Here is a 72,089-nt window from a genome sequence, read left to right as displayed (position 1 = left end):
TGATGTGTTAACGCATCCATCACCAGGGCGAATAGGAATGGATTGAGCGCAGAACCTTGGTGTAACCCCATAAAAACCGGAAAATCGGTAGTGCTATACTCGGTGAAAAATAAAAAGGTCCTAAGTAAAGTACGAGGTAGAAAAATTCAACGGAGATAACGATTTCTCAACATGGCAAAGAAGGATGAGGGATCTACTCATCCAAAAATGATTACACAAAGTACTAGATGTTGATGCCAAAAGGCCCAATACCATGAAAGCTGAGGATTGGGCTGACTTGGATAAAAGGGCTGCTAGTGTAATCAGGTTACACTTATCAAATGATATGGTAAATAACATATTGATGAAGACACCGTATGTGGCATTTGGACAAGGTTGGAAAGCCTGTACATGTCCAAAATGCTAACAAATAAATTGTACTTGAAGAAGTAGCTATACACCCTACACATGGGATAAGGTACGAATTTTTTGTCACATTTAAATGTGTTTAACTGCTCTGATGGTAAGCAACCTCCACTTCCAACCAAGAGGTTGTGAGTTCGAGTCTCCCCAAGAGCAAGGTGGGAAGTTCTTGGAGGGAAGGATGTCGGGGGTCTATTTGGAAACAGCCTCTCTACCCTAGGGTAGGGGTAAGGTCTGCGTACACACTACCCTCCCCAGACTCCACTAAGTGGGATTATACTGGGTTGTTGTTATCGTTGTTGTTGTTGTATTTAAATGTGTTTAACGGACTAATCACACAGCTCGCCAATCTCTGAGTGAAAATCGAGGAAGAAGATAAATCCATCTTGTTATTGAACTCGTTGCCATCTTCATACAATAATTTGGCAACAACCATCATACACGGTAAGACTACTATTGAGTTGAAAGGTGTCACATCAGCTCTTCTATTGAATGAGAAGATGAGAAAGAAGCCTGAAAATCAAGGACATGCTCTCATTACAGAAGGTAGAGGCGGTAGTTATCAAAGGAGTTCAAGCAACTATGGTAGATTCGGAGTTAGAGGGAAGTCTAAGAACCAATCCAAATCAAGAGCTAGAAATTACTATAATTATGATCAACCAGGTCACTTCAAAAGAGATTGCCTAAATCCAAGGAAGGGCAAAGGTGAAAGTAGTGGCCAGAAGAATGACGACAACACAACCGCCATGGTGCAAAATAATGATAATGTTGTCCTCATTATAAATGAGGAAGATGAATGAATGCACTTATCAGGTCCAGAGTCAGAATAGGTGGTTGATACAATAGCATCTTACCATGCCACACAGGTAAGAGAATTTTTTTGCAGCTATGTAACAGGTGATTTTGGAACTGTGATAATGGATAACACGAGTTACTCAAAGATTGCGGGGATGGTGACATTCGTATCAAGAAAAATGTCGGATGTACATTGGTTCTAAAGGACGTGCATTATGTACCTGATTTACGAATGAACTTGATCTCGGGAATTGCTTTAGACCGAGATGGATACGAGAACTATTTTGCAAATCAAAAGTGGAGACTCACCAAGGGATCATTGGTGATTGTAAAGGGAGTTGCTCGTGGCACGTTGTACATGACAAATGCAGAAATATGCCAAGGTGAATTGAACGCGGCACTAGATGAGATTTTTGTAGATTTGTGGCACAAAAGAATGGGTCATATGAGCGAGAAGGGATCACAGATTCTTGCCAAGAAATCACTCATTTCTTATGCCAAAGGTACAACGGTAAAATCTTGTGACTACTGCTTATTTGGTTAGCAACATAGAGTCTCATTTCAGACATCGTCTGAAAGAAAATTGAATATACTTGATTTGATATATTCTGATGTTTGTGGTCCATTAGAAATTGAATCGATGGGCGGTAACAAATATTTTGTTACTTTTATTAATGATGCTTCATGAAAATTATGGGTTTGTATTTTGAAAACCAAAGATCAGGTGTTTCAAGCTCTAGTGGAAAGAGAGACAGTCCAAAAGCTAAAGCATCTCTGAAGTGACAATGGAGGTGAGTACAATTCAAGGAAATTTGAATCGTTCGAGCCATGGGATCAGACATGAAAAGACAGTTCCTAGAACCCCATAGCACAATGATGTAGACAAAAGAATTAACCGCACCATTATGGAGAAGGTGAGAAGCATGCTCAAAATGGCTAAACTACCTAAGTCATTCGAGGGTGAAGCAGTTCAGATAGTCTGTTACCTAATCAATAGGAGTCCATCAGTTTCGTTGGCGTTTGACATCCCAGAGAGAGTTTGGACCAACAAGGAGGTGTTTTACTCGCATCTGAAGGTGTTTGATTGTAGAGCTTTTACACATATACCAAAGGAGCAAAGAACAAAGTTGGATGATAAATTTGTTCCCTCCATATTCATCGGATATGAAGATGAATAGTTTAGGTATAGATTGTGGGATCCTATAAAGAATAAGGTCATCGGAAGCATAGATGTAGTTTTCCAAGAAAGTGAAGTTCGAACGGCTGATGATATGCCAAAGAAGGCCAAGAATGGTATAATCCCTGACCTTGTTATTACTTCTAACAATCCCATAAGTGCAGAAAGTAGGACCGATAAGGTTGCCGAGCAGGGGGAGAAACCTGATGAGGTTATTGAGCAAGAGGAGCAACTTGATGATGGTGTCGAGCAAGTGGAGCACCCCACTCAGGGAGAAGAACAACCTCAACCTTTGAGGAGATCAGAAGGCCAAGGGTAGAGTCATGCAGATACCCTTCACAAAGTATGTGCTCATCAGTGAAGAGGAGGAGCCAGAAAGTCTTAAGGAGGTGTTTTCCCATCCAGAAAAGAACCAGTGGATGAAAGCCATGCAAGAAGAGATGGAATCTCTATAAAACAAATGGCACATACAAGCTGGTTGAACTTCCAAAGGGTAAAAGACCACTCAAATGAAAATGAGCCTTTATACTCAAGAAAGATAGAAATGGTAAGCTGGTCAGATACAAAGCTCGATTAGTGGTAAAAGGCTTCGAATAGAAGAAAGATATTGATTTTGATGAAAAATTTTCACCTGTTGTCAAAATGACTTCTATTCAAACAATCTTGAGCTTAACGGCTAGCCTAGATCTTGAAGTGGAGCAGTTGAACGTGAAAACTGCATTTCTTCATGGAGAATTGGAAGAGGAGATTTATATGGAGCAGCCAAAAGGATTTGAAGTAGCTGGAAAGAACCACATAGTCTGCAAATTGAATAAGAGTCTTTATGGATTAAAGCAAGCACCAGGGCAGTGGTACATGAAGTTTGACTCATTCATGAAAAGTCAAACATACATAAAGACCTATTCTGATCCATGTATATACTTCAAAAGATTTTCTGAGAATAACTTTATTATATTATTATTGTATGTGAATGACATGGTGATTGTAGGACAAGAAAGGAGTTGATTGAAAAATTGAAGAGAGATTTGTCCAGTGTACTGGAACGTTTCAACATGAAAAGTGCTAAGCCAATCAGAACACCTCTTGATGGTCATCTAAAGTTGAGCAAGAAGATGTGTCCTACAATAGTGGAGGAGAAAAGAAACATGCCTAGAGTTCCTTATTCTTCAGCACCCGAAAGCTTGATGTATGCGATGGTATACACCAAACCAGATATTGCTCATGCAATTGGTGTTGTTAGCAGATTCCTTGAAAATCCTGGAAAAGAACATTGGAAGCAGTTAAGTGGATACTCAGGTACCTAAGAGGTACTGTAGGAGATTGCTTGGAGGATCTGATCCAATCTTGAAGGGCTACACAGATGCTAATATAGCAGGTGTGAGCACGTGATTTTTGGCCTATATGAATTACTCCCATAAATTCAAGAAAAATAATTTTCTCCATTGTTTGCAATTTTGTGGATTTTTGTGGCATTTTCTATTATTGTTTGCATATTATCTGTGCATGTTTATTTTGTTTAATTAATGAAAAATACAAAAATATGTTGCATTTGCATTTAGAATTTAATTTCACTTTTTAGGATTAATTAACAAATTAGTTGTTTGTTTTATGAAAATGGAAAAATCACAGAAAAAAATAGTTTATTTTGCACTTTTAATTTTAATTGTGAATTTTGGTAGTTTTTCCTTCAATTTGGTTTTATTTAATTATAGAAAGCATTATTTGTAGTAATTAATTTTATAAGATAATTTGGTTTAGGAATTAATTTAGGATTTATTTTTAGTTTTATTTTAAAAGAAATTAAAAAAAGTAAAAGGAAAAGAAAAAGAAAGCAAAAGAATGAGAAGTCAATTTTGGGCCTTTAATCTTAAATCCCCTTAGCCCAAATCTCTTGGCCCCAAATACTCGCCTAGTACCCACTTACCTGAGGCCCAAACTCGTTCCCCACCTGGTCCCCCTCAACAACCCAAAACGACCCCGTTTTAGTTAGTTTGATTAGGGCCGTCGATGTTCTTTGATCGGATGGTCGAGAACTGCCTCCCCTAGACTATTAAACTGTCCGAACACGGTAAATCTCTCCCTCAAACTCAAAACCCTAGAGACATAACCTACCCGCCCCAAACCCCTCAGCTTATCTGCCGGTGGCGCTACCCCAACCCCACCCAAATTCACACCAAACAACCACCACACTCTCCTCATCTCATATCTACCACCAATTTCCCCAAAACCCTCACCCATTTGCTTCAATTCCAAATCTGAAATTCCAAAAAAAAAAAAACCTAATCCGTTCCTCGTTCTGATCTCTAATGGTTTCAAGGCTCGATCCGAGCCAAAATTTATGCCAGTCGATTGTTCTCAGTAAGCACAATCGATTAGTGTTATTTTTGGCTCATTTCGAAGCTCGCTGGATTCCGGCCAAATCAACACTGACCGACCCAACTTCGTCGTCATCGTTCATCGATTCACTTCGCTGTGTCAAGATATCATGGCGTTCAATTGGTATTGCCCACTCTCTTGTCCCACGACTCTACTAGTTGAGTATTTCTGTTTCTTGTTTTTTTTACTTGCTTCATTTCTGTCTTATTTTCTTTAATAATGAAGTTCATTTAGTTGGTAATTAATGTTAGGTTTAATCGCAAAGTTTGGAATTATTGTTTATTTTCTTTTTCTAAATTTGAACTTCTTTGCTTGATCATTCGTGATGGTTTATGTTCTTGTATTAACTGTGGTCAATCATTGACCCAGTTAAGAGACTCGTTCATTTGGGGTCATGGGTTAACTTGACCTAGGTAAGTAATTAAAAAGTAAATACATGGGTGTCCAGGGTAAATATAGGGATTCAAGGGATAAGAGAATCAAATTCTGTTAGGATAGAAGGTTCCAAAGAATAGGATAAGAGCTGAAAGTTTCAGATATTTTTGAAAAGAGTTAAAAGGGTAAAATATAACTAAGGAAGGAGGGGTAAATAAGGAATTGGATAACTGTACTAGGGCTGCCTTAGGCATGCCTATATAAGCTATCTTTCCATTTTTTTTTATTTTTTTTTTGGTAATCCGCTAGGCAAGCGCCCAGGGCTAATTTTTATATATAACGAAATCAAAATCATACAATACAAAGGGTACAATCTCAGGAGGTCTTGCACAAACAAAGCGTACAATCTCAGGAGGTCTTGCAAAATGGAAATAATAACCTATGTTTGTTACGTAGTACCTAATACCAATAGCGAGTAGTGGACTCAAAATTGGTATCACATATGAACTAATGTACGCATTGATATAGTATTGTAGCCCATGCATCAGATTATCTCTTAAGTCCAATTTCGAAAATATTACTTCCAAGCCTTGTACTCGAATTCTTGTCTCTGCCCCGATTAGTTGGTGGTATTTGCTTGAATATTCCCTATTAATCCTCCGCTGTAAATAAGAGTTCCAAAAAATGCTCGCACTTACTTGTGATAGATCCCTTATGATTGCATATGATTGAAAGCTGAAGAGACTATTTCCTTCGAACATGGCTGCCCAGCATGTGTCATGTTCTCCTCTCGTGTGATTTGTTTTGCAACATGGAAAGATGGTCCATGAATTTAATATATACTGCACGAGACCCCAGATTAATAACCCAATGTGCTTGTCTTCATTATCAACTTCATTGTTTGGTATTTGAACCCATACTTCACATCCTTTTGCTCCTTTTGATACATGAGTTTGTATTTCCAAAAAATCCTGATTGCATAGCTCAATGTCTTTCCTGTCACAAGTTACAAACAGCATCATGCGATCGAATTGCATTGGCCAGTACATTTTGCATTTGTTTAATGTATCTATCGTCCGTAAGGGATCTAGTTTTATTGTCTCAAGGCGCCTATCTACATTGTGAAGCATATCCGTTGGTCTGTGCACCCACGCCTCTATGCCTTTTGCTCCTAACGAGTAATCATCCTCAGCCTTATTCCAGTTTTTTGAGCTCCTCTTTTGTTCTGCTTGTGTCTGTATCACTGATGCTAATAGGCAGCTATATGTTATCCATGTTGTACAACCTGTGATTTCCCTTAGAGAATAACTGTATATGTCTCCCTTGAACTGAATTTCTACATCATTATTTTTCTAGTTGTGTCTTATCCTTTTTGTGCTTGCCATATTTTCTTCTTCAAGGGAATGAGCACCTAGTGCTAATACCTCCCTTTGAAGTCGTAATAAATGGAGAAGCATTTGTAGCACGACTGAGCTGTTGTTGAACCTTCTTTGCAGTATATGTTTTGAGTTGTTACTTTGTGTTGCCATCTGTTGTTGTAATATGGAGTGTGCAGTTAACTTCCGTTGGAGAATCATCAGAAAAAATGGCCCAGGTATAGTTAAATTTCCTGCAAAAGAACAAACCATGTTAGAAATAACCATGAGCTCTTCCCCTAGGATTTGCTCATGATATCCACTGCATAGATCTTTCAGATGCATCCCTTGCATTTGGTCACCATTCTTTTCCTTATTCCTTACACAACCTTTGCTCATCAGTTCTAACATCTTATAACTTTGATTCTCAAATTTGGACATCTAAGTTTGTCTACATTGATTAACCTTCTTCCTTGTGTATCCAGCTGGTGAAACTCGTGGCATTCCAGATTTCCCATGTCGAGTGCATAGTTTGCCAGGTGATCAGCAAGTTTATTGCCCTCCCTATAAATATGAGACACTCTTCCATTACCCCCTGTTAACAATTCCTTTATTTCCTCCACCTCCTCCTCTATGATCCAAGGAGGTTTTCAATTTCCTTCAATGGTATTTTTCAGAAGCATTGAATCAGTTTCAAGCCATATTTGCTGTGTATGATGAATGGTGCAGTATCTCAAAGCCTCCAAAATAGCTCTTGCTTCAGCTTGTGTATTAGTAGTTTCCTTAATCTCCTTCCCAACTGCATATACTAAATCCCCATTATCATTTCTGATGCAGTAACCTATCGAGCTCCTACCTGGGTTTCCCCTTGATGCCCCGTCAGTGTTAATCTTAATCCAACCAGCAAGAGGGAATTCCCAAGTCACCTTATTGAACTTCAGTATTGGCCTATAGTTTTCCATCATATTTAGCACATCTGGCCATCTGTGTGGGACAAAGATAATGCCTAGTTTTCTAACCTTGACCAGAGATTGAATTGTAGTACAAATCTGATGCACTACCCTATTGATCGAGACAGGTTCGTCATTCTTATTGCAATTTCTTCTTTTCTATAACTCCCAAACAATGATACTTGGTAGTGTAAGAAAAATTTGTTTAAGGCGTTGAATTACATTGACTGACCAACATCTAACAATGGCCTGATGCAGGCTCAATCCCTCAAGAGATAAACCTGCATACGAGAAGAAATATGTCCACACCTTCTTTGTTGCGTAAGATGTAAAAACACATGGTCTACTATTTCCTCTTGTGGCTTCACACAACACTAGCATTCGATGCCATTCTGTATCCCATTCTCTTTATTGCATCATCTAAAGGTAGCCTACCCTTCCACAATTTCCACATGAAGAAAGAAATCTTAAAAGGTAGTCCCTTTACCCACATGCTCTTGTAGGTAATGGTAGTTCCTTTTCTTTTCCTTAGATATTCCCAAGCTGTTTTAGTAGAAAATGTCCCTTTTGTTTCCAAGTTCCAAATAGGTTTATCCATGATATTAGAAGAAGTGGGAGGTGCAATGTTGTCCAAAATGTGTTTAGCAAACTCTTCAGGAAGCAAATCGTACAGTTTAAAATAATCCCACCCTCCTCCATTCACAACATCGTAGACATTTTGAGTCGTTTCATCACAAAAGAAATCTGGTGGGGTGACAAAATAAAGAGCACCTAGGCCAGTCTAGTTATCAAACCAAAAAAGGGCAGATCCCATTTTTAGTTTCCATTCAATCAAATGCTCCACAAGATCCCTACATTGTAGCATTTTTCTCCAAATATGTGAGCCATTTTTCCAAGGAACAACTAGGGCATTTAGTTTCTTGCAGTATTGTTGACTTATGAATGAGCTCCAAAGTGATGGTTTAGTCCTAAACCTCCACCATAGTTTACAGAATAGGGCTTTGGCCGTATCATGTAGTGATTGGAATCCTACACCTCCTTCTTCGTTAGGCAAGCAAAGTGTATGCCAAGAAGCCCAATGCCTAGCCCTACCATCTACTGAGTTGCTCCAAAAGAATTTAGCAAAAAGCTTATAGAGTTTGTTTAGAACAAATGTTGGAGGGTTGACAGCTGATAACAAAATGTACGGGTATGCTTTGCAAGACATGAGCAATCAAAACAGCCCTTCCTCCGATGGACAGCAATTTCCCTTTCCAGGATTGTAGTTTGTCCAGAACTTTGCTCATAAGTCCTTCATAGAATTCCATCTTTCTTATAGTGTAGAAGATCGGGCATCCCAGGTAAATGAGTGGGAAATCTTGCCTTTCAATCCCTGTAATCCCTTCCACATTTCTGATCACAACATCACTGGTGAAATGGTGCATGTATATTGCAGACTTGGTTTTGTTTATCAGCTGTCCGGATGCTACTTCATAAGCTGTCAATATATCCATGATCAGTTGTAGTGAAGTATCATCGGATGATACAAAGATGATTGTATCGTCGGCATAAGACAAATGATTAATCTTGGGACTCCACTTAGGTAAGCCAAAACCATTAAACTGAGAGTTCAAGTGTAATGAATTTAATCCTCTTGAAAGTGCTTCTGCTGCAAGTATGAATAAGGTCGGAGATAGTGGATCTCCTTGTTTCACCCTTCTTGTTGATTTGAAGAAACCATGGGGTTGCCCATTTATAAGCACTAAGTAAAAATTATTAGAAATAATTCCAAACACCACATCAATAAATCTCTCCCCGAAACCCATTTTTCTTAGAACCTTCGTTAAGAAGAGCCAAGATAATCTATCATAGGCTTTTGTCATGTCAAGTTTAATGACGACATTTGGTCCTGCCTTGGTTCTGAGCCTTATATCAGTTATAATTTCTTGAGTAAGCAACACATTTTCTACAATGCTTCTTCCTTTTACAAATCCCGCTTGCTCCTCAGAGATAAGATTAGGTAGAAATCCAACTAACCTTTCATGAATGACCCTTGAGAAGACCTTGTTGATGAAGTTACTCAAACTAATTGGTCTCATGTCTGAAAAGCTGATAACATCTTTCTTTTTTGGAATTAACACTATGTTAGAATGAGTTATAAACTTAGGTATTTCTTACCCGTTGAAAAATGCCTTAACCATTTGTACCACATCTTCACTTATGATATCCCAACAAGATTTGAAAAAATTGTCATTGAAACCATCCGGACCCCCCGCACTATCCCCATTCAATCCAAAAACAACTCGTTTTACTTCTTCACATATTGGTTGTCTTATTAAATCAAGGTTCTGCTCTGGAGTTATTAACTGAGGGATGTGATCGATGATATCAAAATTGTTGGGCATAGCCTCCTCATGAAACTGAGCTGTAAGACCCTCACTACCTCTTCAGCAATTGTTTCCTGTTCTTCGAGCCACATACCATTACTATCTTGGATCCTCTTCAGTTGCAAACATTTTCTTCTTCCTCGAACTTGAGCATGGAAAAACTTCGTGTTTCTGACTCTATTTTGAGACCATGCCATGCCTGATTTCTGCTTCCATATTCCTCTTCCAGTGCCATGACCTTAAAAAGGTCAGCCTGCACTCTTTGCAGCCTTTCTCTATTCTATAACGTCGACCATAGGACAAACTGAGCCTCATGAACTTTCACAACCTCTTCTAAGCTCGAAAGCTTTTGAAAAATATCACCATAGGTAGCCTTACTCCATGTTGAGAGAACTTTCTTCAGTTTCTTCAGTTTATGGTTGAACATGGTGAATGGATTAGCGAAACAATCTGCCTGCCAGTTCTGTCTAACAACTTCGTGAAAGGACTCATTTTTTAACCAGAAATTTAAGAATCTGAAGGATTTCTTAATTGGTGCCACTTCTGGACTTAGTTTAATCAGCAAAAGGCTATGTCTGACCCAATTTTTGTCAAATGTCCACCTCTATTCCAGGCCATAAATTCTGGAATTTGAGATTAGCCAAACACCTATCCAATCGCTTAAAGATACAGTTATCTTCAGCCCTTCCGTTCCACCATGTATAAATACTCCCTTTGAAACCAAGATCAAAAAGATTGCTAGTGTTAATACAGTGTCGAAAGTTATCGACCTCGTTGATGTGGACTTCTCTTATTCATCCCATATCACATTAAAATCTCCCCCTACAATCCATGGAAGATTCATGTCACTTCCTAAAGAATACAAAGAATCCCAAAGTTCAGTCCTTTCAATAGCGTCGCATTTAGCATACACCATGGTAAGGTAGAATTCTTGCTGATCTTCAATATCAAACACCTTTAAAGTCAGTTGTTGTACCTTGTCCATGACCACTGTTACTTCAAATCTTTCACTAAAGAATGCCCAAATTTTGTTTGACACATTTGAAATAGCTAGTGGAAGGTCAATTTTCCTCTGATATTTCTCTAGCTTTTTCCTTTGTTGCTTTGGTTCCATCAAGCCTATGAACTGTAATTTGTGCTGCTTATGCATTAGTATTAATCTTTCAAAAGCTCTTTGTGTCTTAACCGACCGGATATTCCAAATCATAGCATTCATTATTAAATAGTGGATTTGGAAATTGTCCTCCTTGTTTGCACTCCAGGTGCTTGTGTATTTGGTTCCTTAGCCTGTTTTCTTCTCCCTCTTCCTGCTGATTTTACTTTCTCCATTATTCTTGGTGAAATATCTCCTTGCATAACAACATGAATAAAATTCTGTTTTGTCGACTCTGCATCCATGTCTTTTCCTTTGCCCCGCTGATCACTTTCATCTTCATTGTGAATTTCTCGAGCTGCCAACTGCTTGTTAGAACTATTTGGAATTAAGTTCTTGCCTGTCTTCTCCTTTTAAGCTTGGCCATCTAACTCTTTTGTTTTTGGTATTGTAACTGGAATAGCCTGGACTTGTGTAGGAGATTTAGGATCACCTACTTTATCAATTTCCAGATGATTGATCAATTGGGCATCCATAGCTACTTGATTTTCTGCACCTGTATCTCCTGGATCAATAGGATCACCTTCTTTATCAATTTCAAATTGCTTGATCAATTGTGCGTCCATCGCTACTTGATTTTCTGCACCTGTATCTCCTGTATCCATAGGGACAGATGTCCCAGCTTCAATTAAATCGTCCCTGGGCAGATCTTCTGTTGATTTTGAAGTATCAGTTTCTTGTTGTATCAACAGCTTCTCATTGTTATCATTGACGGCAAACTGTTTCTCTACTTCCTCATCTATTTGTTCCTCAGATTGATTGCACCATAATTTTCCTCCTATAAAATCAATCATGTCTTGGAAGTCTTCTTGTTTTCAATAGCAGCTGTGTCAATAGATTGTGATGGTATCTCTTGACATGATTGATTGGTAGTAACAATATTGGTAAATGCTCTATTGATCCATTGGTTGGTGGGTTCATTCACCTTCTGCCTTTGGTTGCCATCTTCATTAGGTGCTTCAGTTATTCCTCTTGCTTGTAGTGTAGATATATCTTTGTTTGATTCACCATGTGCTCCCTTTACTGCTACTACATTACCCTTGAAAGATGTAAATGTTTTGTTGACCATATTTGATGATGCACTCCCTATATTTGCAGGTTTAAAGGCTGTTGCAGCTGCATTCAAAGGCCAAAATTTATTGGCACCTTGGCTATTTATTATTCGACCTGAGGTCTCCTCCACAAGTACAAGTTGATTGTCTTTATTACTCTCACTATCATCCACCTCTAACACAGCAAATTTGTTGGTTGTTTGGACTTGTTGTGCAGTAGCAACAGACACAATTTCCCTTCCAGATGGCACTATCTCTTTTCCAGTAATATTTTGTGGTTCCTTATGATTTGCAGTAGTCTTTACTCGATGGTCCCTTACTTCTTTCCATTGTTACTTACCAATGACAGTCGTATTAGCCACATTGCCTACAACTTTTCCATTTGACAGAATCATTACAGGTTGATTGTTGGCCTTTGGTTGCTCATTGTTAACTGCATGTTGTTTGGCTTTGGTTTTGTCCTCAAAAAGTTGAGGATGTAATCTCCAGCATTCCATCATGTCATGGCCTTGTAACTTACATTCTTTACAGTACTTAGGTAGCATTTCAAATTTGATAGGTACCCATTCTGTCCGTGATTCCCCAGTCGCATCATTGTCGATATTTATCCTTACTTTCTTCGGTAGTTCAGATTGTAAATCAACTGAGACCTTAACCTTAGCACAACTAGGTCTCGTCTTATTGATGGTAGCAATATCAAGTTGTAATGGTTTCCCAACAGCTGAAGCTAATGAAAATAAACATTCTTTTACAAAATACGTAGGTAGTAAGCCTGGAAACGATATCCATGCCATAGCTTTTGGAGTCTCCTCTTCAGCTTTAAACCTTGTATCGTAGATTAATGGCCTCAACTGGTATTCGTAGTCATCTCTATCCTTAATATAGTATGCAGCCTTCGATGTGAAATTCAGGTAGTCTTCCCATAATGTCAGACGAATTAAAACGTGTTTGTCCCTAAGGTATCCAATAGTGCATTCTCCTTTGATCCCACACTGTTCAGGAATCATACTACGCAATTGTTGCAAATCTGGCCACCCATAGGATAGCTTTCCAACGATAGCATACGGTAGACCTTCGATCACATTCATTCTTTCCACCTCAACTTCTGTGAATTTGACTATATGCATTCCATTTATCAAAGTTGCTTGACGAAAAATAATTGGTTCAACTGCTAAAGTTTTTTCATCCATTGCATTGTTCAAAGTGGAAGGTTTCAGGATTTTTGAGTAGTCTAAAGGCTGGGTCAATGTCATTGGAGGTTGGGCGTTGGTGGAGGGTGGCTGACCAGCCAGAGATGGCTGGCCGCCGGCCACATTGGCCATGACAGCACTCTCACTATTCCTGTAATTTGTAACAACTACATATGAACAGACAACGTCCAAAATTCTGGGAATCTGCCTGCTACAGTGATTTTCGAAGAGAAAATCAAGATCTGCCTCAAATTGTTACGAGATTATATAAGAAACCAACAGGGATCAGGTCTCCAATGATCAAAGATTTTGACTTGAACAGAAAACTTATGAAGAACAGAAAAAACTGGACAATCTTCGATGCAACAGTAAATCCAAAATTTAATTTTAAGATCTACTTCGTTTTGATATAGAAAATGAGAAAAACACAAAGGAAGGTTGTTCACAGTTGGAAGTGTGTTCTTTTGGGATTAAAATTATGATGAAACCTTACCGGTTGAAGGATTTATGGCCGATGAATAGTGACGGAATCACTATTCATGGTCTTCTTCCTAGAGAGAGAAATACTGATTGTCTTATAGCTATCTTTCCATTCATTGAAGAGGCGGAACAAAAATACTCTGGAAATCCTAAAAGTTGGAATGGCTGAGATTTGAGTAAAAGCTCTGAAATAACATTGAAAACCTTGATTTTTCTTTGTTGAAAAACACTCAAATTCCATTTGGTTTCAGTTTGTCCTAATGCTCTTTGCTAGTTTTAAAGTTTCTGAAAAAATTTCAAGTTTCTTGCACCTGATTAGAAAATGCCTTGAACTTGAGGTTTCAAAAATTGGTTTGAGTTGCTGATTTCATCACTATTCCATTGCTGATTTGCAAGCTTATCATGCTGTGGTTTTCCTCTTTATTTGAGCTCACTACTGATGTTGCTTCTGTTAACTCCCAGCTCATCTTTGTTTGTTTTGCTGTTGTAACCAGGTACATATTTTTGAATCCCATCTATGTGAAGTTCAAATGAGAATTTGAAATGAAGAATAGTAATTTGAAGCATGGCTTTAAAATTGCCAGTTTTTTGTTATTCTTGTATTATTTTGTTTTCCTCCCTACCCTCAATCCTTACTATTCTGATTTAATGTTAAAGCATACTATGTCGGTTGTTGAAGACTTCTCTAAAAGGGTGCATTTGATTCATACCCCAATCTATGATGTAATGTTCTGTTAATTTTATGGCTAAATGATGGCTCAGATCCTTGAGTCTTCACTTTAGTTTTGATTTGAATGTTAAAGAGGCTTGCTGAACAATATATGAGGTTGAGTCATCAGTAGGTCGTGGTTCTTCTTTCTTTTGCTATCATAATGTGTTGATTGTACTCGAATAATGCTACTAGGTATCTGAATTTAGTTTGTTTAAACATCATATTGGGGAAAAGGGGAAATGGTCTATGTTTGTTTTGAGAGGGGCAAAAGCATGCATCAATTTACTTTTGAAGGGGTATGTGAGTATTTTTAACTTAAGCTTGGTACCTGAATTTCAGAATATTCAATTTGCTTATCTAAGTTTGAATGGTTAGAATGCAAAAGTCAAAAATATGGACTTAGTGTTATGCTCCATATAGCCTTGATTGTATTCTTGATTTGGTATGCCCTTCGTGCCTGGGGACTCGAACTCAAGTCCTTTCTCTTCTTCAGGCTTTAGTTCTACGATTTGGGCCAGGCTTTGGACCTGGGGTTAAGAGACTACCTAAAATCGATTTGCAGGCCTTCATGGCATTGGGCCTGCTTGCTTCAGATTTCTTCCGCGTGGTTGAAAGGTCACGAGCAAATTAACAAACGTATATGTCTCCTTCTGTTTATTTTCTTTCACACAAAGTTTCCTGTTTAGCTAACATGAACATTAGAATTAAATTAGCTTCGGGTGTGCCATACTAATAGAAATAGTCTATGGCCCTCTTGGTTTCAAATAAGCAATATTAGACAATTAATTGAGGTGTGTCATACTTAGCTAATATAGTTATGGTCCTCACGAGTTAGCTTAGAAACCTTTCGGTTAAAATAAATCGAGGGGTGCTGTGCCAAACAAAATTATAATTGCACGGCCCTCGTTTAATTAATTTTGTTTATTCTTAGAAATCAAGGCGCGCCATTTAGCGAATTTCTCATGGCCCTTGCAAAGTTGCAAATGCGTAGTTGCTTTAGGCGCTCTATTTTAAAAATTACTTTTCTAAACTCGGGTGCACATTTCATGTGACCCAAATCTAAATCTTAACAATGTTAAATAAAATGTGTCTCGGACTGCGGGTGCATTTCATGTGGCGAGGTCCAAAGATGCGTTTTAGATGACGTTGAAATCTTCCTTAAAATAATTAAAAGCGGTTTTCTTAAAGTTAAAATTACACCATAGGTTAAAACATGTTTCAAAATCAGATAATTAGGCCAATAATAATAGTTGAGCGACCGTGCTAGAACCACGGAACTCGGGAATGCCTAACACCTTCTCTCGGGTTAACAGAATTCCTTACCTAAATTTCTATGTTCGCAGACTGTAATACAGAGTCAATCTTTTCCTCGATTCGGGATCTGAATCGGTGACTTGGGACACCATAATTATCCCAAGTGGCGAATCTAAATTTAATAAATAAATAGTCCCGTTTCGATTGTCACTTTAAGTTGGAAAAAACTCCCTTATACATTCCTTTATGGGGGTGTAGGTAAAAAAGGAGGTGTGACAGCTCTGGCGACTCTGTTGGGGATCGAACCCAGAATCTCTGGCTCAGGATTCAAGAATTCGAGCTTAGATGAATTGTTATAATTGGCTTTATCCATTATCTGATTTTGTTACATGTTTGGGCCTAATGTGCTAATTGTTACTTTTACCGCTTTGATATTATGTAAACTGTATATAAACTGCCACGAAACCCCTCCTCTCTGAGTCTTCTAAATCATGGATAAGTGTGCACTTCGTGTGACTTCTCTTCTGTTTGAGTCATATCCTAAATTTAGAACGAGGTTCGGACAAGTTGCAAAGCTGATGAAGCTTCTGTATTCCTGGTACGCTGCCCCCCTCCCCCCCTCGGCTCGAGTTGTCCGCTCGGGTAAGCCAGGTTTAGAACAATAAACCCAGGTTTTAAATCTAATATAACAAGACCTCATGTCGGATCCCTAGTAGGAACGTTGCTTGCATCACGTGCATTTGACTTTGGAGACTCAACACAGAGGTTGAATCTGTCTAGGACAGGTGTACCAAAGATGAAAAGACCATCCTAATGCATCTTGCTTGCAACTTGTGCATTTATTTGATTTGGATTTGCAAGCTGATTAGCTTTTGAATAATGGGAAAAAGTTGGAAAAAAAGGAATAGCAATGTGAGGGTTAAGTGAGTTAAATCACCTGTTCTGGAAAAGCCAATGTCCAAATGGTACTGAAACTCTGTCTATATTTATTTTTGAGAAAAATGAAAAAAAAAAAGAAAAGGTTTTCAGTTGGTTTTATTTTATTTGTCAGAACACGCCAGTTTGACTCTCACCGGATGTGAGATACGTAGGCAACCCCCATCGGGTCCAACTTTATTTTTTGCAAAAATAGCCCAAAAAACACAAAAATTTTATGTTTATTGCAAATAAGTAAGGTGATACCATTCTTGTCAAAAATAGTTGAATGCCCCTCAGGCCAGAAGGCTGTTTTTACAAAGAACAACCGCCTTTAGTCATGGTTTTGGCCGGTTAGCCGACACACCTTTAAAATCTTTGTTTTCGAAGTGCTGAAAGGTCGTATTGGCAAAGACGGATATTTTTGTGAAAATTTTAAAAAAATGGTCATTTTTCTTGAGTCAAAATGAGTCATAATTTTCTTTTAATTAAAATCACCTTAATAAATGTGCAGGATGAGCATAATTCAAAATGAACCTTTCTCAATCCGTGAAGAGATCCCGTTGGAGCTACATATGTGGTGGCATGATTTGGGGGACAATAGCAGGAAAGTTGTGACAAAAGCGTTGGGTGGTCTTGTCGGTCTCTTGAAGGTTAAGCCGAGAAAGGACATAATTGAGGCCTTGATACCATTTTGGGATCCAACATATAATGTATTCGACTTTCCTGATTTCGAGATAACTCCTACACCGGAAGAGATAGCAGGCTACACCGGTTTCGAGGGGAATCTTAGAAATCAATACCCGGTAGAACAGTAACCCCTCACAAATATTTGGACTTGTTAAGCATCAGTCGGGACATCCGAGACGGAAATTTGGCCAAAGGATTCTGTACCTTCTACGTTTTGTACCGACGTTACGGGAATCCCCGTGGCTTCGAGACGCCAGATACCGGTCTTACACACATGGGAAACCAAGACAAGTGGGAAGCTCGGAGAGGATTAGCTTTTATAATGGCATTGCTAGGTACTTTGATTTGCCCTAGAAAAGACAGGAACATAGAGTTGGGACTCGTGGGGATAGCTGACTTTATAATGAAAAGGCAAATGGGACCATAGTGCCCCGATGATTTTGGCAGAAATTTACCGAGATCTGACCCTTTGTCGAGAAGGGGGAAAGTTCTTTGAAGGGTGCAATATGTTGTTACAACTATGGATGGAGGAACACCTTTGCCACCGTCCCGGATACTTGAATTATGGTATGACTGGCCTCGAGTGCATTGAAAAACATGAAAAGCGGGTAGAGGGTTATGAGTTCCTGGATGGTACAAAAGCATGGCCTGCCCACTTGAGATCCTTGACTGTAAACAAGATCGAATGGACGTTTGGGTGGCTCTCGGTCGTTGAAATAATTTATATGTCGGTTGAGGTGTGTTTTCTACTATTGATGGGTCTTTGGAGTATCCAGCCTTACGCTCCGCACCGAGTTCTACGTCAGTTAGGCCGATACCAGACCATCCCACATGATGAGGATTTGAGTCGGTAGGTCATTGAGTTAGAACCAAAAGTTGTTTTCCCAGAAGAAAAAGTGCGTCGGATTTGGCATTAGTGCAGATTCTTAGGACCTAAGACTCAAGTGCGAGATCTATCCAGAGGCGAATTAGATCCCAGTTATACTTCTTGGTATGGTAAAAGATCTCGAGTCCATCAAGAGCTCGAACGGCCCACAAAGAGACCCCATGTCCAACAATTCATCGATGGAGTACAGGTGCAATGGGACTGGTTGATCAAAGAAAACGAGTACAGGGCTTCCATAAGCAAGTTGAAAACACAAGTTAGGGATCTTCGATTTGAGAATGGTTTGCAAGCCGCCGCAGATGAAAGGGAAAAGAAAAAGCTAACTCAGGAAAATGAAGCCCTCAAAGCTCAAATCCAGAAAATGAGGATAGCTACTAGAAACCCAGAAAGAAGCCGAGCAGATGAAAGGCTTATAGGCAGTCTAAGAAAGAAAGCACTTGAGTGTCAAGAATACCTAGAAAAGTCTGAAGCCAATCTAGCAAAAGTCCGGGCTCAATTGGCAGAAAATGCAAAAGGGAGAGCACAGTTTGTGCAACAAATGAAAAGAAAGTATGAAGGGACAATCACCAGCCTGAAGAGAAAAGTCACTACTCTCGAGAATGAAGTAGCCAAGCAGGCCAAAGATTTTAAAGCTGATAGAGAACATTGTTATGATTTGATGGCTCAGATGGAGGAAGGAATACAACAGTTGCAAAATCCTTCACGACACTTAGGTGTTATAAGCCCGGAATCAGCAGGTCGGGCGTCTACTTCAGGAAAAGGGTAGAATCCGAGAGCGGGTCAGAGCCATTTCCAACTACATTCTTGTGAAATGCCAAGCATCTGAGGATATGACTCGCACCACTTTCTTTGCGGCAGTGATGACGTTAGTCCGACATATAATGAGTGACTTGGAGAGGCTTCAAAGGGATCTTGCATATAGGCCCATGGCGAGACCGAATGATGTCCCGCGGGCCCCAAGAGCATTTGAGGCATTAATGTATTCATGATTTTCATTGGAGTGTGTTAGTCTGTTTGTGAGTTTGTATTTTCTTTTATTGGAGCCTGTTAGTTTGTTTTCCAGTCTGGGTTTTCATCTTTCTACTAGGGTCTGTTAGTCTGTTTTGAGTTCGACGGAGTCTGTTAATTTCCCTTTTTGAGTCCGTTAGTTTTATAATCTGGTAGGATGAGTCGTTGTAATCAAAACTGTTTTATTTTATGGAAAAATTTGGAAATCCCAAAATGTTTTGTTTATTTTTACATTTATCTCCCAGAACTACGCTCGGTCTGATTCATGCGGGGTCATGATACGTAGGCAATCTCCATAGGATTTGACCATAACCAAAATTAAAAAAAAAAAAAGAGAAAAGAATAGAAAAAGAGAGGAAAGACAAAGAAAAAAAACAAGAAAAAAAAAGAGAGAAAAATAAGAAACCATGAGGAGGAAACAATGGCAAAACAAGAGAGAGAAATTAGAGGATAAAAACAAAGAGAAATCAAGCATAGAAAGGCATGAGTGAAAATAAAGGAGAAGAAGTTGCAAATGGAAATAAGGAAAAGCCGGGATGACGCAAGCAACCGATCAAATGCATAATAGAAACGGCTAACTGCTTAGGTGCATTCATTCCCCAAATGTGCGGTTGCCTATCTGTTAAGCTCTAATCACTAACAAGTTTGTTGTTGACAATTCAGCACAGAAAGGTGGTTGGTTTGTGGTTCCTGAAGTAGTAACTCCTCTTCGTAACATAAATTCAAAAGGCAATGGCGGACAACAACAAAATTGGGTTGGTTGATACCGGTGCCCGAAAGCAGTTAGTTGAACGGGACACTAGTTTTGCTGATGAGGTAAGGATGTTAAGACAACACATGACGGACATGTATCATACTTGGATGACTAGGTAGGCACCACCCCCGCCACCTCCTAGCTTCCTAAATGCTACCCTTACCCAAACACCGGTCACAGTGCCAGATGATCCCCCCACACTCTCCAGAACCACCTGCTTATTATGTCTTTCCCAACCACCCTAGTAGCTCCATCACTCATATTCCAATTACCTTTCCCAAAAATTGCCCTCCTGTCTTATCCACCATCACCAACAATGAACACCCACTCAAAGCTCATGATGCCCAATATTACCCCTCAGAGGTTTCCCATAAGGTTCCCAAATCATACAAGTAGGGCCCGCGGGATGAGCCTCATGTTGAAAATGAAAAGTTCATAGAAAGAAAAGGGCGAGATGGGATACCCAGGAGGCTGAAAGTCATAGAACTGTCCTTAAAGAACAAGCAAGAAACGGGAGACCAGGGTAGCATGTCTTACAAAGAATTGTCTATGTCCCCCGATGTTTGTCTGCCTGCGGGGTTTAAAGTGCCAAAGTTTAACTTGTATGATGGGTGTGGAGATCCGATATCCCATTTGAGGGATTATTGCAGTGAAATGAGAAGTGTTGGCGAGAAAGATGATTTGTTGATGGTGTATTTCAGTTAGAGCCTGACTGGGGCAGATTTGGAATGGCATAATCGTCAAGATGTTGGTAAGTGGCCTACATTAGGTGACATGGCTCAAGATTTTGTTCGGTGCTTTCAATATTGATTAGGTGTTACCCCAGACTGCTCCTCCCTATCTAAAATGGAAAAGAAGCCGGAGGAAAGCTTTAGGGAGTTTGGGCTCAGATGGAGGGAGCAAGCTGCTCGAGTCAATACCACGATTGGTGAAGAAGAACTGGTTGAGCTTTTCCTACAAGCCCAGGGGCCCACCTACTTCAGTCATTTGATCCCGGTCTTGGGAAATCCTTTCAATGATGTGTTAAAAATGGGGGAACTAGTAAAAGAGGGAATCAAGTCAGGCAAAATCATGAGTTGTTCGAAAGACATTCAGAACATCCCAGTATACTTGGGTGGAAGAAAGAGAAACAGAAAAGATGATCCGATGGTCCTTCTTGCTCAACACTTCTAGTCCCGACATCGTCCCCCTGGATATCCTTGTGCACCAGATGACCCTCCCCAATGCTACTTCTCTTCATAGAATTCCCAAAGTCATACATCACTTTCCCAGAACCCAGCTCCACAAAATGCTTATCTGCCCCCACGAGCCTACCGAAAACCCCCTGGATCAGGTTTCCGGCCCAATCAAGCATTTAAGAATGAGAGGTTATGGAAGAAGAAAACATTCACTCCATTGGGAGAGTCATATGCCAGTCTATTACAGAGGCTAAGGAAATTGGACATGTTAAAGCCGACCCAGATAAAAATGTCAAACCCTCTTCCAAAGAAGTTTGATTTTTCTCAAAGGTGCACATATTGCTCAAATGCCCCGGGTCATGACATAGAGAAGTGTTGGAATCTGAAGAATGCGATTCAGAAGCTTATTGATGCAGGCAACAGTATCGTGCAAAATCCAGATGCAGCAGACACCAGCCAAACTCCATCGCTTGTGCACAATGAGACGCACATGGTGGGTATGATTTATTTGGAAAGAGAATGTGAGAATTCTTCTGGGAGCCTCGAAGGTCCATGTGCTACTAAGCTTTCAGCGCTATCAGAGTTTGATCATAAGAATGAGCCGGCAAAAGGAACCCAAAAGTAATTTGTTAAAAACAATGTGATGAAGACTTGTGAATGTCCTAGTATTGTTGATGCAGAATTCAGTGGCTAGGATACCGTGCTTGGTAATTGGAAAAACGCTCCATTTCTTGGTCGGCCGGAGAAGAGTTTTGGTGGTTTAGTTAGTTGTCATTTCTGTTGTCTGGGTTATTTCAGGGTTGTAATCCGGATATTATCTTGTGACTCAAACCCTTCTATCCTTTTATTTTGTCTAGTTCCTTTAGTCGTAGTATCTAATTTAGTGTTATCTAGGTTTGTTTTAGGGTTGTACCCCAGTTTATTTTGCTTGTTTTGTTGTTCAAACCCTTTCACCGTCTGTCTAATGCAATTCTCTGTTTTCTGCTATTTCTAGTCATTTTTTTAGTTCTCTTCTCCTTTTACAGTTCTTTTCATGATGGTTCTAGTGACATGACATGCACAGCATAATTCTCAGCCTGATCTTTAAAAGTCAGCTTAGTCAGGAAGCAATGAAACAATTTTGAAGATGATGGGGACATTTGAGGGAAATAAGTAAAGGCATTGTGAGATCATTTCAAGCCCAAATTGTGTGAAATTGGGACAGATAAAACATAAAGAAACCATATTAAAATGCATCATGCCGCATCAGTTTGAAGCTAAAGGCAAGTTTGCCCAAATTGATAGAGGTCGTTCGTGGTAATGGGAGTGAAGGTGTTGTCCAAAGGTGCTTTGTAGTTAATAGATGCAGAAGGCGAATGTGTGGATATGGTTATCAAATCTCGTACAATCAAAAGATGTTACAAATGTTTTCCTTGGTTTGTTTAATTGTGTAGTTTGCACTTGGTATGTTTTGGAGATTGGAATGACGAAGTCATTTTATTCTGCTATCTAAACACTCTATCCTTTGTTACCCCTTTGAGCCTTATTTATTTTCTTTTATACCCCTCTTTCGGAATCAGTAGGAAAGATCAGAAACGCAAGCGTGAAAGATAAGTAAAGGAAAAAGAGAAAAGAAAAAGAAGAAAAAGAGAGAAAAAGAAGAAGAAAAGGAAAAAAAAAAGAAGAAAAAGAAAAAGAAAAAAAACAACAAAACAACAAAAAGAGAAAAAGAAGAAAAAAGAAAAGAGGAGAAAGAGGAAGAAAGAGGAAAAAAAATCACAACAACAAAGTAATTCCTATGACATGAACTACGTTTGACCTGATTCTTTTTAAGGATACGTAGGCAGCCTCACGGTTCGGTCCCATCAAAAAAAATTTAAAAGTCCCCAAGCAAGAAACTGGGGCAGAAGTTGTGGTTCTTGTAAGAAATTTGATTCCGAAAGTTGTAATCTTGAACCCAAATGAGTTGCTTTGAGCCTTTTGATACCCTTTCACTCTAACCCCATCCAAAAGCCCACGTTACGGTCCAAAGAAAGACCTTCCGATCAGTCTTTGAGAGATGCCAAGGCGAGCAAGTAGAGGTGAATCATATTAGGGGCAACACTCCGATCCAAAAAAGGGAAATGAAAAACGAGAGAGTCTTATTGATGAAAACCCTCACGGCTACCGCAAGGCGATGAAAGCTGAGAAAAATCAAAATGAGAGAGTCTTATGGGTGAAAACTTTCACGGGCACCTTGAGGTGACTATAAGTTGAGAGAAAGAACAAAATAAGAGAGGCTTGATGGTGAAACCCTTCAGGCACTACAAGTCGAATAAGGATTGTGAGTCAGATTGGATAATCGAAGCATTGAAGCCCAGTTTCACGGTTTAAGGATACAACAAGAGTTGAACATCACACTTGCTCAACAGAATAGGCCACAGGTGCATGTCATGGTCATTAGAGTTGGTATCCACATCTGATAGGTTTCTACTTTGTAGTTTTCTTGTTAGGAATCATCTCTTTCCTTTGTCCTTTACTCTGTTCCTTGTGTCTTATTTACTTCCTCTTCCTGAGTCTATGTGGTCAAAATAAGTGAGAAATGACTTCAAAATTTGCCACGAGCTTTCCAATTGCACAAAACAGGATCTGGCCAGCACATCAAAGTGGCATAACTTAGGAAAGAACAACGTGCGCACTAAGTTGGTAACAATCAACATACTTTGGGATTCATGTGAAATACAAAGGTTTGGTATATATCAATTCATGAACAATACAACAGATGGATGGTGTAGGGTGAACGTCAAAGGTATTTTCTGTGATAAGATTAACAAAGAAAGTGGTTAACTAGTGACAAGCAAGGTCTTCCAAGTAGAAATCAAAGTTATCATGGCAAGTGAAGGAGCAATAGACCTCAAGGCCAAGGCCAGTGGTATAAGTCAAGAAAGAACATCATACGCACTGAGTAGGTGGCAATTGACGTGCTTTGGGATTCATGTGAGACACAAAGATTTGGTAAAGGTCAATTCATGAGCAATGCAACAGATAGAGGGTATTGGGTCTGAACGGAGAAGAGGTATTTTCTGTGATAAGGATGACAGAGAAAGTGGTTAGCAAGGTCTTCGAGTAGAAGTCAAAGTTATCATGGAAAATGGAGGAGCAATCGCCCTCAAAGTAAAGGCCACAAACCCACCACCGCATTTTAATCTGACAAGATTTTTCTTTGATTGAAACAGGGGCAGAAACTTTTGTTTGTTTCGGAGAAACCCTCCGTACGGAAAAGAAAGCATCAGATAGGTTTGACCGTAAATTTTCAGGACCCTCCTGGAAAATGGGACCTAGTTTAAAATTCAAAACAATCATGAATAGCAAAATCTAGCATAAATGTACCCCCAAAGGAATATAAGTTGGTTTCAAGGTTTTCAGTCTTGAGATAGGATTCAATTAGGAGTTGTCAGGACCCTCTTGAATAATGGGACTTAGCTTTAATACTTCCATTAGATAATAAGATTTAGCATAAGCTCTGTTGTAGGGTAGTGCAATTCAGTTGTAAAAACTGTCACTTTTAAGATAATACTTGATTTTTTATTTTCAGGACCCTTCTGGATAATGGGGTGTAGTTTAAGACCCTCTTAGATAACAAGATTTAGCGGAAGTCACATCTTTAGAAGTATAACTTAGATTTAAAATTGTCGTTTAATTAAGAGTTGTCAGGACCCCTCCTGGATAATGGGACCTAGCTTTCAAAATCTTAGTAATATTTGGTAACATGATTCAGTTTAACACTCACATATATGCCCAGCTACCAAACTGGGGCAGAAAATTTTCTTTGTTTTGTCTATTTTTGTTAAAATCAGGCACCCACTTGGAGAACAGGGAGAAGCAGTTCAAGTTCAGCAGTCAGGCGCCCACTTGGAGAGCACGGGAATACAGTTCAAGTTCAGCAGTCAGGCGCCCACCTGGAGAGCACGGGAATACAATTCAAGTTCAGCAATCAGGCGCCCACCTGGAGAGCATGGGAATACAGTTCAAGTTCAGCAATCAGGCGCCCACCTGGAGAGCACGGGAATACAATTCAAGTTCAGTAGTCAGGCGCCCACCTGGAGAGCATGGGAATACAATTCAAGTTCAGCAATCAGGCGCTTACCTGGAGAGCACGGGAATACAATTCAAGTTTAGCAATCAGGAGCCCACCTGGAGAGCACGGAATACAGTCCAAGTTCAGCGGTGAGGCGCCCACCTGGAGAGCATGGGAATACAGTTCAAGTTCAGCAGTCAGGCATCCACCTGGAGAAAGGGAAAGCATCTCAAAGTACAATTCGAGTTCAGCAATCAGGCGTCCCCCTGGAGAAAGGAAAAACATCTCAGATTACAATTCAAGTCGGCAACAAAGGGACTTCACTGAGAGAATACAAGTCAACAAGGCAACAAGAACCACAAGAGCAAGTTTGAAGATATAGATAGGATTTTTGTAATGCATAGATCATAGTCTAGTCTAGCTTCTTTTTATTTTGACATGGTGTAATAAGGGGTTTATTAAGCAGTAGCAGTAGCAACAACAGTGAAATCACAGCTTCATGGTAGTCCCAGCTACCAAAAATTTCCGAACTACACTGACCTGATTCCTTTATAGCCAAGAATATGTAGGCAACCTCGAAAGTAGGGTGCGGTCAAATCTTTCAAAAATGCTTCCCACGGAGTATTCAAACGGGCAAAAATCGCTCGTATCTGCTCACTTTATCTTTGCACGAAAACTCTTCGTGTTTTCGAGCAAAGAGGGGCAGCTGTGAGCACGTGATTTTTCCCTATATGAATTACTCCCATAAATTTAAGAAAAATAATTTTCTCCATTGTTTGCAATTTTGTGGATTTTTGTGGCAATTTCTGTTATTGTTTGCATATTGTCTGTGCATGTTTATTTTGTTTAATTAATAAAAAAATACAAAAAATATATTGCATTTGCATTTAGGATTTAATTTCATATTTTAAGATTAATTAACAAATTAGTTGTTTGTTTTATGAAAATGGAAAAAACACAGAAAAAATAGTTTATTTTGTACTTTTAATTTTAATTGTGAATTTTGGTAGTTTTTCTTCAATTTGGCTTTAATTAATTATAGAAAGCATTATTTGTAGTAATTAATTTTATAAGATAATTTGATTTAGGAATTAATTTAGGATTTATTTTTAGTTTTATTTTAAAAGAAATTAAAAAAAAAAGTAAAAGGAAAAGAAAAAGAAAGCAAAAGAATGAGAAGTCAATTTTGGGCCTTTAATCTTAAATCCCATCAACCCAAATCCTTTGGCCCCAAATACCCGCCCAGTACCCACTTACCTGAGGCCCAAACCCGTTCCCCACCTGGTCCCCCTCAACAACCCAAAACGACCCTGTTTTAGTTAGTTTGATCAGGGTCGTCGATGTTCTTTGATCGGATGGTCGAAAACTGCCTCCCCTAGACTATTAAACTGTCCGAACCCAGTAAATTCCCCCCTCATCGTCTCTCATCTCCCTCAAACTCAAAACCCTAGAGACATAACCTACCCGCCCCCAAACCTCTCAGCTTCTCTGCCGGCGGCGCTACCCTAACCCACCCAAATTCACACCAAACAACCACCACACTCTCCTTATCACATATCTACCACCAATTTCCCCAAAACCCTCACCCATTTGCTTCAATACCAAATCTGAAATTCTAAAAAAAACCCTAATCCGTTCCTCCTTCTGATTTCTAATGGTTTCAAGGCTCGATCCGAGCAAATATTTATGCCAGTCGATTGTTCTCAGTAAGAAAAATCGATTAGTGTCATTTTTGGCTCATTTTGAAGCTCACCGGATTCCGGCCAAATCAACACTGACCGGCTCAGCTTCGTCATCATCGTTCATCGATTCGCTACGCTGTGTCAAGATATCCTGGCGTTCAATTGGTATTGCCCACTCTCTTGTCCCATGACTCTGCTAGTTGAGTATTTCTTTTTCTTGTTTTTTTTACTTGCATCATTTCTGTCTTATTTTCTTTAATAATGAAGGTCATTTAGTCGGTAATTAAAGTTAGGTTTAATCGTAAAGTTTGGAATTATTGTTTATTTTCTTTTTCTAAATTTGAACTTCTTTGCTTGATCATTCGTGATGGTTTATGTTCTTGTATTAACTGTGGTCAATCATTGACCCAGTTAAGAGACTCGTTCATTTGGGGTCATGGGTTAACTTGACCTAGGTAAGTAATTGAAAAGTAAATACATGGGTGTCCGGGGTCAATATAGGGATTTAAAGGATAAGGGAATCAAATTCTGTTAGGATAGAAGGTTCCAAAGAATATGATAAGAGCTGAAAGTTTCAGATATTTTTGAAAAGGGTTAAAAGTGTAAAAAATAACTAAGGAAGGAGGGGTAAATAAGGAATTGGCTAGTTGTACTAGAGCTGCCTTAGAAATGCCTACATAAAGTATCTTTCCATTCATTGAAGGGGCGAAAGAAAATACTCTGAAAATCCTAAAAGTTGGAACGGCTGAGATTTGAGTAAAAGCTCTGAAATAACATTGCAAACCTTGATTTTTCTTTGTTGAAAACCACTCAAATTCCATTTGGTTTCAGTTTGTCCTGATGCTCTTTGCCAGTTTTAAAGTTTCTGAAAAAATTTCAAGTTTCTTGCACCTGATTAGAAAATGCCTTGAACTTGGGGTTTCAAAAATTGGTTTGAGTTGTTGATTTCATCACTATTCCATTGTTGATTTGCAAGCTTATCCTGCTGTGGTTTTCCTCTTTATTTGAGCTCACTACTGCTGCTGCTTCTGTTAGCTCCCAGCTCATGTTTGTTTGTTTTGCTGTTGTAACCAGGTACATATTTTTGAATCCCATCTATGTGAAGTTCAAATGAGAAGATGAAATGAAGAATAGTAATTTGAAGCATGGCTTTAAGATTTCCTGTTTTTTGTTATTCTTGTATTATTTTGTTTTCCTCCCTACCCTCAATCCTTACTATTCTGATTTACTGTTAAAGCATACTATGTCGGTTGTTGAAGACTTCTCTAAAAGGGTGCATTTGATTCATACCCCTATCTATGATGTAATGTTCTGTTAATTTTATGGCTAAATGATGGCACAGATCCTTGAGTCTTCACTTTAGTTTTGATTTGAATGTCAAAGAGGCTTGCTGAACAATATATGAGGTTGAGTCATCAGTAGGTCGTGGTTCTTCTTTCTTTTGCTATCATAATGTGTTGATTGTACTCGAATAATGCTACTAGGTATCTGAATTTAGTTTGTTTAAACATCATGTTGGGGAAAAGGGGAAATGGTCTATCTTTGTTTTGAGAGGGGCAAAAGCATGCATCAATTTACTTTTGAAGGGGTATGAGAGTATTTTTAACTTAAGCTTGGTACTTGAATTTTAGAATATTCAATTAGCTTATCTAAGTTTGAATGGTTAGAATGCAAAAGTCAAAAATATGGACTTAGTGTTATGCTTCATATAGCCTTGTTGGGATTGTATTCTTGATTTGGTATGCCCTTCGTGCCTGGGGACTCGAACTCGAGTCCTTTCTCTTCTTCAGGCTTTAGTTCTACGATTTGGGGCAGTCTTTGGGCCTGGGGTCAAGAGACTACCTAAAATCTATTTGCAGGCCTTCATGGCATTGGGCCTGCTTGCTTCAGATTTCTTCTACGTGGTTGAAAGGTCACGAGCCAATTAACAAACGTATATGTCTCCTTTTGTTTATTTTCTTTCACACAAAGTTTCTTGTTTAGCTAACATGAACATTAGAATTAAATTAGCTTCGAGTGTGACATACTAATAGAAATAGTCTATGGCCCTCTTGGTTTCAAATAAGGAATTTTAGACAATTAATTGAGGTGTGTCATACTTAGCTAATATAGTTATGGCCCTCACGAGTTAGCTTAAAAACCTTTCGGTTAGAATAAATCGAGGGGTGTTGTGCCAAACAAAATGATAATTGCACGGCCCTCGTTTAATTAATTTTGTTTATTCTTAGAAATCAAGGCGCGCCATTTAGCGAATTTCTCATGGCCCTTGCAAAGTTGCAAATGCGTAGTTGCTTTAGGCGCGCTATTTTAAAAATTATTTTCCTAAACTCGGGTGCACATTTCATGTGACCCAAATCTAAATCTTAACAACGTTAAATAAAATGTGTCTCGGACTGCGGGTGCATTTCATGTGGCGAGGTCCAAAGACGCGTTTTAGATGACGTTGAAATCTTCCTTAAAATAATTAAAAGCTGTTTTTTTAAAGTTAAAATTATACCATAGGTTAAAACATGTTTCAAAATCAGATAATTAGGCCAATAATAATAGTTGAGCGACCGTGCTAGAACCACAGAACTCGGGAATGTCTAACACCTTCTCCCGGGTTAACAGAATTCCTTACCCGGATTTCTGTGTTCGCAGACTGTAATACAGAGTCAATATTTTTCTCGATTCGGGATCTGAACCGGTGACTTGGGACACCATAATTATCCCAAGTGGCGAATCTAAATTTAATAGATAAATAATCCCGTTTCGATTGTCACTTTAAGTTGGAAAAAACTCCCTTATACATCCCTTTACGGGGGTGTAGGTAAAAAAGGAGGTGTGATAGCAGGTGATCTTGATAATAGTAAATCTACTACAAGATACATGTTCACATTTTCAGAGGGAGCTATATCATGGTAGTCGAAGTTGCAGAAGTGTGTTGCACTCTCTACAACTAAAGCAGAGTATATTGTCGCTACTGAAGCTGGCAAGGAGACGGTTTGGCTGAAATGGTTCCTTCGAGAGCTTAGACTACATCAAAACGAGTATGTCGTCTATTGTGACAGTCGAAGTGCAACAGATCTGAGCAAAAAAAATGTATCATGTAAGGACGAATCATATCGACATGAGATATCACTGGATTCGAGAAAGAATAGATGATGGATCTATACATGTCAAGAAGATCCATACAAGTGAGAATCCTTCGGATATGCTGACCAAGGTGGTACCAAAAGACAAGTTCGAGCTATGCAAAGAACTTGTCGGTATGCACTTAAACTAAAGGTCTGGTGCTACCTTCTTCAGGTGAATGGGTCTGGAGGGGGAGTTTGTGGGGTCCATCCCTATAATGAATAAGTCCAAGTTGCCAAATTGGACTTGGTTGCCAAATTGTTGGGCGTCAGGAAGGAAAAATTTGCATTCAATACTTCGTTCTGATTGGTTGAAGAGGTAGGTCATTTCTCCTATAGAAGGAGAGATTCGGCTCTCATTTCTATACAACAACAAAGAGAGAAATAAAGAGTGAGGCATCACAGATACGGTATAAGAAAATAGTCTGTGAGAAAAATAGAGAGTGAGCGATATTGTAGTGAGGTGAGAATATCAAAATAGGGTTATTTCTTTTGAGTGTTGTAGTGGTCTTTGGAGTATTTTACTTGGATCTACAAAGTGTAAAATTTTTTGCTATAGTGATATCAGTTGCTCCTCTCAGGGTCGTGGTTTTACCCTTATTCAAAAAGGTTTTTCACGTAAAAATTATGGTGTCATTATGACTCGTTTATTCTTGTTAATTACCATATCCCGGTGCTACATTATTATTCCGCTTTTATTACTGTGAATATTATTTATGTGGGGGTTTATTCCCAACAATATATAGACATTAGGATAAACGCATCCTTCCAATTCATCCCAAAACACTCGAATCCATACAACCCTATAATCTCAAGTCAACAGGTCAAACCCCAATCCGAATTGATGACCATGGCCTGACAAGAAGTGCTCAATCTCAAAAAACGTAGGAGGCAGAGGTCGAAACTCTTTGGTACGATGACATGATTTCACAAACCCAGGCGGACACTGTCTCCATAAAACACTTTCTGCACTAAGAATAGGCCATCAACATATGTGAAATCAATGACCCTTTGAAGCTGATGGAGAGTTTTTTTTCAGGGGTCACATCTGGAACTATTTTTTAAGGGAGTAAGGAAAAATCAACAGATTTTACAATGACGTGTCCTTCATGCGCTGCTTTCAAGTTACAAATGAGGAGATTTGCACAATTGTTCTTGTGATGATAATGCTTTTCTATAAAACTTGGTATTTTGATTAGAGAAAACCAATGTTTGCATACACACATTTAAAATGCAAGAGTGATTCCACAAGCAAACTCAATAGAATATCCACTACTAGATCTTCTGTTAAAGGACAACGAACATCCATTCTGGTGGGTTGTTTGCTACACAACTTTTTAACCTGGAAACGTAAGCAGAACTCTGGTTTAGAAGAAACAAAATGATGCAACTTACAAACATACTGAAAAAGAACATATCAAGAAAACAGGCTTTAATAGAATAAAAAGTGTAATAAAAAAAAACAAGCAACAGATGTGTTCAAACTTAATTACGAAAACTGAAAAGACAACAACAATCAGAAAAAATTGACAAAAAGGAATTCCTAAAAGATTACAATTCTGCAGTATTTTCTTGCTAAACATAAAAGGGGAGAGACTAAATCAACAAAAATAAAACCTCAAAACGAGAAAAAGAATTGAAAGTGCAAGTTTGCAGCTGCAACACCCCAGATGATCACAAAGTCAATATCAAGAAGAAATTTGGTTACTGATAACCAAAATTTACTTCACTTTCTGAATAATTGAAGAATAAGGAAAATAATAGAAACAATTGACAAGGAAATAAAACTCAAAACAGATTGATAATCTCTACCCAAATTGCGGTTAGAACCTTTTGAATAAAGTAAAAGAATAATTACATATATTGATCAAAAATCAGATACCATTACAAATGAGGACTGGGCCCGTATATAAGAGTACATAATTATAATTTCCTTACTTAATTTGGGCTTGTTAATGGTATTAATGTATTACCCGTTATCATATATAATTATGACGTAAGCATTTATGACTGAAGATTTTCCATAACCATGATTGATGTCGATTTCCCTTCCTTATTTATAACAGATTTGTGCATCTTCCATCTTTATGGTCTTTATCCATTCCGCTCCTATTTCTTCTTTTCCAGCTGTCAGGGTTGGTTCTTTTCCTAGATAAACTGCGGGGGTGTTTCTCCTCTGCCTTCTTGAATTCTTTAATTTGTTTAATTGGAAATTCCACCAGTCACCTTGATGGTAGTCCATGTGTCATGCCTTTTTTCCACCAATACAGACAGTCCCCTCACTTTTAGAATATTTTCAACTAAATATTCGGGAAGTGGTAAGTATTTATGGCGCGAATTCCTTGCTGCCATTTCTCGAGTAACATAATGCCTTTGTTAGAACCGATATGATGTACGCCATGTCCATTTAATGCTCAAGACACATGTCTCACTATAATTAGTTCTGCAATTTTCAATGCCTTTTTAGGGTTTTCTTGCGGCTGCATCAGTCACGAAGTGACGGTTCCATGATGACAGTTCATAATGATCAACCCTAATGACGGTTGCTTTCCTCTATAAATGCCTCATCATACTTAATTTTGAAAATCTCTTCCTTCTTCCTTGCATTCATCTCCATAACTTTTACTTGTATTTCTTCATCTTTTTTCTTGTATTTCTTTCATTAAAAATGTCTTTTTCAATACCAAACCCACATAAAGTGGTGATTGTTGATGAACTTGCTCCTTCTACTGCCCCATCAGGAGTAGGAGAGGTGGCAGACTCTGTAGTTTAGGTTCATTATCTACTCGTAGTTCTACTCCTCAAAGTAGTACTTTTAGCCCATCTTCTTCTAGGGCTAAAGCTCCCTTAACCCCTAAATTTTCTTCTAAGGGGAGAGATCAGAACAAACCCATGCGTGAGCCCACAGTTTCTGAGATTGTCCCTCAAGAGTTTTCTTTCGTATCAAACCGTGAAGCTATGAAAAAATAGGTTTCTTCTATAGCATCTCTTAACCCCGCTGAACATTACCCAAACTTGATTACTCCAGGACTTCTTTCTTTGCTTCGACATGAATGCCACTGGAAACCGTATTTTCTAGTATTGATTCCTGGTGCTAATCAAAGCATCACTTCTTACTATGCTGGTTTTTCTTTTGTTTACACATATCTTTTCACCTTAGGTTTTAAACCTCCCATAGACCTTGTGATTATTGAGTTCTGGCACTACTTCAATGTTTGCCTAGGTCAAATCGATCCTAATATATGGAGGCTAGATGTTTTTCTTCGCTACTTGTCAGATTTGGTTTTCGCCCCTTTTACCTTCCATCACTTACTCCACCTTTATTCTCTAAAACTGTTTTATGAAGGTGTCTTTTCCCTCGTGGCTAGAAGTAAAAGGATTTTAGTTAGCCCCAAGGATGACCGTGGCCATGGCTAGTATGCTCGATTTGTTGCTGCCCTCACTCGTGGATTAGTGGGTGATGAAAATATGCCTTTTCCTGAGAAATTGAACTTTACACGTAAGTGTTTTCCACTTTTCCTTAAATTTTTTGATGTCTTGATTTTCTTTACATGAATGTATGTTCATTTTTTTAGCAACCATGGAAGTTTTCGAAGAAATTCTTGACTTACATGCTTGGGTAGAAAAAATTTCGACTGCTGCTCCCATGGATAAAAGATCCTGAAAAATATCTTTCACATAAATTTGGATGTAAAGTGAAGACTCACGGTAACTTTTTATTCCATGGTTTCCTTTCTCTTTGTTTGTCCCTTCCTTTTAATGCATATAATTTTTTGTTATTATTAGGATTTGTCATTCATGGCATCAACCCTGCTTTTGTTCCCTCTATGAGGCTTTCTGTAAGCTCTTCACAAGAACAAATTTTAATTTCTTCCTCCAAGAGGAAAACTGCTGAAGACCGTGGGTCTGAAGTTGAAGAGGATGTCGAAGAAGGTTCTTTGGTAAAGAAACCGCGTATTAGAAGGCTCGTGGTTTCGGATGATGAAACTCATGTCTCTCAAGATGGATTTTAAGTTGAATTCCTTTTAGTCTCATTGATGAGCCAGAGAATGTCCATTTGGATATCTCTGATGAATATGCTGGTAACTTTGACAGCCCTCCCTCAAGCCCTGTTGAAAGGTTATTTACCCATAGTTTTGAGGGTGAAGAAGAATTTGGACCTGTTTCTGAATAGCCATCAATTGCCTCTCTTATAATGTTATTAGTTACACCTACTGTTTACCCCCCTCTCCCTCCTCCCTCCCCCTTCCCCCATCCCTCGTTTCTCCGCCTACAATTACCCTAGTGGTTTCCCCCGCTACTGCCCCTCTTGAAGAAGCTGAACCTTCTAGCGGTAGGCGGGGTATGAAAAAGTTCTATTTGAAGTCCCCGATGGTGGGAATATGTTGAAAATTTGGACAAGCCGTTGTGTGGCTAAAACCATTTCTTAGACTCGTGGAAAGAAAAAAGCTCGAGGGTCATAGTTCTTTAACCTTGATGAATGACATCATCCACTCTTTCCTTAAGGAATATCTTCCATTATTTATTTTTCTTTCCTTCTCTTCTTGTTCATAACTCTCCTTTTTTTGTCTTTTTGTAGATCAATTTGATAGGTAAGGAGTTAATTAGAGGGATTGCTTGGACAGATCAGCAGTTGATCGAGTTGCGCACCGAGGCAGATAATTGGAAAGAGCAATTTGAAGGCCTTTAACTGGAGAAAGACGTTCTTGCTGAGGAGGAAGGAACTTTAAAACAACAATTGAGGATGATCTTCGCTGAACTAGAATTTTTAAAAGCTTCTTCCAATCAAGTTGAGAAAGACAAGGACATATTGGAATCCTCTTTTGCCGTACAACACTCCAAGACAACTGAAGAGATAAGGATTTTGAAAGAGCTCCTTAATCAAAAAGAGGTGTACGTGGGTGATCTGGTTCAGATGCTTACCCATGCTCAAGAAGACCTCCGCGCCTCTACAAGAAAGATTCAATTCCTTGAGAGTTCTCTTTCTCCTTTAAAGGCTGCTTATGAAGCCTCAGAAGTAGAAAAAGAAGAGTTGAAGGCTGAGATCGGGCAGTGGGAGAAGGATTATGAGGCCTTTGAAGACAAGTTAACTCTTGATGTTAGTTGGATTTTCTTGAACACTCGATTCGAGACTCTAACTGAAGCTAACCAGGAGGATTTTGACCTCAATACTGAAATTACAAAAGCTAAAGAGACGATTTAATAGACTCAGCAGCATCAAATCTTCTCTACACCCGAGGATGAAAGTTCCAAGGGTGATGCTGATGGACTTACTCCTGGTGAAGCTAATGTTCAACCTTCATCTTCTCAAGTTAATTGTCCTCTCCTGTGGACGATGCTCCCTAGTTCTTTCCCTCTTGACTTTTGTTAAAATTGTTTGTTTTTTAGTTTTTGTTGGAATTCTCTTCTTTTGTTTTGGATAATTTTTGGAAGATTTTCCGCTCCTTTTTTTGGGTGATGATATAAATATCTTTTTGCTGCATATTATGCTTTCTGTTCTTTGAGTTTTTGAGCTTATACTTACATTTAAAATGTTTTAGTAGACTGTGACTTCAATATGCACGAGTTTTTATAAAAGAGGGCCATTTTATATTAACAACACGGATGAAGATGGCGTCTTATCTTCATATTGGTGCAAAAATATGAAACATGAAGTAATTTGAGGAAGTTTTATTTTTTTAACTTTTAAATAAGTAAGTTTGTACATCACTTTCATAACTGATTTCTTTATAGCAGGTTTACAAATTCGGGTATATCTTCCCCTGACTAGATTTATGGCCTTAACCTAGAAGCTCGTGAGAATATTTTGCACTTTCTATTGCCCATCCTTTCTGCGAGCTTGAACACCTTTGAATTTTTTTCTTCAAGGGTTTCTTCAAGGTTTTAATTTTGACTGAACTATGCTCTTGGTATGCATATTCTTTCCTTGTGTATCCTTCTATATGCATAGTGCCCCTAGTGTTAGAGCATTGAAGCATGAGATCTCGAACACTGGATCAACTCATTACTTTTGATCCTTTTCCTGAAAAAGGAAATACATACGGGACTCGGAGATAATATTTTAGATGATGACTACATGGCCCTTTTGCCATCAGAAATGTTGTAAACTAGATCGAGAATAATTTAGTATATCATTATTTGGTACGGGCCAGCTTTTTGCCTATCATCTAAAATGGTTAGTAAAATTCAAATGAACAAAATAAAATCGAACCTGCATGACACCTGACCGTGGGTAGTAACCTCTTTTTAGAAGAAATAGTTCTTCAAATGGAATGCATTCCAATGTTATGGTAACACCTTGCCATCCATGGTTTCTAACTCGTATACTCCTTTTCCAGCTATGCCTCTAACCCTATATGGGCCTTCCCAATTTGGACTAAACTCTCATGTGTTTTCTGCTTTTGTTGACCGGAACACCTTTTTGAGGACGAAGTCCCCAATTTTGAAGTACCTCATGTTGGACTTCATGTTATAGTATCGTTCAATCATCTGCTTTTGAGCAGCCATCCGAATTAATGTTGCTTCCATCCTTTCTTCTGCAAATCCAAATTTACTCGTAACTCTTCTTCATTTGTTGCTTTAGTAGTATGTGTGTAACTCATATTTGGTTCTCATATCTCCACCGGAATTAAAGCTTCTGTTTTGTACACAAGTGAAAATGGGGTTTCTCTCGTACTAGTTTTTGTCATTGTTCGGTAAGTCCAGAGCACACCAGGTAGCTCTTTTGGCCATTTGCGTTTTGATTCTTCCAATTGCTTTTTTAAGTTGTTGATGATAACCCTATTTGTCGACTCAGCTTAACCGTTAGCCACTGGATGGTAAGGTGCAGAAGTGATTTATTTAATCTGCCAGCTTCGGAAAAAGTCAGTGACTTTTGCACGTATGAACTATGGGCCATTGTCATAGATGATCTCCTTTGGGACTCCAAATCGACATATAATATTTCTCCAAATGAAATCCATAACTTCTTTTTCCCGCACTTGTTTAAAGGTACTTGCTTCTACTCATTTTGAGAAATAATTCGTTAGAATTAAAAATAAATTATACCTTTCCTTTAGCTTGAGGCAAAGGTCCTACGATGTATATCCCCCACTTCATGAAGGGTCATGGTGATATGACCGAATGCAACAGTTCTGCTGGTCGATGCATATTATTAGCGTATCGTTGGCATTTATCGCACCTTGCTACGAAGTTTTCTGCTTCCTCTTCTATTTTTGGCCAATAATATCCTATCCTTATTAATGTCTTCACCGATGATCTTCCCACGGCATGATTGCCATAACGCCCCTCGTGTACTTCTCTCATTACATATTCTATTTGTGATGGTCCAATGTATCGTGCTAAAGATCAACCAAACATTTTTCTATATAAATTCCTGCGAATTAAGCAATATTGAGAAACTTTCAACCGTAACAATCGGGATTTCTTCTTATCTTCAGGAAAAATACCATACTACAAAAAGTTCACAAACTCATTTCTCCAATCCCAAGTTAAATTATTGAAATTTTTATCAATATTGGTTTGGTCGAGGGCCGAATGAAACAGATGTACTTCAACAATGTTTTTCGCATTTGTTGCATCAGCACCAGACGTGAGATTTGCTAATACGTCTGCTTCTGCATTTTCCTCCCTGGGTATTTGCACGGCTTTCCATGTCTAAAATTATCTAAGCAATTCTAGTACCTTTTCGAAGGACTGCTGCATTCGTGTATCTCTTGCCACGTAAGTACCCTACATTTAATTGACTACTAGCTGCGAGTCACTTTTCATCACATTTTATTAAAAACCAAACTCTTGTACGAGTTCCAATCCTGCAATCACAACTTCATACTCTGCCTTATTGTTAGTAATTGGGTAACATTTTATCGTTTGTCTTATGATTTCTACCGAGGGTGGAATTAAAACAATCCCCAAACTTGCTCCTTTAACATTTGAAGAACCGTCAGTAAATAAGGTCCAAGTCCCCGGATTAGCTCTGGTAAATATTCTTAGCTCTTTTTCTATTTCAGGAACTAAGCTCGAGCTAAAATCTACTAATCCGGAGATTTTATAGCAGTTCTAGGTTAATATGTAATATCGTATTCACTGAGTTCTATAGCCCATTTAGTTAACCTACCTGATAATTCTTGTTTATGCAATATATTCCTTAGTAGGAAAGCAGTTATAACAGATAAAGATGACAGTGAAAGTAAGGTCGAAACTTTCTTGACGCCATAATTAAAGTTAAAGCAAGCTTTTATAGGTGAGGATACTGTATCTCAACATCTAATAAAGACTTACTAACATAATAAATCTGAGATTGTTTTCCTTTATCTTCACGTACCAATACCGTGCATACCGCAATTTCTCACACAGTGAGGTAGATGAGCAACCTCTCTGTGTCTTTTGGTTTTGCTAACAGAGATGGATTTGATAGATACACCTTTAAGTACTTAAGAGCTTGTTGACACTCATCGGTCCATTCAAACTGATTTTGCTTTTTCAATACTGAGAAGAACTTAAAGCATTTTTTCGATGATTTTGATATAAACCTTCCTGGAGCTGCTACTCTACCTGTTGATCTTTGCATTTCTTTCTTGCTCGTGACTATATCTAGTATTTCTTCAATAGCTTTGATCTTTGCGGGATTTAATTCAATACCCCTGTTAGAAACAATAAAACCTAAAAATTTACCTAATACCACACCAAAAGAGCATTTTTCCGAATTTAACTTCATGTTGTATTTGTGGAGAATTTCAAAGGTCTCAGACAAATGTTGAAAATGATCTCCCGCTTGTGTTTACTTGACTAACATATCATCTATGTAGACTTTCATAGTTTTTCCCATGTGTTCTTGAAACATTTTGATCACCAATCTCTGACATGTGGCCCCAGCATTTTTCGAACGAAATGGCATGGTTTTGTAGCAATAAGTCCCCCTGTCTGTGATAAATGAGGTTTTCTCCTCATCTAGTGGGTCCATTTGTATCTGATTATCTCCAAATAACCATCTAAAAACTTAAAAGCTCATGACTCTGCGGTAGAATCAATTAATTGATCTATGTGTGACAAAGGAAATGAATCTTTATGACAAGCATTATTTAAATCAGTATAATCAACACAGACTCCCCATTTCCCATTCTTTTTTGGAACCACAACAATATTAGTTAACCAGTCAGGGTACTTTACCTCTCGTATTGAACCAATTTTCAGAAGTTTCTGTACCTTATCCTGGATTACTTGATTTTTGAAGGCCCATTGCTTCCTTTTCTTTTGCTTGACAGGTGGGTGTAATAGGTCCTCATTTAGCGTATGAGTCATCACCTCTGGTGGTATACCTGTCATATCTGAATGCGACCAAGCAAAGCAATCTGCATTAGCATGTAAATATTTAATTAACTTACCTTTTATTTCTGGGCTCAAATTTGCTCTGATGTAAACTTTTTTATCTGGCCACTGGATAAATAATATTACATCCTCGAGCTCATCTGTGGTTGTTTCAATGTTCTCATTTTCCTCTGGCTCTTGAATTACAGCAGGTCTTGAATCGACATCAGTATTCCCTTGTGTGTTTTCAGTTGAGGCATGAATAGAGATGTCCTCAACCGAATTATTTAATTGCTATTTCACATCTGTATCGTTGGTTGTTGTGTTTTCAATCACCATTGAATTAATACTTTGCGAAGCCTGTTGATCTCCACGGATTTGTCGGGTCCCCCACTGTGAAGGAAATTTAATAACTTGATGCAACATGGACAGGACAACATCCATATCATGAATCCATGGCCTTCCCAAGATTATATTGTAGTTCATGTTCGCATCTATTACCTGGATTTTGTATCTTTGATGACTCCTTCTGCAAACGTGGGCAGTACAGCTTCTCCTTTTGTGACAATGCTTGAATTATCAAATCTAGACAAAGATCGTGCCTTTGGTAGGACCTTGTCATTAGCTTGCATTTCATTTACCACCTTCAGTAAAATGATATTTATTGAGCTACCTATATCAATCGAAACTCGTTTTACATTAGTATCATATACTAGTAAAGATATTACCAGCGCATCATTATGGAGAATCATCAAGTCATCCGTATCTTTGTCATCAAAAGTTACACTGTTACCATCCAAGACTTGGCAAACTCATTTTCCGTGAGTGACAGTAACTTTTGATGTCTTTTTCGTGGTTGTGTATGTTACCCCATTGACTTCATCTCCTCCAGTTAGGATGTTAACTTTACTCTTTGGTGATGGAGGCTTTTTGGGCCTCTGTTTTCATGTATAATTGTCTCCCTTTCTCACTGAACAGATCGGTAAGATAACCTTGCTTTAGCAAATGTTCAACCTCCCCTTACAAAAGCCTTCAATTTGTTGTTCTATGGCCATGGTCATTGTGATACTCGTACAAAAAATCTAGGTTCCTTTTGTTCGAATTTGACTCATCCCCTTCGGCCATTGCACCTTATCTCCTACACCCCCTATAGAACAGCCACCAATTTAGAGGTGCTAACGTTAAAGCTATAATCTTCTATTCTTGCTTGAGTACCGGAATCATTGCTTCCGGCATCTCGCTCCTTTTTTAATCTGGATAAAGAACTCGCCTCTTTTTGCCTTGATCTTGAATCAAATCGTGCATTTTCTTGTTTAGGTCAAGATTCTCTCCGCACGGGTCCTATGTAAGGCTCATACTTATTTTTACCAAATCTTATCTCTAATTCTGTGCGTCTTGAACCTAGTCTTTCATCTACCCTTGGTTGTGCAACCGTATCGTCTTCTGTCCGCAGCTTCGTGATGTATCGATTGTACACATAGTTCCAAGCTATTACAGGAAACTTCCACAAACTTTCTTTTAACCTCCTCGTGGCTTCTGAACTTTTCTCATTCAAGTTGCTAGTGAATGCCATAGCCTCCCAGCTATCAGGTACTCGTAGTAGCATCATTCTCTCTCGTTGGAATCTATCTACAAATTCTCTAAGTAATTTTATACTATGTTAACGCCATTTTTTGAGAGTTTTGCCAAAGTTTTTAACCAAAACTGATTCAATATCCTACTTGGTTAAATCGTTACCTTTCACACCGATGGTAAACACGGTTACATGATCCCGTGGGCAGACGTCTCGTCATATTTGGGAATATCAGACATTTTAAAAATTTTAGTAATCGATAATGGTGCCGCACTTAGCTTCTAGGGTTGTTGTGAATACTTGTCAATATCCACACCTTTGATCACGGGAGTCACGCCAAGTATTTGCTCTATACGCTCATTTTTCTCATTCAGTTGTTGCTGCAAAGTTCGTACTAAACTTTGTAAACTAAAATTATTTGGTGTACCTGACCCTTCATCACGAGATTTATTGGGTATTTCTTCACTTCCAGAGTTATCGAGTCCCGAACACGAATTTTCCAAAGTTGTTGTATTAACCGGTGGTGGAGTTTGTGCTACATTGGGTAATCCTCTAACAAAAACTTACAGTGCTTCATTCAGATGTTCAACAATCAACTGCTTCAAAGCATCCTGCTCAACTGTTTGGTCACCCCCATATTGTCCATCAGTGAGCGAAGCAGACCTTCCAGGTGAACTTTCACGTGAATGCTGAAAAGTTCTTGTGGGTGTGTAATGTGTTAGAGTTTCGCCTTGTTGATTCAGCTAGTTGTTCTCGTTAGCAATTGACATATTTGGTTGTTAAAAATGAAGTTTGGAAAGTGAACAGATTATAAGATTTTCGATAATGGAACCAATTTGTTTAATCCAAAAATAGATGTCTCGGTCAAAGTCAATATCATGAAGAAATTGGGTTACTGATAATCAAAATTTACTTCAATTTCTTAATAATTCGAAAAGTAAGATAAATAATGAAAATAATTGACAGGAAAGAAAACTCAAAACAGATTGATAATCTCTCCCAAATTGCGGTCCGAATCTTTTGAATAAAGTAAAGAATAATTGCATATATTGATAAAAAAATTAGTTACCATTACAAATGAGGACTAGGCTCTTACTTAATTCGTACTTGTTAATGACATTAACTACCTTGATTACTCGTTACCATATATAATTATAATGTAAGCATTTATGACTGAAGTTTTCCCGTAATCACGATTGATGTCGATTTCCCTCCCTTATTTATACCAGATTCGTGCATCTTCCATCCTTATGGTCTTTATCCATTCCGATCTTATTTCTTCTTTTTTAGTTGTTAGGGTCGGTTCTTTTCCTAGAGAAACTCCGTGGGTGTTTCTCCTGTGCCTTCTTGAATTCTTTAATTTGTTTAATTGGATGTGTCACCTGTCACCTTGATGGTAGTCCACGTGTCATGTCTTTTTCCCACCCATACATCATCCTCTTTTCAGAACTATATAGGGCCTCACATATGGAAGCCACTTTTGTAGTCGCTACAGACAATCACCAAAAGATATGGCAGGTGGAGACAAAGGAATATTAAAAATTTAAGGAAAATATTTGGCATGGATTAGTTTGTTTACTCTCCATGTATACTTGTATTTTGAAGTTTCTAAAGTGTTTATTTTGCTTGTTCTGTCACATATTTAATGAAAAAATAAAAGTATTTTAGACGTACAATAATAGTATGCTTGTCATGTTATTCGTAAAAGGGCCGGCGCAGAAGTTAGCACAGAAAACTTGGATGTTTGTTAGTATAATACGAAAAATTATTCTCTCGAGTACCTATTCTTCCAATATATTTGTAACAAATTGATACTTTATTAAGTTTCTACCAGTTTCAGTTACTCAAGAAGAGCTCTGATCGATTGAGGGGGGGGGGGGGGTTCGATTTGACGTTCATTGGCACATTACTGTATCAAAATTTTCAAGTTTTAGGTATGAACTCTTTTTGGGAATAGACTCTATGTTATGCATGCTATTAAACATGAGAGAGTTGTGCAATCGAAAGCATCGTTATTGAGGGAAAAACATAAAAACAGTCGTAACGTGATGGACACCCAACGACATAACCCCCAAGAGCAAATCCATTGTAATCCCTGCCGAACAAAATGACAAAGAAAAACACAAGGGGGTGCAAGAGTCGCGTACCATCAAACACATACAAGTGGGGCTCCGCGTGTTGGAAACAAAAGGCAGACTCTATAAAAGAGATACGAAATAAAGCTTTTTTTACTGCTCAATTCACTTCCTTAAAAACAAGAACATCTACTGCCTTTTATAGGCTTACAAATTAACTACTAAGCCTAAAAAATAGCAACTAACAGATAATGGAGAACATGAGGAAAAGTGAAAAACATGGTCCACTACTAAGTGATAATACTGTAAAACTAACAAGAAAGACCAAGTAAAAACACAAGTTCACTACGGCTAGAAAAGAGAGTCATGACCAAATCATGTGCAACTGAACTGTTTTGAAGAATTAGTCAACACTCCCCCTTTCTTCAAAATCACATACGCTCATTTGTAGTCTGAAAAAGTCATGCTTGTTGCGAGGCAACGATTTCATAAGAACATTAGCAATTTGATCATTTGTGCCACAAAATTCCAGTGAGATTACTCCACCAATGACTAGATTGCGAATGAAGTGATAGCGAGTGTCGATGTGCTTCGTTCTACTGTGAAAAGCAGGATTCTTTGCCATAACAATTGTTGCCTTGTTGGCACACGATATTTCAGTTCGACTAATATGCTCCTGTTGAAGATCCTTTAACAATTTTCTTAACCAGATAGCTTGACAACTTGCCGTAGTTGCAGCCAAGTATTCTGCTTCCGAAGATGACAAAGCCACTGTATTTTTTTTTCTTTGAACTCCATGAGATTGCTCCAGAACAAGACTAAAAACATTCCCAGATGCGCTCTTGCGATCATCCAAGCTACCTCGCTTCTTCACATAGAGTGTATGTTCATTCTCACTTTTTTTGAACTGGTTCTCTTGAAAAAATGAGTCAAATTTTCTATACCATGCCCGAGGAGCTTGCTTCAGACCATACAATGCCTTTTCCAATATATATACTTTGTTCTTGCCTTCACTAGAAATGAAGCCTTCAGGTTGGGAAACATATACTTCTTCTTGTAAGTCGTCATTTAGGAAGGAAGACTTAATATCAAATTGGTACACAGGCCAACCAAGTTGAGCAGCCAAAGCTAGAATAGTTCTAACCGTTTCAAAGCGAGTTGCTGGTGAGAACGTCTCTTTAAAGTCGATGCCTTGTTGTTGGATTTTGCAACAAGTCGAGCTTATGCCTTTTGACGCATCCATCAGCATTGCATTTTGTTTTGAAAATCCATTTTAGCCCGATAACATTCTTCCCTTCTGGTAAATCAACTAGCTCCTTGGTCTGATTTTTCTCAATGGACTGAATCTTTTCAATCATTGCATTCTGCCACTCTGGTTGCTCTGCAGCTTCTTCATAACACATTGGATCAGCAGCTCTGACAAGGCAAAACTACAAGCTGAATAAACATCTTTCAGCGATCTGAACTTTGCTGGCGTTTCGCTGGATGATGCTGAAGTTGGAGAATGAGAGCTTGCTGGAGTAGAATTTTTGGTACTTCCATGAGAAGAGAAATCAGTATTGCTGCTACCAGGAGAGGAAGGGTCCAAACTTCCTGATTCAACTATCTCCATATGCTCCACATCTGTGTGAAATGGAATATCGACTGATGAATCTTCCTTTTTGTCATTCAACTCCCAAGTTGCTTCTTCATTAAACACCACACTCTTGTTGATAATCACTTTGCCATTAGTAGGATTGTATCGTCTATATGCTTTGGATTGAGGAATATAACCAATGAAAATGCATTTTTCTGATTTTTCATCAAGTTTAGAGAGTAAATTAATCAAAGCATAAGCTATACAACCAAAGACTTTTAAGTGGCTTACTCGTGGTTTTTGTCCCGTCCATGTTTCATATGGAGTCTGATCCAAAACTGCTTTTGTTGGAGAGATGTTCAAGAGGTACACAACTGCTGTCACTGCCTCTCCCCAAAATTTAACAGGAAGTCCTCTTGCATTAAGTAAGCTTCTGGCCATCTCAACCACCGTACGATTTTTTCGCTCGACGACTCCATTTTATTGTGGTGTGTACGGTGCTGTAAGCTCCCTACGAATTCCATTCTATTCACAAAATAAATTAAAATCATTAGATAAAAATTCACCACCACAATTTGTGCGAAGAATCTTTATGTTGCAGCCTGATTGCTTCTCCACGAGTGCCTTGAAATTTCTGAAATTCTCAAAAGCTTCTGATTTAAATTTCAAAAGGTAAACCCAACTCATATGGCTATAATCATCGTAAATAGCAGAAAATACTGACTCCCACCAAGCGACTCAGTCTTTATTGGTCCACACAAGTCAGCATGTACAAGCTCAAGATAGCATGTAGCCCTCCATGATTGTCCTACAGGAAAGGATTTTCTACTTTATTTCCCAAATATGCAACCTTCACACAAGTCAAGCTCACCAATTTCTGATAACCCAGCAACCATATTCTTCTTAGTCAACAATTTTAACCCATTAATATTTGAATGACCATAGCGAAGATGCCAAAGCTGAGTTTCATTAACACCTTTAGCAACTAAAGCATTTTTCACAACATTTGAAACATTAAGGGGAAACATGTTCTGTGTCACATGAACAACTGCAATAGTCTGACCAAATTTTTTTAGCACGAACAATACATTCTCCATTATCAAACAGAATAGAGTAACTACTAGCCATCAATTGTCCAACACTCGGTAAATTATGAGCCAAATTAGGAACAAATTGCACATTACAGAGAAGTTTTACATTACCATGTATTGTCTTTATTGCTATGGTACCTTTGCCTTCAGCTCGAACTTACTTGCCCTCACCAAGTCGAACTTCACTCTTCTGTGACACATCGAGGTCTCTAAGCAAAGACCTTGTGCCAGACATATGGTTCGAGCATCCACTATCAATGAACCAAACACCATCAGAAGAGTTAGTAATTGGAGAATGAGCCATGAACAACTTACTTTCTTCCTCTACTTTCTCTGAGAAATTGGCATGCTTCTGCTCATTTTTTTTGCTTAGTCCAGCAATAAGCTTCAGTATGACTGTACTTCTTGCAATATCAGCATTGCATGTCACTCTTTTGCTAACCTGTCTCATTAAATTGACCTTTGCCTCTGCCGCGGCCTCAACCTCGACCATGATATCCACCTCTTCCTCTACCTCAGCTAGAAAAATTTGCAATTTTTTTTCTGGAGAAAGATGACTCTTATTTCACCTGGAATGCTTTTTATTCAATTTTCTCATGAGACCTGTTTGACCTATCTTCATGTGCTAACAAAAAACTCATTAATTCATCAAATGAATAATTAGATAAATCCTTGGATTCTTCAATTGCAGCAACCACATGCTCAGATTTATTGGTTAAAGACTTCAACGCCTTTGCTACAATAATTTTATCACTAACAATCTCCCCATAAGATTTCATGAGATTAACAATGGAAGAGACTCTAGACATATAATCTTGCACCGATTCATTATTTTTCATGCTCAAAGTTTCAAAATCACGACGCAAAGTTTGCAATTTTACTTCAATTACCTTCTTATCTCCCATATACTCCTACTGTAAAATTTCCCAAGCTTCATGGGAAGTCTCTGCTGCTGAAATTCGGGAGAAGATATCATCATTAAGGGCTTGTTGAATCAGAAATAATGCCTTCGAATCCTTCTTGCAATTTTCCCGTAGCCGTTGTGCATGGCCTTCATCCGTGTCTGGAATCCATTCTCCACCAAGTCCTATAATTCCGGAGACTTGAAGAGAATCTTCATCTTAACACTCCAAAAAGTGATAATTCACCCCTTTGAAAATTGGAAGATATTGGGAGTTACTGTGAGAGTTGGAATTTGCTGCCATTTTTATCTCTGGTTTGTGTTTAGTAACTTTCTCTCTAACTTAGCTATTTGGTGCACGGGAGAATGAAATCTGAAAATAGAAAAGAAGAAGATTTATGTAGTAACCCACTTCTTTTTCTAATAGCTCTGCAAAAGGTAGAATCTATAAAAGAAATATACGAAATAGCTTTTTTTATTGTTCAAATTCACTTCCTTAAAATATAAGAACACCTGCTGTCTTTTATAGGCTTACAATTTAATTACTAAGCCTAAAAAATAGCAACTAATAGATAATAGAGAACTGTTAAAAATGAAGCTGAAAATAGTAAAATTATTTTACTGTTTCAGCTTAAGAGTTATTTACTACATTAATTTATTTTGAATTTGAAATAATTTTGAACTAGTCTTAGGAATTTGTTATTTTTAGCAAATTTTGCGCTGAATTTTAGGTCTTTTATGTTAGCATCTATCTTATAAATTATAATCCAGATGCGCGAAATAATATAAAATTTTAAGCTTTAGTTCCTTTTACATCTATTCCAGTATACTCTTTTTATTTTCATGACATCTTCCCTGTTATTTCTCTTAGTTTCTTTTATCAAGAACCAACAATTGGTATCAAGAGACATCTTCTTAAGGGACCTGAGTAAAAAAAATTCTTGAGTGAGATGGAGACTGAAACGAGTTTTCTCAATTGACTCCTCCAATCTTTGATGGTGAAAATTACCAACTTTGGGCAATGAGAATGAAGACTTACTTGGAGGCTTTACATCTTAGGGAGGTCGTCGAAGAGGATTATGATGTTCTTCCGCTGCCTAGCAATCCCACAATGGCCCAGAGAGTCACAAGGAAAAGAAAACCAAGAAAAACCAAGAAATCAAAGGCGAAGGCAACTTTGTTTGCTGGTGTGTCTGCAACAATTTTCACGAGAGTTATGGCTCTCAAATCAGCAAAAGAAATCTGGGATTATCTGAAGGGAGAATATACAAGAGATGAAAGAATTCGAAGCATGAAGGTGTTGAATTTAATAAGAGAATTCGAGTTGCAAAAAATGAAGGAATCTGAGACTGTCAAAGAATACTCAGATCGGTTGTTTGGCATTGTTACAAAGATAAGATTGCTTGGTACTAAATTTAAAGATTCAAGAATTGTTGAAAAATTCTTATTACGGTGACTGAAAAATATGAAGTAACCATAACTACCTTAGAAAACACAAAGGATCTATTCAAGATTACCTTGGCAAGATTGTTAAATACATTGCATGCACAAGAGATAAGGAGGCTTATAATGCAAGATGGCATGGTTGAAGGAGCATTGACAGCCAACCATAAAACTTAAACCAAGGGTAATGATGATAGGCTATAATTACGTATTTTAGTCTCTTATTACACTCAAATTTACTGCACTTTAATTGAGTTTGAGCTTTAATCGCTAGTGTCTTGCACTAATTGTGTGTTTTATGCCTTGTAGAAGTGATTTCGAGCTATATAGATATTATGGAATAAATTCAAATGATTTAGAGCTTTAAAGTCTGAGTAAAAGCCCAAGTAATTAAGCCGGGATCGTATTCGGAGATCAATGGATGATAGAGCAACAAAACGAAGAATCGAGTAGGCATATTGCGCACTGTCTAATAAAATGCACATAACATTTTTCTCAGAATTCCATTTGGGCTACACAATATAGGGTTGGAAAGATAATTCAAAGGGCTACAACATTCATGTTTTACATTTTTCCAAATTCCAAAAGTAACATGGTGAAGAATGCGATCGCAATCGCGACCGCTGACCTGAGGCGGGTAGAGGCAGTATACCTGCCATATACCGCATTCGTACCGCAGTCGGACCACGGCCGCGGCATCCAGACCTGAAAAAATTGTCCTTTTTCGCGTATGAGAAGATATAATTGTTTGGGTCCGGCCCTACTTGGTATATATACATGGAAAAACGTTATTTTTAAGGGGTTGGACATAATTTAGACCTAGGGAGGCTGAGGTTGGACAGATTTGAGACACAGATTTGACCTAAGGAGGCAGAGACACAATAGGAGCAAGGCGGGGAATTTTTCTACGAGTTTTTCCTTCCTCTTCCTATTTTTCATTGTTGGTTATGACTTTTAGTATTGTAGTTTTACATATTATTATGAATAGCTAATTTGTTATCTAGGGTTTTGATGGAACCTTTTGTAGAATAAATTCTTGTTATGTTTTTATATAATTGAGCCGTAGTATTTTCTCTAGTTGTTCAACTATATTATTCTTGTGGTTGATTGAAGGATCCTCAATTAGCTGTGCCTATTTAGTATGTATTACTCGGGAGAGAGTGCATATTTAGGTAGTTGTTGAACAACATCACTCCCGACGTATGTGAGGAATCAATAACCAAGAGTTTAAAGGTAGGATTAGGGATAACGAAACCCTGGGTGCGATCTAAGTAAGCTGTAATTATAGCCAGCTAGCGCAACTCGGGAGAGTATGTCTAGTTAATTGTCGTAATTACTCGGGAGAGAATTACAATACGCAAAGCGCTCATGATCGGCGGAGAATACTTGGGTGAAATTATAGAAGACATAGAGGGAAGAATTCCGACAATTGAGGAAATCATAACTCTAGACCTCCTTAATCTTGTCTCTAACCCTTAGTATCTGTAGTTGTTAATTTACTATTTTAATTTGTTAGTTAATTAGTTAAACACAAGAATCTTAATATCTATAAGTTAGGAACTGTTCAAGCTTGTCTTCTTGGTGATAGTGAACAGCTGTAGCTAGGCCTTAGTTTTCTGTGGGATTCGACTTCAGACTTGTAAACTGGATTATATTTGCAACGATCACTTGGTCCTTTTTATAAGGCATAGTTGGACGTGATCAAATTTTGGTGCCGTTGCCGGGGAACTAACAGTCTAGTTGTAGTTGTATATATTGCTAGGGTTCAAGTTTGAACTTTTATTTTGTTTTTTCTTTTTCTTTTTTATTTTTCTTATAACTGTTGATTTGAGAAACAAGACATCTTGGAATTATGGGAATTTAGGTGTAGATAATTCTACTATTGATCTCCATACATATTGTGAAGGAAACCACCCGTGGAAAAATTTTCAAAACGTTCCTGAGAGCGAGTTATGTGCGCCAACTCAATCTTATTTATGAAATGTGTGTGATGTGTGTGGTGGTAAAAATGGCCATTTTTATTGTTGCGCTTATATTTCTTATCTTCCCCCAATCCCTTACTATGATAGTTCTACCATTTCTTGTGAAGTTAATAAGAATAAATAACTTGGGGATGTAGACCTAAAGGAGATCAATGATATGTTAAAGTACCTTCTGAAACAAAATAATGAAAAACAATTGGAGATAGAAAGGCAAAAGACAACTATTCGCAAGTTGGAGGCTCAATTGAGTCAAGTGATTGGAGCTTTTAATGCTCAACAAGCCAATATTGAGGATAGTAGCCAAGAAGAGCATGAATTTGAGGTGTTAACTGGGGAGGTCAGAGTAGAACATCAACAACCTATCCAACTAAAATTTGAGGATGTCAATGTTGAAGAAGTGAGACTAGAGTCAGCCAAAGACATTGAGGATACAAATTTTGTTGACTCTAGTATCATTGATGTTGAGGATGCTGAAAGTCCTGAAGTTCATGTGTGTGAGCGCATTGGTCCTCACTCCAAATATTTTTCTACATTGTGCTTGGATGACAATATGGAAATAGAGTCATCCGAGCCGATTGAGAAGTCAAGGAATGAGGAACAAGGAGCCTACATTCTAGAATTTTTCTTGCCAGAAAGACAGGACTACATACCTCATCTAAAAGCCAAAAAGTGTAGTACAATGATTGCTTGGGCCAATTAGATTTGTTCCTCCACCCCCGGAGCATAGCCGAAAACTTGATGCCAAATTGGGGGTTCAATTCATAAGCTCGAGGTGGAGGCAAAAAGTAATTCGCGTCGTGCCGCGACGTTAAATCAAGCGCTTATTGGGAGGCAACCCAACTTTATTGCTTTCTTTTATTTATTTATTTATTTTTAACTGTATTACTTTTGGAGATAGAAAGGCAAAAGATAACTATTCGCAAGTTGGAGGCTCAATTGAGTCAAGTGGTTGGAGCTTTTAATGCTCAACAAGCCAATATTGAGGATAGTAGCCAAGAAGAGCATGAATTTGAGGTGTTAATTGGGGAGGTCAGAGTAGAACATCAACAACCTATCCAACTAAAATTTGAGGATGTCAATGTTGAAGAAGTGAGACTAGAGTCAGCCAAAGACATTGAGGATACAAATTTTGTTGACTCTAGTATCATTGATGTTGAGGATGCTGAAAGTCCTGAAGTTCATGTGTGTGAGCGCATTGGTCCTCACTCCAAATATTTTTCTACATTGTGCTTGGATGACAATATGGAAATAGAGTCATCCGAGCCGATTGAGAAGTCAAGGAATGAGGAACAAGGAGCCTACATTCTAGAATTTTTCTTGCCAGAAAGACAGGACTACATACCTCATCTAAAAGCCAAAAAGTGTAGTACAATGATTCCTTGGGCCAATTAGATTTGTTCCACCACCCCCGGAGCATAGCCGAAAACTTGATGCCAAATTGGGGGTTCAATTCATAAGCTCGAGGTGGAGGCAAAAAGTAATTCGCGTCGTGCCGCGACGTTAAATCAAGCGCTTATTGGGAGGCAACCCAACTTTATTGCTTTCTTTTATTTATTTATTTATTTTTAACTGTATTACTTTTGGAAATAGAAAGGCAAAAGACAACTATTCGCAAGTTGGAGGCTCAATTGAGTCAAGTGGTTGGAGCTTTTAATGCTCAACAAGCCAATATTGAGGATAGTAGCCAAGAAGAGCATGAATTTGAGGTGTTAACTGGGGAGGTCAGAGTAGAACATCAACAACCTATCCAACTAAAATTTGAGGATGTCAATGTTGAAGAAGTGAGACTAGAGTCAGCCAAAGACATTGAGGATACAAATTTTGTTGACTCTAGTATCATTGATGTTGAGGATGCTGAAAGTCCTGAAGTTCATGTGTGTGAGCGCATTGGTCCTCACTCCAAATATTTTTTTACATTGTGCTTGGATGACAATATGGAAATAGAGTCATCCGAGCCGATTGAGAAGTCAAGGAATGAGGAACAAGGAGCCTACATTCTAGAATTTTTCTTGCCAGAAAGACAGGACTACATACCTCATCTAAAAGCCAAAAAGTGTAGTACAATGATTGCTTGGGCCAATTAGATTTGTTCCTCCACCCCCGGAGCATAGCCGAAAACTTGATGCCAAATTGGGGGTTCAATTCATAAGCTCGAGGTGGAGGCAAAAAGTAATTCGCGTCGTGCCGCGACGTTAAATCAAGCGCTTATTGGGAGGCAACCCAACTTTATTGCTTTCTTTTATTTATTTATTTATTTTTAACTGTATTACTTTTGGAGATAGAAAGGCAAAAGACAATTATTCGCAAGTTGGAGGCTCAATTAAGTCAAGTGGTTGGAGCTTTTAATGCTCAACAAGCCAATATTGAGGATAGTAGCCAAGAAGAGCATGAATTTGAGGTGTTAATTGGGGAGGTCAGAGTAGAACATCAACAACCTATCCAACTAAAATTTGAGGATGTCAATGTTGAAGAAGTGAGACTAGAGTCAGCCAAAGACATTGAGGATACAAATTTTGTTGACTCTAGTATCATTGATGTTGAGGATGCTGAAAGTCCTGAAGTTCATGTGTATGAGCGCATTGGTCCTCACTCCAAATATTTTTCTACATTGTGCTTGGATAACAATATGGAAATAGAGTCATCCGAGCCGATTGAGAAGTCAAGGAATGAGGAACAAGGAGCCTACATTCTAGAATTTTTCTTGCCAGAAAGACAGGACTACATACCTCATCTAAAAGCCAAAAAGTGTAGTACAATGATTGCTTGGGCCAATTAGATTTGTTCCTCCATCCCCGGAGCATATCCGAAAACTTGATGCCAAATTGGGGGTTCAATTCATAAGCTCGAGGTGGATGCAAAAAGTAATTCGCGTCGTGCCGCGATGTTAAATCAAGCGCTTATTGGGAGGCAACCCAGCTTTATTGCTTTCTTTTATTTATTTATTTATTTTTAACTGTATTACTTTTGGAGTGTCAATTTTTTATGTTCTAGGAGCATGGAAAGCAAAGGTATTGGAAGAATGCAACAATAAACCAAATGGTTGGAACTAAGTGTGAGGTACCCACACGGAGGACCAAGCTTGGGAGAAGTCTGAGTACCTCATGAGCTATTAGTGCTTCGGCTTTTGGCCTACTAGGGAGTCTCTTTTACCCTTTTATTAATTATGGTGTGCATTGGGGACAATGCATAATTTTAAGTGTGGGGTGAGGAGATTGTCTAGGTGATTTTCTATGTTATTTCAGTTGTGCTAGTTTAATTGAATAATTTTTTTTAAAATAGAAAATATTGGACTTTTCCCGACGATGGATCTATTAGACAATTTTCTTGAGGGATTTAAATCTAAAGAAAAAAATAAAATAAAAAGATTTTCTTTTGTTAGGTAGTGTAGTAATTCTCCCTTGGTTTTCCTTTGTGCCGCAGTTCTTTTCCATGGGTTTTGTTTGAACCGGGTGTAGTTAGTTTTATTTTTGGAGTAGGAGTCGTTGTGTTTTGAATTGAATCAATATCTCTCGACTTTGTTATGCCTTGAGAATAGTGAGTACTTGGGTTGTGACGCTTAGGCTCAATTTTTAACTCTTGTATAAGTACCTTAAATTTGCTTAACTGCTTTGACTAGAGTGTCTTGATGAGTGCAATCCTGAGTGAGTTATGTGTCATGCGTGTGTAAGGATTTGTTATATTCTGTGCATTGCATTTGATGCCTAGAACTTGCCCTGTGTGTTTGCAAAGCGAAATAGTAGTTTTGTTTAACCTTGGAAGTGATATAGGAGTTTCTTTGTTGAGCCAGATATGTATATTTTACCCACCTAATTGTTATGTATCGTAGTTAACCCATTTGAGCCTGTAATCTTGTTTCTTTGGCAATCACATTACAAGCCTTACCCATTAGTTTGAATTAATCATCTATTTGAACCTTGTAACCTCTCATGAGCACTTAAATTGTTTACGAACTTTGTAAAAGTTAAAGTGTGGGGTGGTTGGTTTGGCTTTTGAGTGGAACTAATTAAATAAGGAGAAAGGTGCACTATTTTGAAAAAGTAAGAGCCACTTGAATTGAAAAAAAAATAGTTGGATTGTTGTAAAAAAAAAAAATCCTTGATAAGTGGTGGCTCTTGATGTAAGTGTGCTTAAAGAAGAATGGGGTAATATACGTTGATGTGAAGGTGGAGTTTTGATTTGACATAAGTATTAGGTTTGAATGTTAAAGTATATGTATTAAAGTGCTTAGGGAGGTGTAGTCACTCTTATATCTAAATGTATCCTACCTGTCCCATAGCCTACATTACAACCAAATAAAGTCCTAATTGATCCTAGATTGAATGAGCTCGATTAGTGGAGTAGTACACTACGGGCAAGCTTATGGTGCATCTTTTGTGGCATATGAATGTTATTTCTGAGAGTGAGTGAATTCTTTCTATCTTGAGTTCCTAAGTGTTCTTAAATTTTATTGTGTGGAACTACTCTATTTTGTTGTATAAGAGCACTTGATTCATGAAGGAAATGTAATGTCAGTGACCTCTATGTTAGAGTAAGTGGGTGAATTGTAAATAATGCATGGTACTTGTGAGTCAAATCTTGAGGTGAATATGTTATGCTTTTGTGCTTAGTCTATTTTAAATACTCTTGGTGTGATGAGTTAGGAGAATTGTTTAAAAAGGTCGTGTCTATAAAAAAGTGTAGTTTGATTGCTCGAGGACGAGCAATGGTTTAAGTTTGGGGTGTTGATCATAGGCTATAATTACGTATTTTAGTCTCTTATTACACTCAAATTTACTGCATTTTAATTGAGTTTGAGCTTTAATCGCTAGTATCTTGCACTAATTTTGTGTTTTATACCTTGTAGGAGTGATTCCGAGCTATATGGATGTTATGGAATGAATTCAAGTGATTTGGAGCTTTGAAGTTTGAGTAAAAGCCCAAGTAATTAAGCCGGGATCGTATTCGGGGATCAATAGATGATTGAGCAACAAAACGAAGAATCGAGTAGGCATATTGCGCACTGTCTAGTAAAATACACATAACGTTTTGCTCAGAACTCTATTTGGGTTCCACAATATATGAGCCGTAGTATTTTCTCTATTTGTTCAACTATATTATTCTTGTGATTGGTTGAAGGGACCTCAATTAGTTGTGCCTATTTAGTATGTATTACTCAGGAGAGAGTGCATATTTAGGTAGTTGTTGAACAACATCACTCCCGACGTATGTGAGGAATCAATAACCAAGGGTTTAAAGGTAGGATTAGGGATAACGAAACCTTGGATGCGATCTAAGTGAGCTGTAATTATAGCCAGCTAGCATAACTCGGGAGAGTATGTCTAGTAAATTGTCGTAATTACTCGGGAGAGAACAACACGCGCTCATGATCGATAGAGAATACTTAGGCGAAATTATAGAAGACATAGCGGAAGGGATTCCGACAATTGGGAAAATCATAACTCTAGACCTCCTTAATCTTGTCTCTAACCCTTAGTATCTGTAGTTGTTAATTTACTATTTTAATTTGTTAGTTAATTAGTTAAACACAAGAATCTTAATATCTATAAGTTAGTAACTGTTCAAACTTGTCTTCTTGGTGATAGTGAACAGTTGTAGCTAGACCTTAGTTCTCTGTGGGATTCGACTCCGAACTTGTAAACCGGATTATATTTGTAATGACCGCTTAGTCCTTTTTATAAGACATAGTTAGGCGTGATCAGGTAATAATGCAAAGAAAAATTTCCCACCTTGTCAGCACTGTGGCAAAAAAGGTCATCCACTATTCAAATGTTGGAAGAGGCTAGATGCAAAGTGCAAAATTTGCAACCAACTTGGTCATGAAGCTTTAATTTGCAAAGGCAAATCTCAAAAGCATAAAGCAGATGCCCAAGTCGCCAATGAAGAGGAAGAAGATCACTTGTTTGTGGCAACTCTTCTTTCAACCAAGAAATTTGATTTTTGGATGACTGATAGTGGTTGTACAAACCACATGACATATGACAGAAATCTTTTCAAAGAATTCAAGTCTATGGAAAATAAGAAAGTCAGAATTGGGAATGGTGATTATATTCTTGTTAAGGGAAAAAGAACTGTTGCAATCCCAACAAAGTCAGGTACTAAAAAAATTTCAAATGTTCTTTATGTTCCTCATATTTATCAAAATTTATTGAGTGTTGGACATGGAAAAAATATTTAAAGTATTCTTTGAAGATAAACATTGTTTCATTTATGATGCAACTGGAATTGAGATTTTAAGGGTTAAAATGTGAGGTAAAAACTTCTTATTTAATCCAACAAAAGATGAAAAATGGAGCCAAAAGAATCTACAAAGTGCAGATAATTCTCCAAATGAGCACATATGTGAAAATGAGGCAAAGAAGAAGTTGTCAATATTTCAGACAAATAAAATTTGGAAGAAACTTGACAAGCCTCAAGGCAAAATGAAATCTGGAAGAAAGTTGACCAGCCTCAAGGCAAGATGCAAATGAAGCCGAAAAAAGAGCCAACTTATTTCATTGAAAATCATAAGATGCAGCAAAATAGAAAAGTGAACTCAATTTAGTGCAAGTCCAAAGATCAGTTGGCAGATTTACGTACAAAGTCGCTTCCGATTAAAGGTTTACAAGGCATAAATTCAGAATTTGCAGCTTCAAAAACAAGGAGGAATGTTAGAAATATGTTTTAGAAGCTGAAAATAGTAAAATTATTTTACTTTTTCAGCTTAAGAGTTGTTTATTGCAGTAATTTATTTTGAATTTGAAATAATTTTGAACTAGTCTCTAGGAGTTTGTTATTTTCAGCAGATTTTGTGCTGATTTTTAGGTCTTTTAAGTTAGCATTTATCTTATAAATTGTAGTCTAAATGCAGTGAAATAATATAAAATTTTAAGCTTCTGCTCCTTTTACATCTATTCCAGTATATTTTTTTTTATTTTCCTGTCATCTTCCCGTATTATTTCCCTTAGTTTCTTTTATCAAGAACCACCAAGAACATGAGGAAAAGTGAGAAACATGGTCCACTACTAAGTGATCATGCTGTAAAACTAACAAGAAAGACCAAGTAAAAACATAAGTCCACTACTGCTAGAAAAAAGAGTCACGACCAAATGATGATCAACTCAACTGTTTTGAAGAATTAGCCGACACCGCGCGGCCCATAGCATCATGCAACGGAATACACAATCGATAACGCGAGCAAGAAATTATTTATATAAAGGTCCTCAGGCATCAACATAGTTATATAGGTCGCGGACAGGGACATGAAACCTTGTGTATAACCCATTAGGAATAATCAAGAGCCTTTATGAGTACAAAAAGAATACATCAATGTACTCCCGACTATGCAAAAGAATAAGAATTCTAAAATAGGGCACCACGGGAGTGAGGGGACATGTGTGGATGAAATACCCCAACCTCGAGCACGTTTTAAATATCATTGAACAAGTGATGGGTTGAATTCCAAAAATGAGAGTTCAAGTAACATAGGAGCGACATTAGCCAAGGACCAATCAAAACTAACATCAACTGGACTAACCCCATACTATAAATGCATATATCATCACATAATACACCCTTGTCAATTTAACCTTCAAGCCATTACAGCACCAAGACCAACCCATGGGTATAGTTTTTCTGTCAATTCTTCATCTACAAAATGTTGCTACTCTTCACTTAGCACCACACTTGCAGGGCTTTACAGACATATTACTAATATGGGAAATACAGCTCGGGCAAAACTAGATTAGTTCTATTTCCTATGGACATTCTGTTCCAAACTAAGATAAAATGCAGTGTTAGATTTTATATAACAACCAACAGGCCCGGATCTTCTTCGTAATCTATATTGAAGAAGTGGTCGATTTTCTTGACTGCATTGTCCTGGCCGAGGTTATCGTTTCCTCTCGTTATTGGAACTAGGCTCTCCTTGTAATTGAAAACCCAACATTGACCCCAGGTTCGGTCCAGCTGAAATCCAAGCTCTGTAACTTCTCTTGTTGTAGGATCATATAGCACCAGCTGTGAAGTTTCAGTGATTTTGAAAATCATCTTATCATCCTCCCAGATGCCGCGAGGCCAATGAGCATCTATAAGAGGTTGAACAGTAAGAACTTTGGTCCAACTACCCTCTTGTTTCATTACCCACACTTCATATATGGATGTCATAGCCTTACCAGGCTGGTCACAAACTAAGAGAGCAAGCGAGTCACCACGCAACATAAGTGCTCCCCACCGTGCTTTTGGAATATCTAGTGCGTGCATCTCCCCAAACTGTTCACTGGCCATGTCAAATGAGCGTATCCTGCAGATTTTGTCTAGGCCTCCTGAGAGCCAATAATATACCCCGTTGAGATAAGTGGCACCAATGGTTTCATTTAAGTGACAACAGGAAGGGAATTCAGATCTCAGGTTCTTCCATGAGTTGTTGCGTAACGAATAGACACTGACAAAGACTCGAGTGAAAGCACCTTGTCCAAAGTTATCCCAAAATCTTCGAATACATACAACCTTATAATCTCGAGTCGACGGGTCATATCCCAGTGCAAATTGTTCATCATAATCCTCTGACTGAAGCTCAAAAGACACAGGAGGCAGAGGCCAGAACTCTCTGGTGGAAGGATTCCACAAAGCCAAGCAAACATCGTCGTCATAAAACGGTTTTTGCACCAAGAATAAGCCATCAACCGGGCCAGTAATGGACATGAAATCAGTCCTCTGAAACTGATAGAGAGTTTTTTGTTCAGGGGTCACACCTGGAACTATTTTACCAGGGAGCAAGCAAAAAGCAACGGATTTTGATAAATTTGATATTGTTAAGTTACAAATGAGGAGACGGGCACGATTGTTCTTGTAATGAAAATGTTTTTCTATGAAACTTGGACTTTTGATGAGAGCATACCAATGCTTGGACACACATTTGAAACGCAAGAGTGACTCCACAGGCAACCTCAATAGAATTTCCACTAATAGATCTTCTGGTAAAGGACGGCTACCATCCATACTGGTGGTCGTTTGCTCCCCAATTTATCTTCTAGAAATATAAGCAAATATATGGTATATAAGAAACAAAATGACACAACATACAAACATGTTGAGAGAGAATCACGAAAACAGGCAATAATAAAACATAAAGTGCAATTATAAAAAAAAGCAAGAAGCACTATTATCATGTGATCAAATTATAATCAAACTTAGGAAAACTGAAAAGACAAAAACAAGTAGAAAAATGGACACAAAAGAATTCAAAAATGGCTACAATTTGGTAGTATTTCCCTGCTTGGAGAAGAAGAAAGACTAGATCAAGAAAAATGAAACCTCGTAACGGAAAAAAAAGAAAAGAAATAGAAGTGCAAGTTGCAGCTGCAACACCCCACATGAAAAATTAGAAGAAAAACCAAGGGTTTCTCATCTCTCTAATGTAATTCTTGATTTGTCATCTCTCTAATGTAATTCTTGACTATGTTACATGCAAGTCAACTTGAGCTTTTATATCTGTCCCAATATATACAGCAACCAGCAGTGGCGGATCCAGAATTTTGAGCAAGGGGTAAAAGTGAATAGTAAAAAGTTTCTTCAAAGAGGTTCATCGAAAAAAAATTAATCCAAATGTAACGTCAAACGGGTTCATCAAAAAAAGTTGAATGTAAACTAAAGTATTGTTAAAAATCAAACTAAATATGTTAGATCAAAACTAATACAGTGAATGTTATTTTGAAGTAATCTTTTTTTTTCCCAAAAGAAAAAAATTAAAACACTTGTGTAAAAGGCATTTAAAAGAAGAAAAGGCAAAAATAATCATACTATAAGAAACAAAAAATGAACTGAAGATGATCGCAAAAATAACTTATAAGTAAAAAAAAATCCTAATTAAAAGTATAAAAACAATATACTTGCTCTAGAGAATGTTTGTATTACTGAGAAACATAAATACACACACACCCATAATAAGTATTTCAATTACATAATAAGTATTTTTATTACATAAGTAATTATTTTAATAGTGAAAAGTGTTAGGAAGAAGAATTTCAAGTAGTAAAGTCTAGTGTTATCGAAGGCGAAAAACGCAAAAAAGCTCTAAGGTCCATTGAAGCTTTAAGCGCAATGTGCAAATAAAGTGTGGGTTTTAATGAAAAAAGCGCAACTGGAGAAAAAGTAATAATATGTATATGTAGTCCAAGACTAATAATTATAAGCATGAATAACAAATATATGGGCAAAGAAATTTAAAAAAAATTACGAAAAAGTAAAATATCAATTGTTTAATGTCGCCTTTTCAGGATTACACTCATTGGTAGGGAAAAGTATGCCTTAAAGCCTTGATGCGATACTAAAGCGCCCATAAAGCGAGGCGAAGCGCTCAACATGTTTTGAGCTTCGCTTTAGGGCTTAAGCGCGCCTTTGACAACACTGGTAAAGCTTATGGCCATTTTCTATATTGGGAACATCAATTTTTAGTACTAAAACACCTTTAGTTTATTGGTCTTCATACAGGGATAAGAATATTAATCCCGGTACGAATATTGGGGTAATAGGTATTCCATGTTTGGTTGTGAGTATTAGCTAATACCAGTGTAAAACTGTAAATTTTATACCAAAATGGTGGTATTAGCTACACTCAATGTAGGAGGTGGGACAAAAACTCCCATGGGATATCCCATAACTGAACCGAATGACCAAAGCGGTAGAAAGAAAAAGTATTGCAAAGTGGGGGAATCAAACGTGCGACCACAATGAGCTTTTGAACCCCTTGACCAGTGAGCTAAGTTGTTGGGTTGTGTTAGAGGAATTCAAGATATAATACTTCTTCTGAGACAAAAGTTTAACCTTATATACACATTATCATTTAATGAACCCCTTCCGGCCCTGGCTGCATCCCTAGCCACCAGGGACAATCAGGGGCGGAGGTAGGGTATAATTTAAGGGTTCGGCCGAACCCATTAGCTTTTGCATAGACCCTGTATTTATATTTGAAAATGTATTAAGTTTATATTAATATATAATTGCGAACTCAGTAACTAAAACATGTTATGGGTTTGGTGTCAAATTCATAACCCACAAACTTTAAATCCTAGCTCCGCCTTGGGGACCATCACTAAAAGATATGGCCAAAGTAGATTTCAACCTCTACATCTCAACTTAGCACAAACATCAATTTTGCAGGTAATAACATAATTTAAGAACCATGAAAAGTAAACAAAAAGCTTGGAAATGGAACAAGTGTTTCTTAACACAACTTGCAAATGATTCTAACAATTGAAACTTGAAAGATGCAAAGGAATGACCCTTTGAGGGGGGGGGGGGGAATCTAATCAAAAAGCAAAGCATTACCATTAATACAGAACCATAAAGATGATAACAAAAAACCATAACAGAAACAAAGAGGCGAAACCCTATATAGACAAATTAAAAGAACAAAAAGAAGTAGTTAGAAAAATTAGAAATCTAACCTTATGAGCTGATGAATAAGAGTTGGTGACTCTAAGAAGGAAAAGATACAGAAAAAATGCAGAAATTAGATATGAGAAAGAACAGAGGACAGAAGTGAAGAAGAAGCAAAAGCTTGTCACTTTATTTAATGCTTTTTGTCAGTTTTATTATAAAAAAATGTGCAATACTATTATTTAATGCTTTGACCCTCTCTCTCTTATCCACAAAAATAATCTCTTTTCTTATATTAATTCAATGATACACCAAACAAGATATATAAAAAGCTGTAAGAAATAAAGGGTTGTGAATAATTTGTATGGGTCAATATCTGGTCAAGGTGACCTCGCACTGAAAGAGGCCAATCAAGAATTAATTAGGCCAAGGTCATGTTTAAAAAACAACACTGGCGAGCCGAGCAGTTAAGGACTTAAGGTTGAGGTCGAGCATTTAGATCGATCAAAACGACTAGTTTAGTAATAAGATATTTTAAGTAGGTAAGGGATATGTCTCATATAAGTAGGAAGAAAGAGAGAAAGAAAGAGCTATGTAATATTTTATATGATAAGCTCTCCTTAGAAAGGTTCACTCTCAAAGTAACTAAAAACATTATCTTTATAATAGATTCGATTTGTTGTTTGTCCAGAACTTTCTCACATCAGATCCGAGAAAATTTCATATATTCCTACGTTTGATTGTCTTACATCATTGTTAGAGAGAATCATCTAACTCATTAAATATTTGGGAGAATCATTCTCTTTATTTATATTTATTGTCATTCACTATATTTATTGCTCGTCCTTATCCCCTCATCCATTCATAACAATATCATTAAACACTCCATTGATATTTAATAGCTTTGTATGGGATTTTTATATTATTATTATCATCAATCTTGGACGTAGAATTTATTATATTTAACTAAAATTTACTTATTATCATTTATTTAATTAGTTTAACAAAAAGTTTTAACACCATTTGATCAAACATAATTAAAGAAAATATTTGGCATTGTTTAGTTTACATCTTCCCAAGTATACTTTTATGTTAATTTAATGAAAAGTAGTTTAAAGGCAGGGATAACATCTGCTTACGTTCTATCCTTCCCAGATCCCTTTTATAGGACTATACTGAATTTGTTGTTGTTACAATGAAAAAACAGAAGCATTTCTAATGTGTACCATAGCGTATGATTGTCATATTTGTAAAAGTGAGGTAGAGTTTGGCACAAAAAGTAGCATATCTTTCCTTACAGTTAGAACTTAGATCCGCTTCCTACGAATTTCTTGGGGATATAATAATAATTGTGCTACTTCACCAACGAAATCAGATTTCAAGATTCATTAGCGTTTCTTGAGCGAAGTGATGAAATTTCAACACCAAAATGCAAAGGAAATTTTCTACGGATATCCTCATTGAAACTATAACTTATTTGCATCTAAAGATTTGAGCTTTTTACGAATCAATAATTCTTTATTTTACGTCTCAAACTGCCCTTATCGTAGCCCAAGATTTATTACTTTTTTGGATATAAATTTTGTAACTATTGACACGTGTAAGGCACGTTTTTAGAGACTAATGCAATATAATGTACTTACAGTGAAATATTTTATAATGGTACCGTTTAAATTACTCCTATCAGATTAATAACCCGTTTGATCAAGCTGCAAAAATCAGCTTATTTTGAGAAGTGTATTTTTTTAAAAGTGCTTTTCTCAAAAGTACTTTTGGTAAGAAAATAGTTTGTGTTTGGCTAATTAGTTTGAAAAGCACTTCTGAGCAGCAATTAGTGTTTGGCCAAACTTTAAAAAACTGCTTCTAAGTGTATTTTTCTCAAAAGTGCTTTTCAAAAAAATGCTTTTGGAGAGAAGCTACTTTTTTCTGCTTCTACTTCTTCTCAAAAACATTTTTTTTTCTTCCAAAAGTTTGGCCAAACACCTCAATTTTTGGCCAAAAGTACTTTTGGCAAAAAAAAAAAGCACTTTTGGCCAAAAAGAAACTTGGCCAAATGGGCTATAAATATAGTAGGTGTTTGACCCAAAAAATATTGGAACTTTTTTGAATAAATCAATTAAAGAAAATGAAGAGGTAAATCTCAGCTAAGTATACTAAACTATAGAATAAAAGATATAAAGGATGAACATGATGGACAATATCTTGATCTTGTGAAAATGAGTGATTGAACGTTCAAAATGCTAACCTTCAATATTGAAAGATATTATAATCAGTGTTCTTCACGAAGAAGCCCCCCTTACAAGGTTTTTTCTTCATTATATATAAGGGACAACCCTCTTCTAAGCCATAAAAGACATATCTTAGGGAATATTCGAAAGTATATTCCTAATGCCCCCTATTAGGCATACACTTCTGCAAAAGTCATACGCCCTTTGTCTGTTGTCGGTCGTCGTCCTCCATAGGACGTCGTGCTATGAAGACCTCATCTTTTGCCGTATTTGTCAGTAGATGTGGTCGTCCAAATTTGGACACATACAGTTAGTCCCTCCGCTTGTCGAGGTTACAAATTGGTGTGTCCTTGATAAGCGGACACCGCCCACTCTTGTGGAGAGATTTGGTTTCACCAAGCGCCATGGATTGGCCAACAATGGGGGGTTTGCGTGCTCAAGAAGACCTTGGGTGGTGTATCTTATCGGGAAATGACGTCATTTCCACGTGCGTCATCATTATGCGTATTTTCGAGACAGGGGCTGAGGGCTTGTCGCTTCGAATTATGTGCCATTTTGCAGCCTTCCGCTTCGATTCTAGTGCCACCCAATCCTATAAATAGGTGGAGGGTTTGTTTTTTCGAAAACTCTTGGCCATTTCGTCTCTGGTTATTCTTTTTCATCTCTCCCTTGTTTGCTCCAACGATTTCTCTGCTCCCTCTTCTTCCATTCTTCATTCTTAGCTTTTTCTATTATTTCAACATATTTTTGGTTTTCCGCCGTAGAGATGCCTAGAACCCATCAATCTCGTGAGGGAGTTTCTGAAGCCACCACGTTGTCCATGGCGCTCCCCTCTGGCGGTGAGGACATGACGGTGGAGGAGGGGGACAACTTTCCCATCGTGGAGGAATTACTACCGAGACACCATATGCCTCGAAGCGACTTCCTTAAGGATCCTCCTCCTACTCCTACCCCTGTACTTTCTGAAACCGAGCAAGTCCATATCGATGCTCTCCGTATAAAATATAACATTCCCGCTCATGTTGATATGGTTCCAGCGGGAAGGGACTTCGTGGAAATCCATAAGCCTAGGTACTGTGCTTTTTATGAGTACCCCTTTGTGATCGGTCATTCCTTCCCCCTTCTCCCATTAGCGGAAGAATTCTGTCAATTCTATCAGGTTTGCCCAGCGCAACTTTCCCAGTACACGCTCAAAATACTCCTGATGTTGACAAAATATGCGGAGTTGGCGGGGTGCGAGGTTACCATTCACCACCTTCTACACTTGTTTTCACCCAGCATTCATAGGGGTACTATGGTACATTTGAGGCACCATGGGAAAAAGGGCTGGTGGTTGGAACCAACGACCAAGCGAGTCGCAAATTTTGGCATAAGTACTTCTTCGTCAGAACCGAACACATCGTGTCTGACCCCGCTAGGTTTCCAGAGCGGTGGAACGAGAATCGTAAGTGTCGCTACTTGTTTTACTCTTTCTTTTCTTCTTTATCTACCTTAGTGTTTATTTGCTTCTCGTTTGCAACTATGGGGCGTCCACCCCACCCCATTGCAGGTATAAGGGATTGGGTAGCTCGTCTGCTACCCCATGCAGTGGAGACTCAAGACTGGCCCGCTTTCGTGAAATGCTTTGGGCCAAAAGTTTCATCTGGTAAGTGTCTTCCTCTATATCACTCTTCGAGTATATACCATTGTCTATTGATACGACTCTTTATGGTGACAGGTCGCAGAGCTTCTAGGCGGAGGGCCCTAGTCCTTATATTTTGACAGATCATCACTGCTGTAGGAAAGCAATTTACTTTGAGTGAGTCCGTCCGAGAGGGTCATACTCAACCGATACAGATGGGAGATCCTTCTCGCGATATGGTCATGAGGGAAGGGACCTTTTCCTTACCGATCCATCACCTGGTGGATGAGTCCTCTAATGAAGACGAATCGTTATTGAGTAAAAGGAGGAGGGTGGAGCTTGGGAAGGGCATGGCCATTGATACTGGTAAGGGTAGGACGAATGCATCGCAGACGGCACCGGTGCCCACGTTTATGGCCGATGCCATCTTGGCGGGGAGGTCTCCCCAAATAGAAGGGGTTTACCAAGGTGGTGGTTCTGTGCGCTCTGCTGGGAGTAGTGCATCGTCTAACGTCAAAGGGGGCCTACGAGTCGAGGGCAAAGACTCGGGCTCGGATGTCGACACGGGGGATGTTCGTGAGTTTTTGGAGCATCACACTCACGTAGAGGTCAGGGTGGAGGGTTCTGATCGACATATAGTTGTCCCTGGGGACTACAACTTGTTGTCGGACTGCGATCAGGTGGCGTCTGCTTTAGCTCCTTTGTGTGATGCCCCTGAGAACAAGGCGCTTAGAGCGATGAGCGATATGGAGTTGTCTTGGAGGGTCTCTGGCATGGCCTTGCGGGTAGATATCTTCCTTTTCATTTCGTCGTCGGGTTTGTATTATTGTTTTTTGGCCTATCCTTTTGTTTTAACATTACCTTTTGTGCCAGACCTTTATCATGGAGATCGAGCGCGAGCGCCGGGAAAGGAAGAGGACGACCATTTATGGAAAGATGTCTTCTAAATATCAATAATATCGCACCAAGCATCATACGATGGACGACATCTACACTCAGGATCCTGACTTCCAGCTGTTCCGTGAAGGGATCAAGCAGAGGGAGGATCAATTGGCGCGTAAGGTCGAGGAGTTAAGGGAACAAGATGAGGACCTTATGAAGGCCATCTCCCTCAACAGTGAGCTCAAGGCATCCCTTAAAATGAAGGAAGACAAGCTTGAGATAAGTAGGGGTAATGGCCGAGAATGTCGACCTCCAAGCGAGGGTGGCCAATTTAACTGTCGAATTGGATACGAAGACGGCAAAGCTTAATGAGCTTAAAGGTGAGCTAGGCATGAGTGCCGATAAATTGGCGACTGTTGTCTCTGAGGCGGCAGTTTTGGAAAATGACCTCTGTGTTTATAGGTAGGAGCAGACCAAGGAGAAGGAGTTGTCCGCATTTAAGATAGAGGGGCTTGAGGGGTGTGTTCAAGGGTTGGAGGCGGAATTGTCCGCATTGAGCAAGCAGATAGATTCTTTGAAAGCGGAGGACGTACAACGACAATCGCAGCCTTCTACATCTTATGCTCCAGCTGATCCCGTCGTGCCTCGACGTCTATGTGAGTTGTGGGTTCATACCGAGGCTCAGCTTGATGTGTACATGGCTCTTCATGTAGATGGGAGGGCGTCTAAAGCGGAGCTTTGGGATGTACATGCCAAGGCTCTTGCAGCTCATGAGGCATGCGGGTATGATCCGCTTACGCCTGATGGAGACGATATCAATTCTGATGATGCGACAAACTCGTCTCTGACTCTTTTTACGAAGACGTGTATGCCACCGGGAATGATGTATAGTATTTGTTTTGTACTTACTTTTCGCTTTGCGATTTTTGTAAGGGCGTCTTTGAGCCCTTTGTAAAGACAAATATTTGTAACATATTTGTTATGGATGGAGGTCGTTTTGGTCGTACATCTCTGAGTCATTTTCTTCCTTTGATTGCTTTTTTTTTTGACGAATTCTGTTGTAGTTACGTCGCTTCGATGTTTTGTTGAAATGCTAAACTTACGGTATTGAGTTCAGTTGAACTCTTTTCGTTGGCAACGGCCTTAGCCGGTAGGGGTATTGCTTTTGAGTTGGCGCCTAAGTAAGATCCCGTCGCAGTTCGAGTGAAGTCGAACTCGTTTTACATCGATGGCCTTAGCCATTGGGATGTTACTTTCGAGCTAGCGCCGAAGTAAGATCTCGTCGTAGTTCGAGTGAAGTCGAACTCGTTTTACGTCGATGGCCTTAGCCATTGGGATGTTACTTTCGAGCTGGCGCCGAAGTAAGATCCCGTCGTAGTTCGAGTGAAGTCAAACTCGTTTTACGTCGATGGCCTTAGCCATTGGGATGTTACTTTCGAGCTGGCGCTGAAGTAAGATCTCGTCGTAGTTCAAGTGAAGCCAAAATCATTTTGTGTCGATGGATTTAGCCATTCAGATGTTACTTTTGAGTTGGCACCAAAGTAAGATCCCGTCATAGTTCGAGTGAAGTCGAACTCATTTTACGTCGATGGCCTTATCCATTGGGATGTTACTTTCGAGTTGGTGTCGAAGTAAGATCTCGTCGTAGTTCGAGTGAAGTCGAACTCGTTTTACGTCAAAGGCCTTAGACATTGGGATGTTACTTTCGAGCTGGCACCGAAGTAAGATCCCGTCGTAGTTCGAGTGAAGTCAAACTCATTTTGCGTCGATGGCCTTAGCCATTAGGATGTTACTTTCGAGTTGGCGCCGAAGTAAGATCCCGTCATAGTTCGAGTAAAGTCGAACTCATTTTGCGTTGATATCCTTAGCCATTGGGATGTTACTTTCGAGCTGGCGCCGAAGAAAGATCCCGTCGTAGTTCGAGTGAAGTCAAACTTGTTTTACGTTGATGGCCTTAGCCATTAGGATGTTACTTTCGAGCTGGCACCGAAGTAAGATCCCGTCGTAGTTCGAGTGAAGTCGAACTCATTTTGCGTCGATGGCCTTAGCCATTGGGATGTTACTTTCGAGCTGGCGCCGAAGTAAGATCCCGTCGTAGTTCGAGTGAAGTCAAACTCGTTTTACGTTGATGGCCTTAATTTGTTCCGAGTTGACCTCGATGCCTCTTTGTGACATTAGGAAACCAAGGAACTTTCCCTAGCTTATGCCAAAGGCGCATTTTTTGGGGTTTAGTTTCATGTCGTACCGCCTCAATATGTCGAAGGCTTCCTTCAGATGACCGATATGATCTTTTTTCCACTTCGACTTAACCAGCATATCGTCGATATAGAATTTTATTGTTTCACCAAGTTGGTTTTTGAACATCTTGGTGACCAATCTCTGATCTGTCGCCCCTGCATTCTTTAGTCCGAACGATATCATGTTATAGCAGTACATTCCCTGGTGAGTGATGAAAGTCGTTTTCTCCTGATCTTCTTCTTCCATGAGGATCTGGTTGTAACCCGAATAGGCATCTAAGAAGCTTAGCAACTCGTGTCCTGCTGTTGCGTCGATGAGCTGGTCGATGTGTGGCAGTGGAAAAGAATCTTTCGGACATGCCTTGTTTAGGTCCGTGAAATCTGCACACATCTGCCATTTTCCATTTTTCTTTTTCACCATGACCACATTAGCGACCCATTGAGGATATTTTGATTCCCGGACGGAACCATTTGCGAGTAGCTTATCGACCTCTTCGCTGACAGCCTCGTTGATTGTGGCGTTAAACTTCCTTCTCATTTGCCGCACCGGCGGGTATAGGGGGTCGACATGTAACTTATGGGTGGCGATATCTTTTGGAATGCTTGGCATATATGCATGGGAGAAGGCAAACAGATCGGCATGTTCAGTCAAAAACTTATGAAATTTTCCTGGTTCTGAGAGGTTGTGCCCAATATAAGCCTTTTTTGTGCTGTCATTGCCATATAGCAGGATGAGATCAAGATTTTCTATTGTTGATTCGGATGCCTTCACGATGTTGGGGTCCTCGATAACGTCTGTTCGCACGTTAAGTCTGGCTCCCGACATCAATAATTGCTATGCTTCCGCATTTGCTCCTTTGAGTTGTTGGGCGTGTGCGCAATCTTGGGCGATGCGGTAGTATTCTTGTGCGGTGCGTTTCTCCCCTCAGGAATGGGGTAGGAAACTTGATCACTTGATAGAGACTGGAAGGGACCGCTCGCATGGCGTGTATCCACGGGCGTGCTATGATGGCGTTGTAAGTTGTTTCCTGGTTCATGACGTGAAATGTCATTTCCAGGGTGACTCCTCCAGCTAGGACGGGTAGCATTATCTCTCCAGAAGTCCGTTCAACCGCATTATTAAAACATGTCATCGTTATACAATGCGGTATTATTTTATTTTCGAGTCTCATCTGCATAAGGACTCGAGGATGGATAATACACGCGCCACTCCCGTCATCTACCATTATTCTTTTTACATCAATATTTGTGATATGTAAAGTGATAACAAGAGCATCATAGTGAGGGAAAGACAAACCGTTGGCATCCGACTTATCGAAGATGATACTATCTTCGAGGTCATCATACCGTTTGTGGGTGATTGATCGTTTGAGTTTATGTGTGTTTGTGAACTTGACATGATTGATTGTCGTGCCGTCGCCCCCGCCGATGATCATTTGTATGGTGCGAGCGAGAGAAGGCGGTTTTGGAGGTCCTTGGGTTTGTTCGCGTCCGCGAGCGAAGTTAGTCCGTCCTCGATCGCTCAGCAGCTCCTTCAGGTGACCTTGGTTTAGCATTCATACTACTTCATGTCATAGTCCTATGCAATCTTCGGTTTTGTGACCCCTTTGTTGGTGAAATTCACAGAAAGCGCTTGACTTCCGAGTGCTGGGGTCTGACCTCATCTTTTGCGGCCATTATACCTTTGGACCGAGTTTTCTCAGGGCGTACACTATTTCTGAAGGAGAAACACAAAAATTGTGAGCGGATAGGTTCTCGTGTCGATATGGTGTCATATGTCGAGGAGGAGCATCTATGCACCGTGGTGGAGGCGGGGCAGATGTTCTGACGTAGGGTTGATGCCTTTCTCGACCGGAGCGGGACCCTAACCGATCCCTTTGACCGTCATTGCGATGATCTTTCCTTCCGTCGGTTTGGAGTGACGTCAACCATTGGGTTGGGCCATTTAGATCATCCTCGCCGGATCATACCTCGGCGCAGTAGGAGTTATGGATTTCTTCCCAAATAGTTGAAAGGTATTTCATGAGCCTGCTTAGCAATTTTCTGGTCGCTCTCAACCCATTTCTATTTAATCCGTTCTGGAAGGCTGCTACTGCCATTCCTTCTAACACGTTCGGCAAACTCATTCTCACCCTGTTGAACCGAGCCAGGAAGTCCCTGAGTCCCTCGCCGTGCATCTATCTTATGGAAAATATATCATTTACCCTAGCCTCTGCCTTTTTGGCTCCTGCATGGGCGGTGACGAATTTGTCTGCCATTTCCTCGAATGTTGATATCGAGCGTGCTGGTAGTTGAGAGTACCATGTCAAGGCTCCCCTTGTTAAGGTTTCGCCGAACTTTTTCAACAGCACCGATGGTACCTGCTCTTTTGAGATATCGTTACCTTTTACGGTTGTAACGTAGTGGATGATGTGGTCTTTTGGATCGGTAGTACCATCATATATCTTTAAGTAGGGCGGCATTTTGAAGGTCTTTGTAATGGTGTAAGAGGTCGCTTCTTCACTGTATGGTTGCTCGATGAATCGACCAATATCGTGTTTTCGCAGCAACTTTGGAGCGCCTGGTATTATGTCGACTCTCTCCTAGTGTTTCCTCATTTGGTCACGGAGTGCCTTGTTCTCATTTTCCATCTCTTCCATTTTCTTGAAAATGGCTGCAAGCGTATCATTGCTTGCATTATCAGCAACATAAGTGTTACCTGTTCGGAGGGCGTCTTGCTCGCCCTCGTTTATCATGACATCTGCATGTGCCACATTCCTATCATCCTTTGGGCGGGTTTATCGAGGATGGTGTTCAGAGCACTTGTTAGCCACTCTTCCAGCAGTTTTCTTACTACCGGTGGTGCCTCTCCTATTGTAGATGTGGAGGCTTCCCTTTCGCGTGAAGCAGTCACGCTTCCGTGTAAGAGAGGTGAAGTGTCTCCCTCGGGTGTGATGTTTGGTGTTTCATTTTCGTGATCCTCTCTGCTATCTTTGTTGGTGGTGTCTAGGAGGTTGGATGTGACACCCACAATGGATTTTTGCCTTGCATGTCCTTTCCCTGCCATTGTTGGTTTGTACCAAGCTCGGAAGAAGCGATTATCCATTTTAGGAGTATAGATGAAACTATAATCTTAGCTAAAGAAATCCCCACAGACGGTGCCAAATTATTTGACCCAAAAGATATTGAAACTTTTTTGAATAAATCAATTAAAGAAAATGAAGAGGTAAATCTCAGGTAAGTATAATAAACTCTAGAATAAAAGATATAAAGGATGAACACGATGGACAATATTTCTCGATCTTGTGAAAGTGAGTGATTGAACGTTCAAAATGCCAACCTTCAATATTGAAAGATATTACAATCAGTGTTCTTCACGAAGAACCCCCCCCCCCCTTACAATGTTTTTTCCTCACTATATATAAGGGACAACCCCCTTCTGAACCCTAAAAGATATATCGTAAGAAATATTCGAAAGTATATTCCTAATGCCCCCTGTTAGGCCTACACTTCTGCAAAAGTCATATGTCATTTGTCCGTTGTTGGTCGTCGTCCTCCACAGTACGTTGTGTTATGAAGACCTCATCTTTTGTCGTATTTGTCAGTAGCTGTGGTTGTCCAAATTTGGACCCATACAATAGGTAGGGGTGTCAATAGTTTAGCTCGGTCGGTTATTTTATAAAATTTGTATCATATCAAATTTTCGATTATTTTATTATCTATAACCAAAACTAGACTTTCTAAAACAGTCCCAATCATATCGGTTTCTCTTCAGTATCAGTACGGTTCGATTAATTTTTGATATTTTTTTAAAATGTCATGTAAAAGTCACCAGTCAAAGTAGGAATGCAATGTGGGACTTAACTAGAGGTCTCAGGTTCTAGTCCCTGGATATGGAGTTACCTTTATTAGGGAGACCCATAATGTGGGACTTCCCAGCC

The 72,089-nt window shown here is 38.7% G+C and overlaps 3 protein-coding genes across 4 annotated transcripts; 1 reads left to right on the top strand and 2 right to left on the bottom strand.

Moving 5' to 3' along the window:
* Positions 1–45,677: 45,677 nt before the first annotated feature.
* LOC104236632 (uncharacterized) lies at positions 45,678–46,425 on the bottom strand. The gene is made up of 2 exons (XM_009790602.1): positions 46,158–46,425; positions 45,678–46,039 (listed from the first exon to the last, which is right to left on the bottom strand). The coding sequence occupies exons 1-2, from the start codon at positions 46,423–46,425 to the stop codon at positions 45,678–45,680; spliced, it is 630 nt and encodes a 209-aa protein (XP_009788904.1).
* Positions 46,426–47,448: 1,023 nt separating this feature from the next.
* On the top strand, positions 47,449–52,622 carry LOC138889861 (uncharacterized). Its single transcript, XM_070173199.1, has 5 exons — positions 47,449–47,827; positions 49,984–50,520; positions 50,745–51,212; positions 51,437–51,904; positions 52,129–52,622. The coding sequence occupies exons 1-5, from the start codon at positions 47,449–47,451 to the stop codon at positions 52,620–52,622; spliced, it is 2,346 nt and encodes a 781-aa protein (XP_070029300.1).
* Positions 52,623–57,340: 4,718 nt separating this feature from the next.
* LOC104236631 (F-box only protein 8-like) lies at positions 57,341–61,420 on the bottom strand. Of its 2 annotated transcripts, none has more exons than XM_009790601.2 (2): positions 61,270–61,420; positions 57,341–58,850 (listed from the first exon to the last, which is right to left on the bottom strand). In XM_009790601.2, the coding sequence occupies exon 2, from the start codon at positions 58,820–58,822 to the stop codon at positions 57,626–57,628; it is 1,197 nt and encodes a 398-aa protein (XP_009788903.1). In that variant the 5' UTR covers positions 58,823–58,850; positions 61,270–61,420; the 3' UTR covers positions 57,341–57,625. The 2 variants fall into 2 exon arrangements, with proteins under 2 accessions (XP_009788903.1, XP_009788902.1); XM_009790600.2 differs by having other exon boundaries at positions 57,341–58,853; positions 61,270–61,419.
* Positions 61,421–72,089: the final 10,669 nt, after the last annotated feature.

Source organism: Nicotiana sylvestris, chromosome 4 (assembly GCF_000393655.2).
Source record: "Nicotiana sylvestris chromosome 4, ASM39365v2, whole genome shotgun sequence".
In the NCBI taxonomy this organism is placed as follows: domain Eukaryota; kingdom Viridiplantae; phylum Streptophyta; class Magnoliopsida; order Solanales; family Solanaceae; genus Nicotiana; species Nicotiana sylvestris.
Note: the sequence above shows the minus strand (reverse complement) of the source record. Positions and strands in the feature narration are given on the sequence as shown.

Excerpts from the sequence above, each read along its gene's own strand:
- LOC138889861 (XM_070173199.1), top strand. The coding sequence starts at position 47,449 with ATGAAGACTTACTTGGAGGCTTTACATCTTAGGGAGGTCGTCGAAGAG. Across the intron at positions 47,828-49,983 it reads TACAAAGATAAGATTGCTTG|ACCTAAAGGAGATCAATGAT; the intron begins GTACTAAATTTA and ends TTGGGGATGTAG. Across the intron at positions 50,521-50,744 it reads TCTAAAAGCCAAAAAGTGTA|AAAGGCAAAAGATAACTATT; the intron begins GTACAATGATTG and ends TTTTGGAGATAG.
- LOC104236632 (XM_009790602.1), bottom strand. The coding sequence starts at position 46,425 with ATGGGAGATAAGAAGGTAATTGAAGTAAAATTGCAAACTTTGCGTCGT. Across the intron at positions 46,040-46,157 it reads TTCATTTGATGAATTAATGA|CTGAGGTAGAGGAAGAGGTG; the intron begins GTTTTTTGTTAG and ends AAATTTTTCTAG.
- LOC104236631 (XM_009790601.2), bottom strand. The coding sequence starts at position 58,822 with ATGGATGGTAGCCGTCCTTTACCAGAAGATCTATTAGTGGAAATTCTA.